The sequence below is a fragment of the Peromyscus maniculatus genome, chromosome 4 (genome assembly GCF_049852395.1).
Source record: "Peromyscus maniculatus bairdii isolate BWxNUB_F1_BW_parent chromosome 4, HU_Pman_BW_mat_3.1, whole genome shotgun sequence".
Taxonomy (NCBI): Eukaryota; Metazoa; Chordata; class Mammalia; order Rodentia; family Cricetidae; genus Peromyscus; species Peromyscus maniculatus.
Genome location: NC_134855.1, coordinates 66,431,762 through 66,503,850, shown reverse-complemented (window position 1 = coordinate 66,503,850; position 72,089 = coordinate 66,431,762). Strand labels below are relative to the sequence as shown.

At 36.1% G+C, this 72,089-nt stretch overlaps 5 protein-coding genes and 1 pseudogene across 5 annotated transcripts; all 6 read left to right on the top strand.

Annotated features, from left to right (window-relative positions):
• Nucleotides 1-6,081: 6,081 nt before the first annotated feature.
• On the top strand, nucleotides 6,082-7,062 carry LOC102905456 (olfactory receptor 4A15-like). The gene has a single exon (XM_006995941.4). It carries the CDS (start codon nucleotides 6,118-6,120, stop codon nucleotides 7,060-7,062), a length of 945 nt encoding a protein of 314 aa, XP_006996003.1. The 5' UTR covers nucleotides 6,082-6,117.
• Nucleotides 7,063-24,541: 17,479 nt separating this feature from the next.
• LOC102905769 (olfactory receptor 4C15-like) lies at nucleotides 24,542-25,486 on the top strand. Its single transcript, XM_006995942.4, has one exon. The coding sequence runs from the start codon at nucleotides 24,542-24,544 to the stop codon at nucleotides 25,484-25,486; it is 945 nt and encodes a 314-aa protein (XP_006996004.2).
• A 12,292-nt stretch (nucleotides 25,487-37,778) lies between these two features.
• On the top strand, nucleotides 37,779-38,833 carry LOC102920202 (olfactory receptor 4C15-like). The gene has a single exon (XM_076568700.1). The coding sequence runs from the start codon at nucleotides 37,779-37,781 to the stop codon at nucleotides 38,721-38,723; it is 945 nt and encodes a 314-aa protein (XP_076424815.1). The 3' UTR covers nucleotides 38,724-38,833.
• A 3,908-nt stretch (nucleotides 38,834-42,741) lies between these two features.
• On the top strand, nucleotides 42,742-43,578 carry LOC102922679 (olfactory receptor 4A15-like; annotated as a pseudogene).
• Nucleotides 43,579-58,923: 15,345 nt separating this feature from the next.
• LOC102920515 (olfactory receptor 4C3D-like) lies at nucleotides 58,924-59,868 on the top strand. The gene has a single exon (XM_006997586.3). The coding sequence runs from the start codon at nucleotides 58,936-58,938 to the stop codon at nucleotides 59,866-59,868; it is 933 nt and encodes a 310-aa protein (XP_006997648.2). The 5' UTR covers nucleotides 58,924-58,935.
• A 9,871-nt stretch (nucleotides 59,869-69,739) lies between these two features.
• Nucleotides 69,740-70,666, top strand: LOC102922990 (olfactory receptor 4C3D-like). Its single transcript, XM_015990645.2, has one exon. The coding sequence runs from the start codon at nucleotides 69,740-69,742 to the stop codon at nucleotides 70,664-70,666; it is 927 nt and encodes a 308-aa protein (XP_015846131.2).
• Nucleotides 70,667-72,089: the final 1,423 nt, after the last annotated feature.

Below are 72,089 nucleotides of genomic sequence, written 5' to 3'. Positions count from 1 at the left end.
CCTAGGATCTCCTTTGCTAGTTAGCTTCACTGGATCTATGGGTTACAGTCTGATTGTCCTTTGCTTTATATCTAGTATCCACTTATGAGTGAGTACATACCATGTTTGTCTTCTGAATCAGGATTAACTCACTCAGGATGACATTTTCTTAATTAGTGATTTATGATGGAGGGCCCAGCCCATTGTGGGTGGTGCCATCCATGGGCTGGTGGTCCTGGGTTCCATAAGAAAGCAAGTTGAACAATCCAGGAGATTACAAGTCAGTAAGCAGCATCCCTCCATGGCCTTTGCATCAGCTCCTGCCTCCTGTTTCCTGCCCTATTTGAGTTCCTGCCCTGACATCCCTGGAAGTGTAAGCTTGTAGCTAAAGTTTTCCTGCCTGGCCCACAGTCAGGACAAATCTCTCTTACCCGGCAGTCCCAAAGCCGCTCAGACCCAACCAAGTAAATACAGAGACTTATATTGCTTACAAACTGTATGGCCGTACCAGGCTTCTTGCTAACTGTTCTTATATCTTAAATTAATCCATTTCTATAAATCTATACTTTGCCACGTGGCTTGTGGCTTACCGGCATCTTCACATGCTGTTTGTCATGGCGGCAGCTGGCAGTGTCTCTGACTCAGCCTTCTACTTCCCAGAATTCTTCTCCTCCTTCTCCTGCCTATACTTCTTCCTGCCTGACTACTGTCCAATCAGTGTTTTATTTACTAACCAATCAGAGCAACACATGTGCCATACAGAACATCCCATAGCATAAGCTAAAATAAATCCTTTACTGTCCAAGTTGCTTTGGTCATGGTGTTTCATCACAGCAACAGTAACACTAAGACAGAAGTATTGTCAAACTGCCTTCTAATATTTATCATCATGTCTATTGATTAGTGCTACTTCCAGCCTTAATCATAGAAGCTTCCTATTTTTTTTTTTGTACTGTGGATAATTGTTAGTGCAGAGAATCGTAAATAGACAAAGTGCTAACAATAAGTTATAGGAGTGCTCATTGGGGGATGTGCCACCTATATCAACACCTCTCTTGAAGGATCAAAGGCACATAATGAAGGGTTACAAAAAAAAGAATATAAGACTCTGAGGATGGAGAGGCCTGTTGTGACATAACATGGCATATTACATTAGACTAATGAACATGTGAATCCAAAGTAGCTATGGTTACTTTTACAAAATGTGCACCAGATTAAACCAATGAAGAAAATTCCAGTGGGGAAAGGAGAGGTATTAATTGAATGTTTTCATTTATGAGTGGGATCTTGTGAGAATTCCTCCATCTACATTGAATATAAACTAGTATTGTTGTTTAGGCCTTGTTTAGGTGGACGCATGGTTAATGTTTCATGAGTGCAGCTCTCTGTCTTAAATAAAAGACACTATCTTAAAGCAGGCATTCTGGTTCTTTGGTTCATACATTTTTATTTAATATAGCCCTTAGAATCTTAGCAAGAGAAGCAATTCAAAGGAATGCATTTATACATACAGGAAAGGAAGCATTTTTTTTTTTTTGCAGACAATGTGATTGCATAGATGAGTCACTGAAGACTCTACCAAAATTTTTTTTAAAATTTCAACCAAAGATCAGATATAAAGTCAACATTCTATAACACAAATTCTAATAGGTCTTTTAATAAAAACCTGGAGCCAGATTCTGGGGTAAATTCTGAATGATCAGAGAGACAAAGGAACAAGCCACAACCGCCTCTTACCTTTAGGACTCCTCAGCCTGGAAAGGCGCTCTGGCTGAAAGACCTCCGGCTGAAGGGGTTTAGCAGAAAAGGGCTCCCCAGCCAAAACGTCTTTCATTCTTGTCCCCTCACGCCTCATACACCTTTCTCTGCCCAGCCATATCACTTCTTTCCTAGTGCTGGGATTAAAGGCATGTGTGCTTCCAAAATACTGGTAGCAAAGGCATGAGATCTGGAGTGCTGGGATTAAAGGTGTGTGCCACCACTCCCTGGTTGTGTGTCTCTCCCAGACTGAATCAATCTCATGTGATCTAGGGTAGCTTTGAACTCACAGAGATCCAGACGGATCTCTGCCCCACCCTCAATCCCCACCCCTGAGTGCTAGGATTAAAGGTGTGTGCCAACACTGCCTGGCCTCTATGTTTAATCTAGTGGCTTGTTTTGTCCTCTGATCTTCAGGCAAATTTTACTAGGGTACACAATATATCACCACATTCCCCCCTTTTTTTGTCTAAAATTCTAAAATAATAAAAGAAGGTTATAACTAACATAAGAAAAACTACATACAATAAATACAATAAGTGTATACACTATATACAGTCAAGAATTACATTAACAATGCCCAGTCCATACATTTGACAGATTTAGAGAAAATACTCCATTAACATTCTACCCCTAGCTGAAGAGTCATTGGTAGGTGGTGGCTGCTGGGGGAAAAAGAGTCACTTTACTTTATGACTATGGCCACTGGAATATAGTCCATGCTTCAGTGAATGTCCTCACACCATACACACCAGGCACTAATTGGACATTATAGGTTAAAGACTTTTTTTTAATAGGTTTAAGGGGTCTTTTGGCTGTTGGATCAGGATCCATCCCTGGTGCATAAGCTAGCTTTTTGGTACCTAGTACAATACCTAGTACAGCCTTGATGCTGGGGGAGGGGTTTGGACCTGCCTCAACTGAATGTACCAGGCTCTGTTGATTCCCCATGGGGGGCCATACCTTGTTGAAAGAGGGAATGTATGGTGATATATTGTGTGCCCTAATAAACTTATCTGAAGATCAGAGGACAGAGCCAGCCACTAGATTAGACACAGAGGCCAGACAGTGGTGACGCACACCCTTAATCCTATCACTCAAGGACACACTGGAAACAGAGCCAGGCAGTGGTGGCATAAACCTTTAATTCCAGTGCTGGGAAGCACACATGCCTTTAATCCCAGTAAGTGATGTCAGGGCAGAGAAACATATATAAGTTTTGAGGAAACAGTAATACTCACTCATGAGGATTTCATAGAGGTAAGAATGTGGCTGGCTTGTTCTATTTCTCTGATCTTTCAGCTTTTACCCCAAAATCTGTCTATGGGTTGCTTTTTATTAATAAGACTTTATTTTTATTATAGGAATGGGGGGTAGGTTCAGTGGGGGGGGGCTGGAGGGATGGGAGGAGGGAAGACAGGGGGATCTGTGGTTGGTATGTAAAATGAATAAAAAATTCCTTAATAAAAAGAAAATAAAAAATAAAAAAAGAATTGTGAAGGGAAGACATGAAGTATGAAGAGAGATGTCATCATGGGATTGGAGGAGGGTTTGAGTGATGCATATAATAAGGATCCATTGTATACATGTATGAAAATTTCAAAGAATAAATTAAGTTTAAAAAACATGAATCTCAAATCTCTATCCTTGGTACTTAGAATTAGTGTGGCATAAGAAGTTACAATAAGACAAGGTAGAAACCCTCATATGGACAAAGCAACGCAGTAGGAGGAAAAGGGTCACAAGAGCAGGCAAAAGAGTTAGAGACACCTCCTCCCCCCCACACACACTCCCTCTGTTAGGAGTCCCACAAGAACATCCAGCTACACAATCAAAATGCATATGCAGATGACCTAGCACAGATCCATACAGGGTCTATGATTGCTGCTCCAGTCTCTATGATCCCCTATGAGTCTTGCTTCATTGATTCTGTGGGCTGTGTTCACATGGTGTCCTTGACCCCTCTGGGTCCTACAATCCTTTCTCCTCCTTTTCAGTTGATATCCCTGGGAGACCTGCTCCTTTTTTGAAGGGTAATGGAGGAGGAGTGGATCTGGGGAAAGGGGAGGTGAGAGAGGTCTGAGAGGAGTGGAGGGAGGAGAAATTGGGCTTCAGACATAATGCATGAGAGAATTTGAAAATGAATTAGTGTGGCTACTCTTTTGTGGTATTTCTGGCAATATTCCATCTCCTTTGAATTTTGACTTCCTTCTTGTTGGGTTTCTTCTAGCTTGTATCACTTTCTTCTCTAGGTGATGTTCATTTCTTAGAATTCTACAAATAACCTCAATGTCTTTGATATACTAAACGTATTACTCATGTTTATTATATACTTTTTTGTATTGTATAGGTTTAAGAATATAGACAGATTTAGATTTTCATAGCTTCCATGTAATTAAAAGAATGTGAAAATTAAGAATCAAATATTTCTGAATTTATTTTATTGTATAAATTTTCAATAAACTTGGATATTGCACATATGGGCATCATCTCATCCAAATTGTATCAAAATATTTAGTAAGCTAATAAGCAATGATTTAAGATATATATTCTTTTTAAGTAAATCCATTTTATAGAAAGCCTTGAGTTTTTTTCTCCCTTTTTTAATGTGAGTGCCTTTTGGATTTAAATTTTCAAATCCAAGTTGATTGAGTTGATTAGGTTCTTATTAATACAACATAATATTTTTGCTTTTGGTAGGTAATTTGTTACTTCCTATTAAATTTATGTTTTCTTCCACTGGATTATCCTGATATAATTGTCCATGTATGTCTCTGAACATACAAACTCCTTTGGATGGAGTATGTAAAAGACATCAGTTCTCTTGGGTATGAAGGGCATGAATCCTTGGATAATTTAATTTGGAGCAAGTGCTTTGGGGAGAGTTTGAACAATTCAGTGAAATATTTTGAGGTTCATCATTAAGTACCTTTTCCTTGTAGATGCATTCTCTTTGGGAATTAATGTTGCCTCAGAATACAAAATAAAAGCCATTAACTACTAGATATGAACCACATTGATACAGATATGTAAATGCCACAGTAATGCAAACAAAATACAATTTTAAGATTATTCAGTCTATGCATATCAGAATAAATGTATTATAACAGTCTTATTTTGAGTAGAGTGAAGCTTTAAACTTGCTTGTTATATTCTCAAACAAGAATTCTTATGTGAGATGACTCATCAAGTTTTTCAACTGTTTATTTTTGAAGTCAAATGTAAGTAAATCCACATTTTAAACTAAAATACCTTTAAAAATGGAAATAATAGTTTTCAGTGCAAGCTAAAGGAGCCAGATATCTGTGTAAGATTTAAAGTTTCAGTGACTGTGTGTGCTCTCACCCTTCCTTGCCATTGGACCTAGATTGATATGGTTGCAATACCATCTTATCTTCACCAAACTAAGTATTTAACATCAACCTACTTTGAATGAGTTGTGTACCATCCTTAAATATACCTCTAAGTTATATTAGAAGACTTTCATTCTAGGGCCAAGAATTAGTTACCATATGCATGCCTTTTCATTTTATAGAGTTTGTGCTAGAACAAATACAATTAAAATAATATCTCCAAATGTATTATGTTTAGAGATATGCTCTAAGATAGAGAAAAACCTATGGTAAAACATAGCAAATACCATCACACATAATTTTTACAGTAATATTTTATAATATAAAGTAAGTTTTTAATTTAATTTGGAGAATATAACACTATAATAAACTGTTACTGTGCATATGGTATTTTTAAATGTTCAGGTGTTCAGTAGAGGTTTCATTATTTTTGATTTTGATAAAATATACAACGATCTGTCAAGCAACCATCACTATTACCCTTTGTGAGTATGTGCATATTTTAAAAAACACATCCTTTATGTATTTTCAGGAATAGAATAAATTTAATATTTTTTCCTCACTTACATATCTAAGAAAGTTTGAGATTCAGCTAAATTAAGATGAGAATTTAAAGAGCAATCAAACTGTGTCTGATACAATTGCTGTGATTTATAGGTGTGTAATCAGAAAGGCTGTATGTAAATATTGCACAAAATTTTATGATTTGTATTATAGGTATTATTTAACATAAATATGTGACTATAGTATCTAGCTATAATTATATGTTCACTGGACCATTTCAGACATAAATCACCCAAATATCTGGAAGACGGGACCCTGAAATTCACTATTTTGGTTGTAGAAGGAGCTTTTGATAAAGAGTAGGGCAATGGAGAGAGGGATTCAAACTACCTGCGTAACCAAGCATGGGAGAATTGTTGAGAAAATCATCACATTGTGATGTGGAATTAGGATCCTTTCAAATTAATCATTTGCTCTTACGTGCAGGCTCTGACACCTGAGTTCAAACCCTTCAGAAGAACTTATGGAAAAGAGGAACAATGTAACCGAATTCATCCTCCTGGGCCTCACCCAGAACCCTGAGGGCCAAAAGGTTCTGTTTGTCACATTCTTGCTCATCTACATTGTAACAGTAATGGGTAATCTGCTCATCATGGTGACCATCATGGCCAGCCAGTCCCTGGGCTCTCCTATGTACTTTTTTCTGGCTTATTTGTCATTTATAGATACTGTATATTCTACTGCCATTGCTCCCAAAATGATCGTTGACTTACTCTATAAAACAAAGACCATTTCCTTCCAGGCTTGCATGATTCAGGTTTTTATCGATCATTTATTTGCTGGAGCTGAGGTCATTCTCCTGGTGGTGATGGCCTATGACCGCTATGTGGCCATCTGTAAACCTCTTCATTATTTGACCATCATGAACAGGCGGGTGTGTGTTCTCATGCTGTTGGGGGCCTGGATTGGGGGCTTTGTTCACTCGTTAATTCAGTTCATCTTCATTTATCAGCTTCCTTTCTGTGGCCCGAATATCATTGACAGCTTCGTATGTGATATGTACCCCTTGCTAAAACTGGCTTGTGCCAATACTTATCTCATTGGACTTGGTATGATAGCTAATGGAGGGGCAATTTGTACTGTCACCTTCTTAATTCTTCTAGTTTCCTACGGAATCATTTTACACTCCCTTAAGGCACACAGTCTGGAAGGGAAGCGGAAGGCTTTGTATACATGTGCATCCCACATCACTGTGGTTGTTTTATTCTTTGTTCCCTGCATCTTCCTGTATGCAAGGCCTACTACTACATTTCCCATAGATAAGTCCGTGACTGTGGTTTTGACTTTCATAACTCCAATGTTGAATCCCTTAATATACACCCTGAGGAATACAGAAATGAAAAATGCCATGAAGAAACTTTGGAGCAAAAAGTCTAGCTCAGTTGTGAGTGAGATATTTCATTCTTGAAAAAATGAAACCCAGGATATATGTGTGTGTGTGTGTGTGTGTGTGTGTGTGTGTGTGTGTGTGTGTGTATAAAACAAAGACAACAGTTTTATTGCAATCATTTTATTATTGTTCTCTTTTGGTAATTGAGTTTCTTATTCATTTAAATGAATATATAAGTAGTTATGTTCACACTTTAGGGAACAGATTTGTATGAGATTAATACTTTAGGTGTGTCATCACCCTATCTTACAATTCATTTCAATCCCACTTCACTTTTATTTCCTTTATTTTGAGTTTCACATTTATTTTAATAGACGTGAATACATGTATTATTTCTTAATTATTCCTTTTTCTGAACTAATAAATGATTTACTCAATGTAGTTTTCAATATTAATAGTTTCCAGTTGTTCATCTACATTGTATCAGTCATGGGCAACTTGCTCAGGAATTCAACACATATTGACTAAAAGCCATGCATGAAATGTTGCTTATTCAATGGTGTCAAAAATAAAAGTAGTTTAGATAGTTGATTCCTGACATAGGGGTCCAACATGGAGAGTTAGGAATTTTATAATTATTGCAATTAGAGTATGGCTCTGGGTAATATTGAGATCAAGGTTTTCCATTAAACCTGCCACAGAGATAGGGAAGCTGAATTCCTGAAGAAAATCCTCTGCTCGATTTTTCAGGATCATACCCTGACTCCAGTTGTATATAAAAACAATATAAATCTTTGAAAATTTTGCTTTCCAAATATAATTATTTAATCCCCACACTGTTACCTTTCAGTCTTTATATGTGATGGAAGTATACCTTGATTTCTTAATCTAATAGTAGGTTTCCCAAATCCGTCTACCCTGCAACACCATCCTTTCACAGCATCTACATAACTTTTATTCTATTCAGAGTCTGAATTACTGCACAGTGTCAGATACTCCTGGGGTGTATTAAATCAGCTCAGCATTTAATGTTCTAAAGTACCAGTTTTACCTTCTTATTTTTTATCAGATGTTTTATGTGGGTCAGATATTTGTGAACAGCTCAACTGGGCACTTCTGTCAAAGATTATCATCTCATGAGGGTGAGTCATAAATTAACTGGCTTTCAGATCATCTATAAGATTCTTCACTCAACATGTACAGTATATCTTGAACAGTGGGGCTAATATAGCTGGTTCTACTTGGACATCAACTCCCCACATTTTTACTTGGTCATTCCAAATGTTCTATCAAGCATACTAGCTTCAGAATGATGGACATTATATACGATGTCTCAGAGCTTGAAAAGACTTGGAAGATAACCAAACTCACCCAACCTTAGATGTCAGATAGAATTATTTCTGCCATATCCCATTAGTTAGGACAGTCAAAAAGCACATTCACTGTTCAAAAGGTAGACTCTGGCTTTTGATGAGAGAATGGTAATATTCTGTAGAAGCAACCAAAATAGAATGTACTTTTTAGGGAATTTAATCTGCTATAGTCTTCCATCTCCTGAAACACCTATGCACCATAAACTCATCTCTACTCTCTAGAGATTTCTTTGTAAATTTAAACCAAATCACATCAGGCTCAGATATAACACCCAGAAGTTTATCTACTTTGAGAAGTCCTGTGGTTGAGGCTTCTAATGTTCCTTCAATGCTGTTCCTTGAGTATTACACCTCTGAATTGGAATACTTGTGAAGTGAGGGGAAAGTAAAGGACACACGTAGAAAACACTGTTCCACAGCAAGGTTGACTCCTACTTAGGTAAATGTGATGGTTAATCTTAGTTTTTGACTGTATTTTGAGATGTCTAGGAGATTAGTGAGTCACACTTCTCGGTTTGTCTAAGACAGTACTACCAGAGTTGATTGGCATGTAGGATAGCACCTTAAGTGAGAATTCCACCATAGGTCTGTGAAGCACCATCTAGTAGGTTGGAAATCAGATGGAACAAAAGCAGATTTAATATGAGCTGGTTATTATGAATGTAATAATGCTCTCAGGATATCTTTGCTTCCTGTAGTGATGATATTCTGCATTACCACAAGTCCATAATAATGGAGCCAGTAGTAATGGACAGGACCCATGAAACATTGAATCAAAATGTACCCATTGTCCCCTCAAATCATTTCTCTTAAGTATTTTGTGACAGCAATGAAGAGCTGACTATCATAGTCTATGTAGTTTCATTCTAACTGTTGCTCTGAAGTGACACTCCCATAATCTTTGTTCCCATATTCTACTTTCCCTCTCTCTTTGAGAGGCCCAGCATTTTCCATAAATGATGTCATGTGTGTATAGGTTTAGGTTAGTAGTTTTCTTAGTCTGTCTCCTATAGTTAGTTTGAAGCTCAAAATTCTGCTTGCAATTTATTTTCAACTATTCAGTTTTTAAATGTGTTATAAATCCTATAGTTTTTGTGAGACTCCTATAAATTCTATGAGATTTATCCTATTAGACTAAAATAACTTCCACAATCATCACTGAAACACACTTTTCTTTTCCCTAGGATTCCTATACAGAAGTCTTATTTGGAGTAAGAATCTCACAACACAACTATAAGAGCCTTGAAAACCTGTGTCTGTGAAATACATTTAGAAATATTGGGTTGAATATTTATTTATGTAATTTTTACAAAAGTTTTTTAAAATTGTATTTTTATTTATTCACTGAAAATCTCACTCATGGATCTCATTTATTACCTCTATCTCCCTCCAATGGCCCCTGGGACCTACCATCTTGTTTCACTTCTGATTTCATATCTGCTTTTACTATTATTTATTATTATTACTACTACTATTATTATTGACCATCTTTGTCTAAAAGAAGAAAAAGGTACACAAGACTTTTGTTTTGGCTGCCAGGATTTTGTCTCAGGTCAGGAGGGTGAGAAATTAGCCAGTCATCTTGGAAGTTCACCATCTTTATTACTCTGTCTTGGCCCCTCTTCCTATCTGTCTACTTATAGGGGAGTCTGTCAAACTCCTAGTCTTTCAATATGACCAGTTGCAAGTCTCTGCATTCACCACATTACAGTACTAGACAGGAAACCCCTCCTATGTAGCAGGCATCAAATCCAATTAAAAATTGGTTTGTTTTACACAGCTGTGGACACTACAAGATGCAATACCAACCTGCTGGGCAATATGTGGCATGACAGTTATGGGGCAATCTAAAGTCTTCTCCTTAGGTCTGAAGCCAAATTCCACAATAGGGGGTTTTATGGCTGTTACTGTGAACCTGGTCAAAGGTTCATGACTGGACTGGCAGTAGGTCTTAGGTGTGACCTGTTGTTTGTGTTTTGCTAAATGGACATATTGTCACACTATTTCTTAAGTATTTATGTTTATAACCCTGGAGTAGTTTTGTCTTTAGCCTTGATCAGCTTCTTTTTTATTAGTGACCAGAATATAATGCAAGGAAATAATTATGGTTGAACAAGTGGTTGAAATAAGTTATTGTTGAGTGTTTGACCCTCAAAACTACTTCCATGTTACCTGCTTCAAGGCTGAGGGAATGTGGAAAAAGAAGGGGAGAAAAAATATAAGAACTAGAAAATAGGGATGAGGGCTGTGAAACACTTTCTTCTAGGCTTGGCATGTTTGTTGCATTCATGAACTGTGGATACCTGCACAAAAGCCTGCACAAGATCGCATCTATCAACATTCATTCTTGGATGAAAGTGGTACTATTCACGCTACTCACTCCTTCCTGGAAGGCTCTTGCCAGTTGCTGGCTGCTGGGAGAAGAGAAATCATGGTCTTCAGAAGTGTAGCCATTTGTAAATTATCCACCTATGCTCCAGGGGATAGTTCCACACCTACACCCTTCTGGGTTACTTGGTTAAAAGCAAAAGGTCAAAAAATGAAAGTCCAAACCAATACAAAAGAAATGATTGTAGTAGGAGGGGAACTTGTTGAATTGCAGGTTGGTGGACTTGGTGAATGTGACCAGAATATAATACAGTTCTGTTTGAAACTGTCAAATAATTTAATAAAAAAGAAAAAAAACCCAAAAGATATTGAAGCAATGATTCCCATTACATATTTACACTGAATTTACTTGCTTATTTTTGGAATATGAGTAGACAAGGACAGACTTAATCCAGGGCTTCAAAGATATTATTTTCTTATCTTTACTCTTTGGGTTGTATTTTTTGGAGAGAATCCTAAATAGTTGGAGGATACTTCATTATATTCACTCAACATCTTTATTTCCCAAAGGGCAGATCTCACCTGTAAAACAATGGAGCTAATTGAAGAAACAATAGAGTTCAATTAGGCAAAAACAACAACAACAACAACAAAAAACCTTGTATAGTTTGTCTGAATTACCAGTGAGCCTATAATCTATTCCATATAGGAAAAAGTAGAAATATCAAGCTCAGAAAATCCTAATACTTGTTCTTAAGCTGCCCCAATTTTTTTTACTTTATTTAAAATAATGCTATAACTTACTTGAAAATGGTTTTTATTGGTATATAATAATTATACACAGTTGTCCGATAAAATAGGACATTTTGAAATTTATATGATCAAATTACATAATTGGCATATCCATCATCACTAATATTTATCATTTCCTCTGATTGAGATCATTAAAATTCTTTTGAATATTTTAAAATATATAAACATTTCTGTGAACTATGGGCATCCTGCTGTTGTACAGAATACTACAAATTATTCCTCCTGCCTTACCCAATGTTTTTATCTCCAGTCACCAAGTTTTCTCTGTCTTGCCTCTCCTCTATAAAGGACTGAAGACAAAAGATTGCTTTGTCTGCCTCATTGCTCTGTGTTATTGCTTTAATTAGCTCCATTGTTTCCATGTAACACCTATCTCTTGGGAAATGAAGACATTAGAGATCATAATGAAATGTACCCTTTAATTTCATGCTTACTACTACTATTATTATTGTTATTATTTTATGCATATGAGTGTTTTGACAGAATGCACATCTGTGCACCACATGTGTGCCTGGTGCCTGGGAAGTCCAGAAGAGGGTACTGTATTCCCTGGAATTGGAGTTACAGATGATTGTGAGTCACCATGTAGGAACTGGGAAACAAACCTGTATCCTCTAAGAAAACAGTCAGTGGTCTTAAGTCCTGAGCCATCACTACAGACAGTGAAACATGTTCTTTATCCCTTTTGTATAGGATATTTTGAACATATGTTATCTCATTGAACACTTTTCCCACAGTCTTATCAATTTTGTAACAAATCACAAGATTTAAGTATTTTTGCTGCTTAATAGTATTCCATTGTGTGCTTAGGTCACACTTTTCTTTACCCATTCATCCACATTGAAACTAGGGTGATTCCATTTCCTAGTTACTGGGAGTAGACCTGCAATGGACAGGGAGTTCAAATGCATCTTCAGCCTATTAATGTCATTTCCTCTGTATACTTATAAAACCAGGGGCTTTTCTGGCCAAAGATGAGATTAATCTGTTTCTTTTGAGAACTGTGTTTTTTTTTTCTGCTGTAGGATAATGCTTTTGTACACTGGTTTAATAAAATGCTAATTGGACAGTAGCCAAGTAGAAAGTATAGGTGGGATAAGCAGATAAGGAGAATTCTGGGAAGAGGAAGACTGAGTGAGGAGACATCAGCCTGCTGTCCAGGGAGCACCATGTAATGGCACACAGGTAAAGCCACAGACCATGTGGTGACATATTGATGAAGAGAAATGGGCTGAGTTAAGTGTAAGAGCTAGTAAGTAGTAAGCCTGAGCTAATGGCCAAGCAGTTTTAATTGATAAAAGTCTCTGTGTGTTTACTTGGGTTGGAGCTGCTGTGGACCTGGCGGGACACAGGAAAATTTCAGCTACAGTTTTCCATATTGGCCATAGTAACTCACATTACTATGTCTTATCAATAACATGTGATGTCCCTTTCTCTATATCATTGCCAACATTTGTCATTTAGTATCTTTTTGATAATAGCTACTTTAACCAGAATGAGTTTATACCTCACTGAAGTTTTCATTTCTGTAATGACCAGTGACACTGAACATTTTTTCATGTATCTTTTGACTCATTTTATGTCTTCCTTTGAACAATGTCTATTCAGATCATTTGTCCATTTTAAAAGCAGATGTATTTTGTGTTGATTTTTAAAACTTTTAAAGTTTTAATATCTTATAATTAAAGTGTTATCTATTTTATAACATACATAATGAGAAATGGGGTGTGGTTTTACTTTTTGTATGTAGATATTTTATTTCTATTGCTATATGACAGACCATGACCAAAAATAACCTGGGGAAGATAGAGCTTATTGCTTCTCATAATTCTCAGGTCACATTCCACCATAAAGGGACCTTAGGGCAGGAACTCAAGTAAGAACTTGAAGCAGGAACTCAAGCAGACATGGAGAAATGGAGCTCTGTTTACTGACTTGTTCTTCATGTTTTTTTTTTTTTAATTTTGTTTTGTATTGTTTGTTTGTTTTTTGAGACAGGGTTTCTCTGTGTAGCTTGGAGCCTTTCCTGGAACTCACTCTATAGACCAGGCTGGCCTTGAACTCAGAGATGTGCCTGCCTCTGCCTCCCTAGTGCTGGGATTAAAGTCGTGTGCCACCACCGCCCGGCTGTTCATGTTTTTTTGCACCATGCTATTTTATACATCTCAGGACCACATTCTCTGGGCTGGCACTGCCAACAATGAGTTGGGCCCACCAGCATCATCAACCAAAATATACCCAACAAAATATGCCAACCAGCATAATATTTAACATGTAAATTTTCTTTCCTTTTTAGATTATTGTTTCTTTTTAAGCAATATGAAAACTATGAATTAAATAATGTTCAAACGATCTAATTCATTCAATTGAGAATTGGCAATATTTTATATTTTAGTATTTATTTTTAATTCAGAGATTAAACTCTGTTCTCTCTGTGCTTGAATTTTAAGAAAGCTGATGGAAATGTAATGTGAAACCAAGGTGCTAGAGACCACATACCTTGGTATTTAAGGGAAATTTAGCTTTTAATTCTACTATCATATTAACATTTCATTTTTGGAATGTTCCTGCCTTTGGTCTTGTACAATGAAAACAATAAATTAGATAATATGACAAATATTAGTTAATCATTAATAGATGCTATTTTATATTTTATTATTTGATAATTTGTTTATAGATAAAATTGATTGTCTTGTGCTTGAATTCTTGGATAAATGATTGTGATTATTAAGTCTCAGACATGAGTGTGGTGGCCTGACCCTATATTCTAGTTATTTGGATGAAGCCAGACAGTCATTAGTTTGATGCAAGCCTGAGCATCATGCTGAGACTCCATCTCAACAAACAAAGAAACAAACAAACAACACAAAGCAAAAGTGGTGAAACATGGCTCAAAAACTTCCAGACAGATCACATAGTAAAAATGAAGGAGAAGAAATTGGATTGCAATTCTGTAGCTTACTTTACACCATCTTGAGTAAGTGAAATAAATCTTAATAAAGCCATAGAAAATGTATTTATACAGTGGGTTTATTTTATAGTTAATATGAAAATGGCTTAAAAATAAAGCATGATGAATCAATGTATATTTTTCTTTAATGATATGTTTAGGCAACATGGAAGAGGACTGATAGCATGTTATTAACTGATTTCACAAAGTAAATAAGTTGATGGTTTTACTCTGGATATTAGAAGTCAGACATTCTCAGAGGAATATAACCTTCTTATGAAAGTGGCATATTTCAAAATCCCAATCATTTCTGAAATCCTTTCCTTTTTTATTTCCTCCAACTCCATGAATCAGATTCAGAAACACTATTCTTTTTTTTTTTTTTTTTGATTTTTCGAGACAGGGTTTCTCTGTGTAGCTTTGCGCCTTTCCTGGAACTCACTTGGTAGCCCAGGCTGGCCTTGAACTCACAGAGATCCACCTGCCTCTGCCTCCCAAGTGCTGGGATTAAAGGCATGCGCCACCACCGCCCGGCCAGAAACACTATTCTTAAGGGCTTATTTCGAAGGTGGTATAAGAAAGGTTAATGATAACTGTTGATATAGATGAGTTGATATTTAGGAGGTTCTATTGTGCAAAGTAAAGGAAAGGATAAGATGTAGACCAGAGAGACTTGAACTGATATCTTTATCTTCTCTTCAGCAAATGTTTGTGCTAGGGGGCAAGGCTGACTCCCTCCATACCTGATTTTTTTCCTGTTGGTTAAATAGGAACTGTAATTTATACTGATGGCTAACTTTAAAGCTGGAGTTTATAACTTAAAAATTGTTGAAATAGTTTATGAAGGCAATGGGATAAATTTTCTTAGCTCTTGAATGTTTCATATGTGTGTTTCTGTGACCACAAAAAGAACATGAGATGAGAAAGGATAGTAGAACATTCAGAAAGGCATTGAAATTTTTTAAAAAATGTCTTTCTTAACTGAGAATAATATATTATTAAAGAAAATATTAATTAGAGGTGATAACCATGCTTCCATGAATTCATTTTCCAAATTTTGTCTACATAATTACAATTTCTCCTCCAAATATATAACTTCAATAATATAGCAGTATGTAGATGTAACCAACTATCTTATTAAATAAGAAACACAGAGCCAATACAGAGATGAAAGCCAAGAGGTCAGAGCAATAGCTAAGAGCTAAAAACCTTACCCTTCACTGCCAACAACTGTCGCTGTTGCCCTACCTCTCCAAAGAGGCCTACTTCCTGTGTGTCTTTTTATAGTGTTTCTATTCTGCCTTCTCATTGGTTGTAAACCCAACCACATGACCTCCTAGTCACTGCCTGTCTGTACAGACCTCCAGGTCTTCTATGGTTGGTATTGATATTAAAGGCATGTGTCTCCATGCTGGCTGTATCCTTAAACACAGAGATCTGCTTAGCTCTGCCTCCCAAGAGCTGGGATTAAAGGTGTGCACTACCACCACCCAGCTTCTGCTAAGGCTTGTTATTAGCTCTGACCCCCAGGCAACTTTATTTATTAACATACAAATCATATTTTAGTACAAATAAAATATCCCCATAGCAGTAAGCTTATGTCTGTCAACTAAAAGATTTTGTATTTTTAATTCCTAAAGGCAGAAAGGGATGACTTTTTTTTGCATGAGTTGGCTGTTTGAAACCTGGGGCTTATGCAGGGATGCTTGGCTCAGTCTGGGAGGAGGGGACTGGACCTTCCTGCACTGAGTCTACCAGGTTGATCTCAGTCCTCGGGGGAGGCTTTGCCCTGAAGGAGGTGGGAATAGGGGGTGGGTTGGGGGGAAGGGGAAGGGGGAAGGAGGGGGGAGAACAAGGGAATCCGTGATTGATATATAGAACTGAATGTTATTGTAAAATAAAATAAAAGGAAAAAAAAAAGCAAGTTTATGACATGGCCTTTGTACTATTGGCTGTTTAGTAATGGTGTCAATCCCTTCCTGACATACATGGAAATCATTTTATCCTGAGAGAGTTCTTCATGGAAAAGTTCTCAGGTGGTTCTACATGTGTTGCTTTATGAGAGGTGAGTAAAAACATGGTGCTTGGTCAAAGCTGCATCTTTCAGAATTGTGTCTGAGAGGAGCTGAATCCAAGAACTTCTTTCTTGAGAAAAACCAAGATAAAGTGACTAGATAACATTCAGGAGCTAATTGGTACCTCATGTTTCCAAATTCTAAATCTCTTGTCATAAGAAGTAAGCCATTTGTATTTCAACACAATCAGAATTTCAAGTAAATCCTTCAGGACTTGGCAGTTGCAATTTCCTAGTCATACTCCCCATCATGTCTAGTGCAAAACCCAGTTGGAGGAATTAGGAAAGGAACTAACAAGTAGAAAATACGATTTACAAGAGAAGAATATCAGAGTAGCAAATCTTTTTTTTCTTTCCATTTTGCATTTATTTTTTAGATTATAACATAATTACATTATTTCCCTTTCCTCACTTCAAACCCTCCCATATATCTCTCCTTGCTCTCTTACAAATCCACAGTCTCTTTTTTCATTAATTGTTGTTATAAGCATATGTAGACATATGTATGTATTTCTAAATATAACTTGTGCAGTCTGTATGTTACTTATAAGTGTAATTTTTTTTAAAATAAATACTCTGCGACATGGTCTCCTCAATATCTTTTTGTACACATGTGAGCATCCACAACTGTTATACATTTAGAAGTGCAAGAGAAGAGGAGAGAGAGAGAGAGAGAGAGAGAGAGAGAGAGAGAGAGAGAGAGAGAGAGAGAGAGAGAGATTGGTTTTATGTTCCATTCACTGAATGTGGAATCATCTCCAAAACTTTCCTTTATGGCTAGAGCAATGGCCCAGTGGTTAAAATACTTGTTATTCTAGGGTTCATTTTCAGCACCCACATGACAGCCTACACTTACCTGTAACTCCAATTTTATGGGATCTGTCACCCTCCTCTGCTCTCAGTGGGTACAACCCACACATGTTGCTTGCCCAAGAGTGTGGTTGATATACCCAGTGTCACTTCATTGGAAAAAATGACTTTCATCTCCTAGGAGATATCAACTGCACATGGCTTCTTTTATATGAATAGGACTTAGCAGTGTTCAGCATGTATGTGTTCTAATTCATGGAGTGGACCTTAAATTCCATTTTAACAAGTGGTTGGTACTTCTACATCATGTATGTCTCTATTGTACCAGTATAAACTGCTGGATACTATTGTAGGTAGCAGGTCCCTTTGCTGGGTGAGATTGATGATGACTTTTGTCTTCTGGTTATATGTGTAGTACCTTCTAGCACCATGAAATCTATGATTCATCCCAGAAATTGAAGAATAAAATGCTTTTCATTAAACTGTTTAATTCCATGTAAAAGACTGAAAATAGATTCCTATCTGTCACCCAGCAGAAAATCTGGACCTGATTGATCAACAACCTCAACATAAAAGCAGATGTCTTGGATCAATATATTCATTTTTTCTTTTTCTTTTCTTTTTTTGTTGTGACAAAGTTTCTCCATGTAGTTTTGGTGCTTGTCCTGAATCTTGCTATGTAGACCAGGCTGGCATTGAACTCACAGAGATCATCTTGGCTCTGCCTCCTGAGTACTGGGATTAAAGGCGTGTGCCACTGCTGCCCTGCTTCATTTATAAAAATATCACATTTGTTCTCATATGTGCTGGGAAGTGGCAATTTGGGTAATTTTCTAGAGATTATATGCAACACTCAAATGATTTGTAACTATAAAGTTTCTTTTTCATTTTTAACAACTTTATACAAAACTTCAATATTAATAAATGCTCCTTTGTGGACCGGGGGGGGAGGGGCATGAAACTATCCATAAGAACATTTAGGCAGTCAGTCAATGATTATATTGGGTCACAAATTTGTCAAATATCATCCTAATGTATCAACTAACTTCCCTTTGAATTTTCAAATACTGTATCTTCCTTTTATAAAATTTATTCTTGTGAATATCCTCAATGTATACAATGTAGGATGTTCATATTTGTCTCTAATTTCTCCAGATATTCCTCAATCTGTCCCCTTCTGAATACCAACTGTAGCTTGATCTGTGTTTAATTTTTCCTATAATTCTGGTTACTCTTTCAGTTTGAAGTAACTAAAAATATTGTCTCTTTGGCTGTTGTTTCCTTTTCTTTTTTTACTATACAATCTGTGTATAGTATAGTAAATTTTTCTAATTTACTTTATCTAATTCTTGTTACTTTTGGAAACTTAACTAAACACAGTACTGGTTCTTATAATCACTCTCCATCCATCTAAGTTCAGAATTTGTGAACAATAGATGATCTACTGTGAATGGATTTTAATATTTCATTTTATTGCCCATGAACATCTAAAACACGCCTGTTTGTTCTCCATTCTGACATTTTTTCATCCCAGGATTGAAAGTCAAATTTAAGACATTTGTTTTTGGTTTTGTTTCTTTTTTGAGACAGGGTTTCTCACTGTAGCTTTGCACCTTTCCTGGAACTCACTGTGTAGCCCAGGCTGGTCTCGAACTCACAGAGATCTTTAAGTAATTTTAGAGTTTCACTTAAACTTGCTTCAGGTATTTCAAATACTCTGATGAGACTAAAATATTCACATCTAACCAAACTAAGTTTAGTCATATGATCACAGTTTTGTTAACCATTTTCTTTCTTTGCCTTGGCACATATCACTCATATTGACTGAATTTTCTCTAGAAAATAAAACTTTTTTTTTTAATTTAGGGAACCTATTTCAATGTAACCAAATACATGTGATAATATGTAGGAAGATGGCTAAATTTACTTGAATTAAATTAAAAAATTTATTATTATGGTATATGTTTCTTCCAGTAAATAATTCCAATATACCATAAAAAATATGACAGCATAATGTACCATGGTATATTCACTATCAGTGAAAAAAATCTGAGAATAAGGGCATTGGCCCATGATTCTAGAGATTTGGTCTTTATTTTGTCTTGGCAGATGATGTTCTGACAACCTGATTCAGTTTTCCATATTATAATATAATACTACTGTTGCCTTTTTTTCTGTAGATTTAATATAAATGGCTAAATGAATTTTAAAACTCTGGATATCAAGAATTTGACAATTTTCATCATCATCATGATAATATAATTCAAAGATTAATATGAGAAATGACTGCTTTGAAGTGCTATATTTGTATCTGGTATGAAGTGCTGCCATAGTAACTGAGGTCATAATCGAAGTTCATGTCCTAACATATTTCAATATAACAATGAAATATGACTTGGTAGATAAAATATTATAATGAAAAATTCTAAATCACAGTTACTCATGCAAATATTTAATTTAAATATTTAATTTCCAGACTCCTCATAAATATACTGACCTCATTTGTAAATTTTGTAAATTAGTAAATATTGAAGTTAATTAGTAGTTGACTGTTTTGAATTCTTTTTGCATACTTAATCATCTTCAGCTGGACTCAAGGAAAAATTAATAAATGAGATTGCTTGCTGCAGATGTTCTCTAATATTCAGAGAAGTATTTGTTTTTTGCATAGTTTTCTAAAGACAATAGAGTCAAACAGTTTAATCCTATAGGTTATTTTAGTTATGATGCCCAGATGTTTTTCTATATGAGGGCTGAAAACTAAGTAGGATAAAATATTTAATAATGAATAAATGAATTGTTTTTCCTTGCAGGGTCTTTTCTGAAAGATTCCAATGAGCTAAGCAGAAGTTTTCTCTTATGCTTCAGGCTCAGTGCTGTGTTGCTCTAACATGACACTGACAGCAATATCCACCCTGTGTGAAAAGAGAAAAATTAACTGCCAAAATTTTACATTTAGTGTCAAACCCAATGAATCTTCAAAATCAGTTTCTGGGATTAAAACAATATTTTGACCAGTCAGCAGATATTTCCACGTGTAAATATACATTTTATTTTTTGATAAACATTCAGCTGTCCCAGCAATTTGTGTGTTTTTTTTTAGATGGATATAATCTTGTTTAAGATTGAAATGCAGAAGTTCAAAGAAAAGAAAAAAAATTCTCTGATACTTTGAGGATATAGAAATTTACATACAAGCAAGTCTCGCCCCCAATTATGTCTTAGAAAATCATGATGATTAAAAGTTTCCAAGCTCTGAGGTGGGTGGGGCTTCATGCCCTCAAATCCCATGGAAAATTCTTTAAATTCCAGTTGCAAATCAAGAAGGAAACGTTTGTTTCTTTGGTTTCTCCTTGATAACCTGCTGTAGATAACACATAAGGGGCAGTGATTTGCCAAAGATGCCCCTACTTCAAGATGAGAGAAAAAATTAGAAGGAGCCTCAGAGTTTGAGCAGACACTGAACAAACCTACTCCATATAAAACAGGAGAAGGTCATCACTAGAACTGTTAAGGAATTGGTTGACATAAGTGAGATTTATAATTCTTTTAATTCATTTTCAGAGGGACTCATAATTAGGCTGTAGTGTTAAGACTGTGACTGCTATAATCTGTGATAAGAGAAGTAGGTAAAACGATGTAATGACATCTATCTGCAGGTCCAATAAAAACAGCAGGTATTTAGAAATAAGCAAAATTTTGAAGTAGATTGTAAAGCAGCAATTCTTATAGGTTTAATAAAATTAATACTGTATTTAAATGTTGTCTTATGAATTAAGTTCAAACCAGTTAAGAACACAAGAAGCATGTGTTTTATTTTACCTCTGCAACAGAGTTATTTTTAAACATATTTCCATACTCTAAAACTTCCTCCTTTTTAAGATTGAAGAGTGAATTTTCAGAGAATGTCTCCAGAATCCTGATGTGGAGGCATGGAATGCTGTCCTCTTTCTACTTACTGATGTACAGCATGGAATTTACTACGTCCACAGTCACACAGCAGCCAACTTCATAAGAGTAGACACTAAGGTAAGAAGAATGATACAAGTCACAGAAGGAGTATTCTAGTTAGATGTGTCCATATACTCTCCCTAAGTGTGTTTGATGTTTGTGAACAATGCTAGGGTCCTGCCTTAGAATGCTCAGGAAAACTGAACGTCCGGAGTCCTGCACTAAATCAGATGAATTAGAAGACACCAGGAGAGGCTTCAGGTACCCTCTGGAATGAACTCAGTGGAAACACAGAAATGGTATTACACCCCATCTCATTCCAGAAATAGCAAGATTATGACAACAGAAGTATTTGGGGCAATAATCAGAGCATCAGTGAAAGCCGAGAGTAGGTACTGAAATCTGAAGAGATGTAGTTCCCAGATTGTCATGTAAAGGAAAATTTTAACCCATATGGGTGAGGAGTAAATGTTTGATTCATATAAACATGTATCTATGCTTGTTTAGGCAGCTCTCTTTTATCAGTAGCTGTAATGCACAATCTTCAATTATCTTGTATCCTTATCTCATTTCACCTTTATAGTAAGGTTTTACAGCTGAGGTTATTTTAATATAAAGGTTCTAAACATGTTTATATTTTCTGAATTATTATTCATATGCTTTAAAAATAATTAAAGAATGAACGACTTGTGTTGCAATTTACAATTTACAGTTGAAGATAGCATAATTTTTAAAAAATATATCCTATTTTCATGCTAATTAAATTTTTACTTTTTATGTAATGCTGTATAAAAACCATGGTAACATCAATATTTTCTATCATCACTGATATATATTTTCAAAATGTGGATAGAGTAACTGTCTGGTGCACTTTTACAGGTCTCTAGGTTGATCTGTTTTACTTTCTTCATTTTTTTGTCAAAGTATACAGAAGTACCATAGTTTATTCTGTCACAATAGCTACTACATGGGCAAACTGACATTGCTCAGTCTTTGACCATAGAAACGAAACAGTTTTTAAATTAACTTTTATTTTGAATAATTTAATTGGATAAACTTTCCAAGAGCATACGTGATAAGATTTATTCAATTAATATAAAATATGTCTTCCTTTCATTATCCTAGTCAGTTTGATCTTTTGATAAAATGAAGCTATCTAGAGCAGGAGGTCTGAGGGCAGTCATATATTTATTTATCTGTGGGTGAAGGAAGATGGTTAGGGTTTTGTTAGTGATTATGCTGGTTTAGTAAAGTAGTCTTCACTCCTTTAACTTCAGGAAACTTCCCTTTTCAAATGACAAGACCACTAGAGAAAACCACAGCTAATGAAACTGCAGAGTTGTGGAGCCCATGCCAGATGGACACATCTACAAAAGACTCACATACCTAAGGCTTAGGGAACATTTCTGAAGGATGGATGAAAAGGCTGTAAGATCAGATGTTCAGAGAGTTTGTTGTCAGATTGTATCTCCCAGTAATGTCTAATTACCACACATAAATTCTCCCAACACGATTGCCTAAACTTGAAGTGAACAAGGATAACTTCAATACACATGTGCTAAATTGGACAGGAAAATGTCTACAAGGCCTCAGTCCCACAGAAGAACTACAGACAACTAAAGAATGTTGAGAGTGAGAGATATAGTCTTCTCCTGGGAGGATCACAGAAATTGGTTATCCAACAAAATTGGTTACCCAATACTAAACTCTCAGCCCTGAAAACATATACAAGTAACATTACCAGGACTGAAAACACACACACACACACACACACACACACACACACGTATAAATTTATAAAGGAATATATATATATATATATATATATGTATATTAATATAAAAATACATGCATAATAATGAATTTAGAGACATGAATTTGAAAGAAAGTAAGGAATGGTTATTTGGGAGAGTTTGGTAGGAGAAAAATTAAGGGAGAAATATAATTACATTAGAATATCAAAAATTAATGTGTAATGCAGTTTAAAATATATGTATTTCATAACTGTGACTGTCCAAATTATTTTTAAAGTATTTTTGAATATACAAGAAAACCAGTAAATTTTAACCACTGTTGATGATAGTACAGCTGAAATTAGGAGCAGAATGCCCTTCTTCTGACAGTGGCGTGTGTTCTCACCCCTCAACACTGTCTTCTCCTGATATTCTGACTGTATTCATGATATCATGTTTTCCTATTCTCTTAAGAACCAATTAGATACATTTTTATCAAGTTCAAACAGAGATGTGTCTTGAGAGGCTTTGAGAGAATTTAGAGAATTAAGCAACCTGCTCCAAGCCACAGAACAAATAGCTGTGTTGGGCAGGTCTAAAAGAGTCAGGAACTGGTTTTGTGACTCATTTCTCCCCATTCTCTTTCCTGCTTTAGCCATAGGCTGGGCTAGCCAGACCCTGGGTATACTGTCCTTGATGATCCACAGGTATTGGATGACTCCATGAGCATTTGAAGTTTGCTTTATACTCCTGTTACTAGGTAATAATTTGTAAAAGGTTTTGGAATTCATAGTGCAAAAACCCAGGAGAAATGGCTCAGACAAGCCAGCACTGAAACTAATGTACAGTTTTCACATTTGTTAGTTTTATCCATAGCTAAATCATTTCTGTTAAGTGAAAGTAGAATTTACAAACTAGGATTACTTCTAACTTATACCATAAGTAATATTGTTTTGTTTACCTATTTTCAACAAACAGGTATGAAAATGTACATGTCTTCACAAACATGTGCTTCTTGACTGATAAATGTCTGTAATATGTGTAAGGAGAACTCAATAATCATTTCCTCTGTGCCCACTGATGGAAATGAATGGAAAATCTTTCTGTGCATAATACATTTTAATACATCACTTAATAACTAAGTTTGATAATGGCACAGTTACCAAAGGAAAATTGTTACACTTTGAAGTCTAATGTATCATCATATTCTTAGGAGCTAAGCACATATTTTACACCTGGACATTTCTTCTTTACTCCATGTAGCTGTTTCCTGTTCTGTGTTTGGAGAGCTCTACATTTAAATATTGAATAATTTATCTCTGCCTCAACTGACTAATTTTCAACTCTCACCCTGAAAATTATTCTGGATTTTTTTTTTGTATTCTGAGTGAAATAAAAGCACTGAAAGAAATTTTGGAATTGGTCTTAATAATCATTGTTGTGGACAAAACTGTAACATGGATTGAAGAAAATGTTTATCATCATTCTCAAATTACATGCTCTCTATTGAGAATTCTCCTTTTCCATGGAAGCTATTCAAAATCAGAGTTTTGTAACTGAATTTGTTTTTCTGGGACTGTCACAGAATCCAAATATTCAAAAACTGATATTTGTCATAAGTTTATGTGTTTACATCGCAACTGTCGGGAGCAACATGATGATTGTGGTGACCATTGTCTGCAGCCCTACACTGCTGGGCGCACCCATGTATTTCTTTCTGGCTTTTCTGTCTTTACTGGATGCAAGTTTCTCCTCTGCCATGACACCCAAAATGATTGTGGATTCTCTATATGAGAGAAAAACCATCTCCTTTGAAGGATGCATGATACAACTTTATGCTGAACACTTGCTTGGTGGGTCTGAGATGATTCTTCTGACAGCCATGGCCTATGACCGCTATGTGGCCATTTGTAAGCCCTTACACTACTCTTCTATTATGACCAGGAGGATCTGTGGCATTCTGGTGGGTGTGGCCTGGACAGGAGGATTCTTACATTCTACTGTACAAATCATCTTCACTTTGCAACTTCCCTTCTGTGGACCCAATGTTATTGACCACTTCATGTGTGACTTGTTCCCGTTACTGGAGTTGGCCTGCACTGACACACACATCTTTGGCCTTTTGGTGATTGCCAACAGTGGGTTTATCTGCATCCTTGTCTTTTTCTTGTTGCTTGTCTCTTATGTTTTTATTTTTCTCTCTCTGAGATTCCACAGTCCCGAAGGGCGATGGAAAGCTCTGTCTACTTGTGGGTCCCATATTGCTGTGGTGGTTTTATTTTTTGTCCCATGTATATTTATATATGCAAGGCCTCACACTGACTCCTCCTTTGACAAAATGGTAGCATTATTTTACACTATGCTATCACCCTTACTTAATCCTATGATTTATACATTTAGGAATAAGGACATGAAAAATGCCATGTGGAAATTATGGAGGAGATTGATAATGGTTTCAGATGAAAAGTAAAAAATGTCACATTTAATCAAAATTGATATAAAAAGTAAAAAATTATCAATATTATTGCAGACAAAAACTAGAGTATGCTTGTTACCTTTAATGAGTTAAGGCAATTCTCCAGAACTGGCATAATTTGGGGTGTTAGAGAATGTTGTTTTTCCTTCTATATTGGGCATGTTCCCTGAGTTGCAAAGAACCACATGCAAATTAAATACAATTGAATTTTATACTTAGGATCTATTAATAAAAAAGAATATAATCAAAATTATTATGTTACTATATTGTCTATTAATTTAAGCTTAAAATTCTGAAAGAAGTTCAATATGTCATAGGCATTTGTATAAAAGTTTGTTCAATCTATAAAAAGAGAAAGAAAGAAATTTATGATTGTTATCTCAGTAACAGCCCAAATTTAGGAAGGTCAGAAGGAATGTCTTTATTGAACTACTGTTGGTCTCTCTCTCTTGTGACTCTATTATTCCACTGAAGTTTTTTTGCTATTTGCTATAGAATTTGAGTCCCTTCTTAACAACTACATGCTTTCTTTTTTGGGTTAGATTGCATTTTATGGCAATTAACCTAGGAAAGGAGATTGAAAGTGCCCATAAGTGTTTGTCAGTGAATGTCTCATATGAAAACTAACCCAAAAGAATTCTAGCCACCCTTTAGACTTGAAACAATTGTATTGTTGTTCTATTTCAAATTCCCCTAGCATCAACCTTAGTGGAACAGTAAACAGTACAGATTGAGTATTCTGGAAATAGCTAAATCATTTTGTTCTTTCCTTAGTTTTTCATATTTTCATAGCCATGGCCTATGATCAATATATGGCAATTTTTAAGCCCTTAATTACTCTTCCATCATGAACTGGGGACTCTGATGAGGGTAGTCTGCTCTTGGGATTTCTTATATCCCATCATTCATATACTTGTTACTTTATAGTTGTTCTTCAATGCTTTCATCCTTTTGGGTGTGACTTGTACTAACTACTGTACAATATTTCTTCCTAAGAATAGATAAAGCAAAAACAAGTAATTATTTCATTCATTGTCTGGAAAAAACATTCCATTTCAACAGATTAAGATGTTTATAATTAACTATGGACCTCCTACAGTGCTTTTCTTTCATGTTTTTAAGGGTTTGTTAGCTGTACAATGGTAATTAACAGAAAGACTCATACCTAGACAATGTGCAGACACTGACGAGCTATAGAGCAAAACTTTCCCTTCAAGAATCAGGTGTCTATGTGGAAAAGGCAATAAATTTTAAGTACCAGAACTGGTAGATGAATTTATGAAAACAAAATTTCCCAGACACATAGTATATTCACACAGCTACGAAGACCCATGCTGAGGAGTAGACAACACAAAAAGAGACTCCATACATATTTTTCTGTGATTTTTATTTTGTTTTTGTAATTTTGTCTTATTGGGATTTTTGTTTGTTTGGCTCTCTCTTTTTTTTTCTTTTTTAGTTTTTTTATTTTATAATTTAATTTAATTTTACATATAAGCCATGGATTCCCCTGCCCTCCCCCCTCTGGCCCTCCTTCTCCCATCCTCCACCCCCCAACCCCCATTTCCATCTCCTCCAGGGCAAAGACTCCCCTGGGGATTCAGCTGAACCTGGTAGATTCAGTCCAGGCAGGTCCAGTCCCCTCCTCCCAGGCTGAGCAAAGTATCACTGCATAAGCCCCAGGTTCCAAATGGCCAGCTCATGCACTAAAGACAGGTCCTGGTCCCACTGCCTGGGTGTATCCAGAACAGAGAGGGAGAACAAGGAATAAGAGACCATGATAAATGAAGACCACATGGGAATAGGAAGAAACAAAGTGCTAGAGAGGTCCCCAGAAATTCACAAAGATACCTCCACAAAAGACTACTGGCAATGGTCGAGAGAAAGCCCAAACTGACCTACTCTGGTGATAGGATGGCCAAACACCCTAACTCTCTTGCTAGAAATCTCACCCAATGACTGAGGGAAGCAGATGCAAAGATCCAAGGCCAGGCCCCAGGTAGAGCTCCAGGAGTCCAATTGATGAGAAAGAGGAGGGATTGTATGAGTGAGAATTGTTGAGACCAAGCTTGGAAAAAGCACAGGGACAAATAGCCACACTAATGGAAACACATGAACTATGAACCAATAGCTGAGGAGCCCCCAACTGGATTAGGCCCTCTGGATAATTAAGACAATTATTTGGCTCACTTTTTTTTCTTCAGAGAGAAAGATAGAAAGGAAAAGAATAAGATGTTTGATGAGTAGGGAGGTGGGAAGGATCTGTGAGGAGTTGGAGGAAGAGAAAGTATATGACCAAAATATTTTGCATGAAAAAAATTAATGAAAAGTAAAACTAGGAAAACTTAATCTCAAAAGAAGCTTTTAAGTCATGTTCATTCCAATTACTAGAAAGGCATCTGGGAATTAGGAGATGCAGATAGCTGAGCAGTTATTGGACTTCATCATGGTGTTTCTGTATCACTTACTTGGCTTTAGTGGATTTTCTCTTGTTGCTGTTGGTTGACTGTTAGTTTTTTTTTTTTTTTTTTTTTTTTACATTTTTTTCCTACTTTTATGTGTCAGTTCATCCACTCGTCAAGCTCTCCGAAAATAAGTTTTTTTTTTGTTTTTAAGATTATATTTTGTAATTTGTTCCTAAAATTTCTCCCTTGCTTTTCCTATTTCCATACTCTCCCATGTAACCCTCCCTGTTCTCCTTCAAATTTTGTTTGGTTTTAACAGTGCTGATAAATTAGAAGTCAGGGATTCAAAGAAAGTTTAAACTTGAATTTGTATAACCAAATGAAAACAAATCTAACCAAATACCAATAAATATCATTCATATTACATGTAATACACACACACACACACACACACACACACACACACACACACTCACACACACACACACAGCTGTTCATATACTTCCCATAAAATATTTTTCTTTAAAGACATTTCTTGATACAGTATTTTCCAAACAAGACATATATTTTCTTTTCCTTTGAGATTGCTAGAAGAATTCATCATCAGAACTTACCTCTTATGTTTAGTGGTTACACAAAAATTTGCTTAAATCTACAGAGATGCTGTATCCCATTCATTACACAACAGTGTCTCTTCCTAAATGTGATGCTGTATTAAAATATTTTCCAAAAGAAATCCAAGAACACTTAAAAAGAAAAGAGTTTATATTTTAGCAGCATAAGGAAATTATACTTTTTAAATGAAAAGAATGTTGCACGTGAATGAAAATATAAAATTTTTCTTAGTAGAAGGATTCAAATTTGAGGGAACATTTGCAAGAAACAGTGTACAATAGATAAAATGTGGACATAGGGAGACACACTTCCCAAGGCCATTGCTTTAGAAGATGTACCAGGACCAGAGTTCCTGCTGTGAGGAATTGCCATTTCTGAATATTTATCAAATCTTTAAAGTTTAATATTCCTCAGTAATTTATTTACTAAGTATTTAAAGAAATTTGAAGTGTCTAAATATTTCTAAGATTTCATGTCTTATGAAGTACGATGTTGATAAAACGTATCATTTTGTACTATTCACATATATTAGTATTCAAAACTTTGAAGTAACAGCAGTATGCTTAAGAATATTTTTAATAACAAGAAATTTATTGAGAACACAATGCTGCAAGTGAGCATTATAAGTCCTCTAAAGGTGAACTGGAGAGACACTATGCTGAAGGGTATCTTCCTATAAATAGTGGTCATTTCATGTTATAATGCAGATACAGATTCACATTTGTGATCTATAGCATCATCGGAGGCCTCTGAGGTGGAAACTCTTGTTTAGGTGAACCGCCATGTATTCATCTTCCACATTTTGTCTGTGTGTCTACATAATTGTAATTTCTCCCTGAAATATATAACTTCAATAATATAGCAGTGAGCTTATGTTTGTCAACTAAAAGATTTTGTATTTTTAATTCCTAAAGGCAGAAAGGGGTGACTTTTTAAAAGCAAGTTTATGACCTGGCCTTGTATTGTTGGCTGTTTAGTAATGGTGTCAATCCCTTTCTGCCATACATGGAAATCATTTTCTACTGGGAAAGCTCTTTATGGAAAAGTTCTCAGTTAGTTTTACATGTATTGCTGTATGAGAAGTGAGTGAAAACATGGTGATTGCTCAAAGGTGCATCTTTCAGAATTGTGTCTGAGAGGAGCCAAAACAAGGACTTCTTTCTTGAGAAAAACCAAGATAAACTGATTTGATAACATTCAGGAGCTGATTGGTGCCTCATGTTTCCAAATTCTAAATCTCTTGTCATAAGAAGTAAGCCATTTGTATTTCAACACAATCAGAATTTCAAGTAAATCCTTCAGGACTTGGCAGTTGCAATTTCCTAGTCATACTCCCCATCATATCTTTACTATGAAAACCATTTGGAGGAATTAGACAGGAAACTAACAAGTAGCAAATACGATGTAAAAGAGAAGAATAGCAGAGTAGTAAATCTTGTAAATAAACATTACTTGTGCCAGAAATTTTGACCTTTTTGTTAGAAATGTGTAGATGGAAGTTTTGCTCCCGCCTACTGTTCCCAAATACCCAGCAGCCACTTCTTAAATAATTGACTCCAAGGCTTAGTATTACTTATAAATGATCATCTGGTAGCTCAGGCTTATTACTAACTAGCTCTTACACTTGAATTAACCCATAATTCTTATCTGTGTGTACCCATGTGGCTTGGTAAATTTTCTCAAAATGACATTCTCACCTTGCTTCTTCTGTATCTGGCTGGTGACTCCTGACTCCACCCTCCTTCTCCCCAGCATTCTCAGTTTGGCTTTCCTACTTAACTTTCTGCCCAGGTATTGGCTGATCAGTGATTTATTAAAACCAATTCAAGTGACAAATCCTTACAGTGTACAGGAGGATTTTTCCACAGCAGAAATGTAATTAAATGATGTCACCAATAGCACTGGCATATTATTCATAAAATGTTTATAGAAATTAAGCAGTTGATGCTGTCAATATTTCAAAAACCAGAGAGAGAAGGAGAGAGAGAGAGAGAGAGAGAGAGAGAGAGAGAGAGAGAGAGAGAGAGAGAGAAATTGGTTTTATGTTCAGTTCCCTGAATGTGGAATCGTCTCCAAAACTTTCCTTTAAGGCTGGAGTGATGGCCCAGTGGTTGAGAGTACTTGTTCTAGTGTTCATTTTCAGCACCCACATGACAGCCTACACTCATCTGCAACTCCAGTTACATAGGATCTATCATCCTCCTCTGCTCTCAGTGGGTAAAACACACACATGGTTCACTTATATATATTCTTGCAAAATACACACATAAAGTTGTAAGCTGATTTTTCTGTCCCATCTACCAGCTCCAAAATAACCACACAGAGACTTATCATTAATTATAATTGTTTGGCTGATACATTAGGTTTGTTTTTATCTAGCTCTTACAATATAAATTAACACATTTCTATTAATCTATATGCTGCACAAGGCTCATTTACCTCACCTATGTACTGCCCATCCTGCTTTGTCTGTCTCATGGTAGCTCTACCCTTCTTCTTCTCAGAGTTCTCTCTCTGCCCTGAAGACCTAACTATACCTCCTGCCGAGTTATTGTCCATTCAGCTCTTTATTGCACCAATAACAACAATATATTTTCACAGAGTATACAGAAATATTCTGCAACATGAAGTGAATAATTTTTAAAAACAAATAAAAACTTTTTAGTGGATGGGCTATAATTCCAATCAACAGAAAGCAGGAATGATTATTTTAAAGTAGACAGAAGAAAAATGTTTTAATCCTTAACCACATACCTTGCTTATAAGACTCTGATCTAAATAACTATTGGAGCTTTTCAGAAAAGTAGTCTGTTTCCATAGTTCAAATGTGTATTCATAACTTTAAGTTTTAACAGACCCAGCTTTTGTCCTCATCTACTAATATGTTTTAGGATGGATTAGTGGATTCTGTGCTTAGAAGGATCAAGAATACAGAGACATGTTGCTGTCTTTTATCCCATTACCTCCTTTTGTTGATCCAATCTCTAAAGCCATTTATTCAGATCACTTAAAGGATAAACACATACTGCAACTCTGTCAATGTTCCTGTACTTTATTTATTTATTTATTTATTTATTTATTTATTTATTTATTTATTTTTTTCCACAATATATTTTGAAGATTTTGTTTTTCTCCCCCAACTTCTCCCACAGCCTGCCAACCCATCTACATACCCCATTTAAGATTTTTCCCTTAAAAAAAAATTATGAAACCAAAACGACAACGGCAACAACAATGGACATACACTCAAATATCAGAAAAGGGAAATCCTAAAGTCTGTTCTGTGTTGGTCAACCATTCCTGAGTGTGGGACTTGCCCCAGAATGTGATTGATATACCCAGTGTCACTTATTTGAAAAAAAAAAAAAGATTTTTGTCTTCTAGGAGATATCAGTTGCAAATGGCTTCTTGTATGTGAATGGGACTTAGTGGTGTTCAGTATGTTTGTGTTCCAATTCATGGTGCGGGCCTTAAATTCCAATTTAACAAGTGGTTGGTACTTTTACATCATGTATGTCTCTATTTTACCAGTATTAGCTTACTGGATGCTATTGTAGGTAGCAGGGCCCTTTGCTGGGTGAGATTGATGATGACTTTTGTCTTCTGGTTATATGCATAGTTACCTTCTAGTACAAGGAAAGCTATGATTCATCCCAGAAATAGAAGAATAAAATGCTTTTCATCAAACTGCTTAGTTCCATGTAAAAGACTAAAAAGAGATTCCTATCTATCACCCTGCAAAAAATCAGGTCCTGATGGATCAAGAACCGAAGCATAAGACCAAATACCCTGAATCAATATATTCATTTCTTTGTTTTTTGTTGTTGTTGTTTTGTTTGTTTTTTGTTTTTGTTATTGATTTTGTTTTTTTGAGACAGTGATTCTCTGTGTAGTTTTGGTGCTTGTCCTAGTTATTGCTCTGTGGACCAGGCTGGCCTCAAACTCACAAGAGATCTGCTTGATTCTGCCTACCGAGTGCTAGGATTAAAGGCATGCACCACCGCTGCCCAATTTCATTTCTTAAAATATCATATTTGTTCTCATATCTGCTGGGAAGAGGCAATTTGGGTGATTTTCTAGAGATCATATACAATAATCATATGATTTGTATCTATAAAGTATTTCTCATTTTTAACAACTTTATACAGACCTTCAATATTAATAAATGCTCATCTGTTGACTGGACTATCCATAAGACCATTTAGGCAGTCAGTCATGATTATATTAGGGCACAAATTAGTCAAATATCATGCTAATACATCAAATAACTTCCCTTTGAATTTTCAAATACTATGTCTTCTTTTTATAAAATTTGTTCTTGTGAATGTCCTCAATGTATACAATGTAGGATGATCATATTTGGCTCTAATTACTCCAGATCCTCCTCAATCTGTCCCCCTATGAATACCAAAGGTGGCTTGATCTGTGTTTCATTTTTCTTATAATTTTTGCTCCTCTTTCAGTGTGGAGTAACTAAAAATATTATTGTCTGGTTGGTTGTTTTTTTCTTTTCTGTTTTTTTCAACTGACTCCTTGATTTGTGTTCTAGAATCACATTTTTCTTTGGTGCTCTAATATTTTCTCTTTTTAAAGCTTGTCTTTATGGATAAATATCACTCATTTGGACATTACAATCTGTGTCCTTTCTCTAATTCTTGTTACTTTTGGGAACTTAACTAAAAAAACAGTAGTGGTTCTTGTAATCACTCTCCATCCATCTCTCCATCTATCTAAGTACAGAATTTGTGAACAATAGATGATCTATTCTGAATGGATTTTAATATTTCATTTTATTGCCCATGACCATCTAAAACACACCTGTTTGTTCTCCAGTCTTCTCCAGTCGTGACTATTCTTCATCCCATGACTGAAAGTCAAATTAAGACATTTTTATAGATAATACTCAGTAAAATACAAATTCATGGTAATTCTTTAGGTAATTTTAAAGCTTCTCTTTAACTTGTTTCAGGTATTTCACATATTTTGATGAGACTAAAATATTCACATCTAATCAAACTATGTTTAGTTATATGATCTTAGTTTTGTTAACCATTTTCTTTCTTTGCCTTGGCACATATCACTCATATTGACTGAATTTTTTCTAGAGAATAAAATTTTGTTGTTTTTTTTAATTTATAAAACCTATTTCAATATAAACAAACACATGTAATAATATGTAGGAAGATGCCTAAATTTATTTGAATTAAATTAAAAATAATTTAAAATTTTGGTATATGTTTCTTTCAGTAAATAATTCCAATATATCATACCAACATATGACAGCATAAATGTAACATGGCACATTCACTACCAATGAAACAAACTCTGTGAATAAGGGCATTGTCCCAAGGTTCAGGAGGTCTGGTCTTTATTTTGTCTTGGCAGATGATGTTCTGATAACCTGCTTCAGTTTTCCATATTATAATATGATATGTTTTGTATATATATATAAATACTGCTGCTGTTTTTCTGAAGATTTAATACAAATGGATGAGTTTTACAATGCTGGATATCAAGAATTTGACAAATTTCATTATCAACATGATAATATAATACAATGATTAAAGTGAAAAATGACCGCTTTGAAGCACTGTAACTGTATCTGGCACGATGTGCTGTCATAGTAACAGAGGTTATAACTGAAGCTCATGTATGACAATATTTCAACATAACAATGAAGTATGAGTTGGTAAAAATATTATAATGAAAATTTCTAAATCAAAGAGTTACACAGCTATATGTTTAATTTACATATTTAATTTCCAGACTCATAAATATTCTGACTTAGTTCATTTGTCATTAAATATTGAAGTTTATTAGTAGTTGACTCTTATGAACTCTTTTTGCATACTGAACCATCTTCAGCTGGTCTAAGGAAAAATTAATTAAATGTGAATGCTACCAATGTTATCCAACATTCAGAGAAGTATTTGTTTTGCATGGTTTTCTAAAAACAATAGAATCAAACAGTTTAATCCTATAGGTTATTTTAGTTATGCTATCCAGATGCTTTTCTGTATAAGGTCTTAAAAATAAGTAAAATAAAATATTTAATAATGAACAAATCAAATGTCTTTCCTTGTAGGGTCTTTTCTGAAAGATTCCAATGAGCTAAGCAGAAGTTTTCTCTTATGCTTCAGGCTCAGTGCTGTGTTACTCTAACATGACACTGACAAGCAATATTCATTCTGTCTGAAAAGAGAAAAATTAACTGCCAAAATTTTACATTTAGTGTCAAACCCAATGAATCTTCAAACTCAATTTCTGGGATTAAATTTTGACAATATTTTGACCAGTCAGCAAATATTTCCACGTGTAAATATACATTTTATTTTTTGATAAATATTCAGCTGTCCCAGAAATTTGTGTTTCTTTTGGATGGATATAGTCTTATTTAAGATTGAACAGAATGCAGAAGTTCAAAGAAAAGAAAAAAAAATTCTCTGATTCTTTGAAGACATAAAAATTTATATACAAGCAAAGAAGTAACACCCTTCCCCCCAATTATGTCTTAGAAAATCATGATGATTAAAAGTTTCTAAGCTCTGGGGTGGGTGGGGCTTCATGTCCTCAAATCCCATGGAAAATTCTTTAAATTCCAGTTGCAAATCAAGAAGGAAACGTTTGTTTGGTTTCTCCTTGACAACCTACTGTAGATAACACATAAGGGGCAGTGATTTGCGAAAGATGCCCCTACTTCAAGATGAGAGAAAAAATTAGAAGGAGCCTCAGAGTTTGAGTAGACACTGAACAAACCTACTCCATATAAAATAGGAAAAGGTCATCACTAGAACTGTTAAGGAATTGGTTGACATAAGTGAGATTTATAATTCTTTTAACTCATTTTCAGAGAGACTCTTAATTAGGCTGTAGTGTTAAGACTGTGACTGCTATAATCTCTGATAAGAGAAGCAGGCAAAATGATGTATATGAAACCTGAAGGTCCAATAAAACAGCAGGTATTTAGAAATAAGCAAAATTTTGAAAAGGGTTACAAAGCAGCAATTCTTATAGGTTTAATGAAATTAATACTATATTTAAATTATGTTTATAAATTAAGTCCAAACCAGTTAAGAACACAACAATCATGTATTTTACTTTACCTCTGCAACAGACTATTTTTAAAATATATTTCCATGCTCTAACATTTCCTCCTTTTTTAGATTGAACAGGGAATTTACAAGGAACGTCTCCAGAATTCTGATGTACAATCATGGAATGCTGTCCTCTTTCTACTTACTAATGTATAATATGAATTTTCCCATATCTGCAATCACAATACAGCCAACTTCATAAGAGTGGACACTAAGGTAAGAAGAATGATACAAGTCAGAATGGAGTATTCCAAGTTAAATATACCCACATAAATGTGTTTGATGTATGTGAACAATGCTAGGTTCCTGTCTTAGATTGTTCAGGAAAACTGAACATCTGGAGTGCTGCACTATTTTGGTGCTGGCCATGGCTTAGTGTCTCCTTTCAATCAGATGAATTAGAGGCCACTAGGAGAGGCTTCAGTTATCCTCTGGAATGACTCAGTAGAAACACAGAAATGGTATTAAATACCATCTCATTCTAGAAATAGCAAGATTATGACAAGAGAGGCATTTGGGGCAGTCATCAGAGCATCAGTGAAAGCCAAGAGCAGGTACTGAAATCTGAAGGGATGTAGTTCCCAGATTGTCATGAAAAGGAACATTCTTACCTACATGGGTGAGGAATAAATGTTTGATTCATATAAATACGTATATATGCTTGTTTTAGGGAGCTCTCTTTTATCAGTAGCTGTAATGCACCATCTTCAATTATATTATTACCTTATCTCATTTCACCTTTAGAGAAAGTTTTTAGGCTGAGGTTATTAATATAAATGTTTCAAACATGTTCATACTTTCAGAATTATTATTCATATGCTTTAAAAATAATTTAATGAATGAACCACTGGTGTTGCAATTTACAAGTTACAGTTGAAGATAGCATAATTTTTAAAAAAAACATATTCTGTTTTCATGCTAATTAAAATTTTACTTTTTATGTAGATGCTGCTTAAAAATCATGCTGACATCAATATTTTCTATCAGCATTGATATATGTTTTGCGAAATGTGGATAGAGTAAATATCTGGTGCACTTTTACAAGTCTCTGAGCTTGATCTGTTTTACTTTCTCCATTTTTGGTCCAAGTACACAGAAGTACCTTAGTTTATGCAGTGACAATGGCTACTATATAGGAAATCTGGCATTGCTCAGTATTGGATAGTAGAAATGAAACATTTTTAAATTAACTTTTATTTTGAATAATTTAATGGAGTAAACTTTTCATGAGCATAGGTGATAAGAATTATTCAATTATTATCAATTTTGTCTTCCTTTCACTGTCCCAGTCAGTTTGATCTTTTGATAAAATGAAGCTATCTAGAGCAGTAGGTCTGAGGGCAGTCATATATTTATTTATCTGTGGGTGAAGGAAGATGGTTGGGGTTTTGTTAGTGACTATGCTGGTTCAGTAAAGTAGTCTTCACTCCTTTAACTTCAGGAAACTTCCCTTTTCAAATGACAAGACCACTAGAGAAAACCACAGCTAATGAAACTGCAGAGTTGTGGAGCCCATGCCAGATGGACACATCTACAAAAGACTCACATACCTAAGGCTTAGGGAACATTTCTGAAGGATGGATGAAAAGGCTGTAAGATCAGATGTTCAGAGAGTTTGTTGTCAGATTGTATCTCCCAGTAATGTCTAATTTCCACACATAAATTCTCCCAACATGATTGCCTAAACTTGAAGTGAACAAGGATAACTTCAATACACATGTGCCCATTGATGGAAATGAATGGAAAATCTTTCTGTGGGTAATACACTTTAATACATCACTTAATAACTAAGTTTGATAATGGCACAGTTACCAAAGGAAAATTGTTACACTTTGAAGTCTAATGTATCATCATAGTCTTAGGAACTAAGCACATATTTTATACCTGGACATTTCATCTTTACTCTATGTAGCTGTTTCCTGTTCTGTGTTTGGAGAGCTCTACATTTAAATGTTGAATAATTTATCTCTGCTTCAACTGACTAATTTTCAACTATCACTCTGAAAATTATTCTGGATTTTTTTTGTATTCTGAGTGAAATAAAAGCACTGAAAGAAATTTTGGAATTGGTCTTAATAATCATTGTTGTGGACAAAACTGTAACATGGATTGAAGAAAATGTTTATCATCATTCCCAAATTACATGCTCTCTATTGAGCATTCTCCTTTTCCATGGAAGCTATTCAAAACCAGAGTTTTGTAACTGAATTTGTTTTTCTGGGACTTTCACAGAATCCAAATATTCAAAAATTGATATTTCTCATAAGTTTATTTGTTTACATCGCAACTGTTGGGAGCAACATGATGATTGTGGTGACCATTGTCTGCAGCCCTACACTGCTGGGCGCACCCATGTATTTCTTCCTGGCTTTCCTGTCTTTAGTGGATGCAAGCTTCTCCTCTGCCATGACACCCAAAATGATTGTGGATTCTCTATATGAGAGAAAAACCATCTCCTTTGAAGGATGCATGATACAACTTTATGCTGGACACTTGCTTGGTGGGTCTGAGATGATTCTTCTGACAGCCATGGCCTATGACCGCTATGTGGCCATTTGTAAGCCCTTACACTACTCTTCTATTATGACCAGGAGGGTCTGTGGTACTCTGGTGGGCGTGGCCTGGGCAGGAGGATTCTTACATTCTACTGTACAAATCATCTTCACTTTGCAGCTTCCCTTCTGTGGACCCAATGTCATCGATCACTTCATGTGTGACTTGTTCCCGTTACTGGAGCTGGCCTGCACTGACACACACATCTTTGGCCTTTTGGTGGTTGCCAACAGTGGGTTTATCTGCGTCCTTGTCTTTTTCTTGTTGCTTGTCTCTTATGTTTTTATTTTTCTCTCTCTGAGATTCCACAGTCCTGAAGGGCGATGGAAAGCTCTGTCTACCTGTGGGTCCCATATTGCTGTGGTGGTTTTATTCTTTGTCCCATGCATATTTATATATGCAAGACCTCACACTGCCTCCTCCTTTGACAAAATGATAGCATTATTTTACACTATGCTATCACCCTTACTTAATCCTATGATTTATACATTTAGGAATAAGGACATGAAAAATGCTATGTGGAAATTATGGAAGAGATTGGTAAAGGCTTCAGATGAAAAGTAAAAGATGTTGCATTTTATCAAAATTGATATAAAGAGTAAAAATTATTAATATTATTGCAGGCAAAAACTAGAGTATGCTTGTTACCTTTAATGAGTTAAGGCAATTCTCCAGAACTGGCATAATTTGGGGTGCTAGAGAATGTTGTTTTTCCTTCTATGTTGGGCATGTTCCCTGAGTTGCAAAGAACCACATGCAAATTAAATACAATTGAATTTTATACTTAGGATCTATTAATAAAAAAGAATATAATCAAAATTATTATGTTACTATATTGGCTATTAATTCAAGCTTAAAAATTCTGAATGAAGTTCAAATTGTTATAGACATTTGTATAAAAGTTTGTTCTACCTGTATAAAGAGAAATAAATAAATTTATGATTGTTATCTCAATAACCGCCCAAATTTATGAAGGTCAGAAGGAATGTCTTAATTGAACTACTGTTGGTCTCTCTCTCTTGTGATTCCATTATTCCACTGAAGCTTTTTGCTATATGCTATAGAATTTGAGTCCCTTCTTAACAACTACATGCTTTCTTTTTTGGGTTAGATTGCATTTTATGGCAATTAACCTAGGAAAGGAGATTGAAAGTGCCCATAAGTGTTTGTCAGTGAATGTCTCATATGAAAACTAACTCAAAAGAATTCTAGCCACCCTTTAGACTTGAAACAATTGTATTGTTGTTCTATTTCAAATTCCCCTAGCACCAACCTTAGTGGAACAGTAAACAGAACAGATTGAGTATTCTGGAAATAACTAAATCATTTTGTTCTTTCCTTAGTTTTTCATATTTTCATAGCCATGGCCTATGATCAATATATGGCAATTTTTAAGCCCTTAATTACTCTTCCATCATGGACTGAGGACTCTAATGAGGTTATCTGGTCTTAGGCTTCTTGTATTCCATCTTTCATATACTTTTTAATTTCTTGTTGTTCTTCTGTGGACCCAAAGTTACCATCTTTCCAGTGTGACTTGTACTCACTAATGTACAATATTTCTTCCTAAAAATAGATAAAAGACAGAAATTATTTCATTTATTGCTGTGTTTTGGTGAAGTTCATTAATTATTAAGTTTTAAACCATTATGTGGACCAAGCATTCCATTTGAACAGATTAAGATACTTACAATTAACCATGGACCTCCTAGAGTGCTTTTCCTTCATGTTTTTAAGGGTTTGTTAGCTGTACAATGGTAATTACCAGAATTACTAAGACTCACACCTAGACAATGTGCAGACACTGCCAAGTTGTGGAAGAAACCTTTCCCTTCAAGGATCAAATGTCTGCGTGGAAAAGGAGATAAATTTTAAGAACCAGAACTGGTGGACAAATTTATGAAAACAAAATTTCCCAGAGACACACAGCAGATACACATATGAACTCAAAAGATAGACAGCTGGCACAGGATGTGCACAAACTCAAACCAGAAAAATTCCAGTACAGAGAAGGAGAAGTAGGCATGAAGTTCCACACCTAACCAAGATGCTACTTGCAAGGGAGTATCAGTTTTCTTCAGTGGAGCAGCACTAAGCATATTGGCCACACAACAGTGAAGATCCAAGCTCATGAATACACATCACAAAATGAGACTACATACGTATTTGTATTTTTCTGTGATTTTTATTTTGTTTTTGTAATTTTATCTTATTGGCATTTTTGTTTGTTTGGGTCTCTTTTTTCTTCAGAGAGAAAGTAGAGAGGGAAAGAATAAGACATTGGGAGGGTAGTGGGGTGGGGAGTATCTGTGAGGAGTTGGAGGAAGAGAAAGCATATGACCAAAATATTTTGCATGAAAAAAAATTAATGAAAAGGTAAAACTAGGAAAACTTAATCTCAAAAGAAGCTTTTAAGTCATGTTTATACCAATTACTAGAAATGCATCTGGGAATCAGGAGATTCAGATAGCTGAGCAGTTATAGGACTTCATCATGGTGTTTCTGTATCAGTTGGCTTTAGTGGATTTTCTCTTGTTGCTGTTGGTTGGCTGTTAGGTTTTTTTTTTTTTCCTACTTTTATGTGTCAGTTCATCCACTTGTCAAGCTCTCTGAAAATATAGGGTTTTTTTTTTTTAGTTTTTAAGATTATATTTTGTAATTTGTTTTTAAAAATTTTCCCTTGCTTTTCCAATCTCCATACTCTCCCATGTAACCCTCCCTGTTCTCCTTTAAATTTTGTTTTGTTTTTACCAGTGCTGATAAATTAGAAGTCAGGGATTCAAAGAAAGTTTCAACTTGAGTTTGTATAACCAAGTGAAAATAAATCTAACCAAACACCAATAAATATCATTCATATTGCATGTATTTTATATATGTATATTTATTGCTGTTAATATACTTCCCATAAAGTATTTTTCTTTAAAAAGATTTCTTGATATAGTATTTTCCATGTAAGACATATATTTTCCTTGTAGATTGCTAGAAGAATTCATCATGACAGAAGTCAGCTCTTATGTTTTGTGGGTACACAGAAATTTGCTTAAATCTACAGAGATGCTGTATCCCATCCACTACACAACAGTGTTCTGTCCCTAAACATGATGCTATATTAAAACATTTTCCAACAGAAATTCAAGAACACTTAAAAAGAAAAGAGGTAATATTTGGGCACCATAAGCAAATTATACTTTTTAAACAGAAAAGAATTTTGCACGTGAAAGATAATGTAAAACTTTTCTTAGTAGAAGAATTCAAACTTGAGGGAAAATTTGCAAGACACAGTGTGCACAATAGATAAATTGTGGACACAGGAAGACACACTTCCTAAGGTCATTGCTCTAGGAGGTGTTCCAGGACCAGAGTTCCTGCTGTGAGGAATTGCCATTTCGGAATATTTATCAAAGCTTTAAATTTTAACATTCCTCAGTAATTTATTTATTAAGTATTTAAAGGAATTTGAAGTCTCTAAATACTTCTAAGATTTCATTTTTTATAAAGCATGATGTTGATAAAATGTATCATTTTGTACTAATTCAGACAAATTAGTATTTTTCAAAACTTTGGAGTAGTAGCAATATGCTTAAGAATATTTTTAATAACAAGAAATTTATTGAGAACACAATGCTGCAAGTGAGCATTATAAGTCCTCTAACGGTAAACTGGAAAGACACTATGTTGAAGGGTATCTTCCTGTAAATAGTGGTCATTTCATGTTATAATGCAGAGACAGGTTCACATTTGTGATCTATAGCATTGTGTTCTCAATAAATTTCTTGTTATTACAAATGAAGGAATAGATAGGTTGCGGGTGTCTGGGGAAGGTGTATTGCAATCCAGCGGTGTTCTTTTAGCTCTGCTCAGTCAACCTCCACCGTATAGGGTCCAGGAATAGAGCGAGCGCTCGCCCATCCAGGTCTCAGGTCTCCAGACATCTCCCTTGGCCCCGCCTCATAGGCGTGACAGTTGCCAGAGTCTCAATGGGGATTGGAACTTCCACATCCAAGCTGGAATAGCTACCCACTACAGCATTATAAGTCCTATAAAGGTGAACTGGAGAGACACTATCTGGAAGGTATGTTCCTGTAAATCGTGGTCATTTTCTGTTGTAATGCAGATACAGATTCACAGCTTTGCTCTATAGCGTCATAGAGGCCTCTGAAGTGGAAACCCTTCTTTAGACAGATCATCTTTCTACTACTATACATTAACATTTGGGACATGGCTTTGTCAGTTTTCTGTTCTTTGAAGCAAAAACAGAGAGATTCCTGGAAGCAAGTTCTCTTACTAATGCTCTCCTTGAAAATGAGGGGGACAATGGGTGAGGAGAATCGAACTCTCCTTTTCCAGTGAGCTATTGTGTAACCAAGCATGGGGGAATTATTTAAAACAATATCTACACTGACCAGGAGTGTGGGAACTTTTCAGATTCATCACTTACTCTTGTCTGCAGGATCTGGTACCAGTATGAGTTCAAAAGACTCAGAAGAACATATGGAAAAGAGGAACAGTGTAACTGAATTCATTCTCCTGGGCCTCACCCAGAACCCTGAGGGATAAAAAGGTTCTATTTACTACATTGGCAATGACCAATCTGCTCATCATGTGACCATCCTGGTCAGTCAGTCCCTGGACTCTCCTATGTACTTTCTTCTGGCATATTTGTCATTTATAGATACTGTCTATACTGCTTGCTTCCCAGATGATCATTGGCTTGCTCTATGAAACAAAGACTGTTTCCTTCCAGGCTTGTATGATTCAAGTTTTTATCTATGATTTATTTGCTGGAGCTGAGGTCATTCTTCTGGTGGTGATGGCCTATGATTGCTATGTGGCCATCTGTAAACCTCTTCATTATTTGACCATCATGAACAGGTCGGTGTGTGTTCTCATGCTGTTGGGGGCCTGGATTGGGGGCTTTGTTCACTACTTAATTCAGTTCATCTTCATTTATCAGCTTCCTTTCTGTGGCCCGAATATCATTGACAGCTTCGTATGTGATATGTACCCCTTGCTAAAATTATCTTGTACCAATACTTATCTCATTGGACTCTGTATGATAGCTAATGGAGGGGCAATTTGTACTGTCACCTTCTTAATTCTTCTAGTTTCCTACGGAGTCATTTTACACTCCCTTAAGGCACACAGTCTGGAAGGGAAGTGCAAATAAAGCTCTGTATAAGTGTGCATCCCACATTACTGTGGTTGTTTTTTTTTTGTTCCCTGCATCTTTCTGTATGAAAGGCCTGCTTCTACATTTCCCATTGATAAGTCTGTGGCTGTGGTTTTAACTTTTGTAACTCCTATGTTGAATCCCTTAATATAAATGCCGAAGAAAGAGGAAATGAAAGATTCCATGAGGAAACTTTGGAGCACAATATTCAGCTCAGTTGTGAGATGGCTATTTCCTTTTGGAAAATGAAACCCAGGATATATGTTTTTACAAAGACAGTTGTTTTATTTATCATTTAACATTTATCATTTTATTATTGTTCTGTTTTGGTAATTTAGTTTTTATTCAATGGTAGCCATTTAAATTAATATTTAAGTGAATTATGTTGTCTCTTTAGAGAATAGGTTTGTAAAAGCTTAATACTTTATGTGTATCATCACCCTATCTTATTATTCATTTCAATTTTATTTCATTTTGAGTTTCAAATTTATTTTAATAATATATACATACATATATATATATATACATATAATTATTTCTTCATTCACCCCTTTCTGAATTTAAATGATGTTCTCAGTGTAGTTAGCAATATTAATACTTTCAGTTGTCCATCTACATTGTGTCAATCATCAGCAACTTGCTCAGGAATTCAACACATATACTATAAACTATGCATGGAGTGTTTATTCATTTTGGAGAAGATAAAAGTACTATAAATAAATGCTTTCTGAGAGATGAGTCCAAGATAGAGAATTAAGAAATTCATACTTATTAGAATTAGAGAAGTTGGCATCTGGATAAGATTGTGAAAATGCCAGAGATTGGGTTTTTCCATTAAAGTTGTCACAGAGATAGGGAAGCTGAATTTTTGAAGAAAATCCTCTGCTTTTACTTATCAGGGTCATACCCCGACCAGAGTTGTATATAGAAACAATATGAATCTTCTAAAATTTTGCTTTCCAAATTAAATTCTTTAATTCATACTCAAAGTGTTTCCTTTAAATCATTATGTGAAATGTACTTCTTGATTTCTTTTTTTTTTCTGCCATCTTTTTTTATTTTATAATTTAATTTAATTTTACATATCAGCCACGGATTCCCTTGTTCTCCCCCCCTCCAGCCCCCCTCACCTTCCTCCCAGCCCATTCCCCCATTTTTATCTCAAACAGGGCAAAGACTCCCCTGGGGATTGAGTTCAGCCTGGTAGATTCAGTGCAAGCAGGTCTAGTCTCCTCCTCCCAGGCTGAGCCAAGTGTCCCTGCATAAGCCCCAGGCTTCAAACAGCCAGCTCATGCACTGAGTACAGGAACCGGTCCCACTGCCTGGATACCTCCAGATCAAGCTAATCCTCTGTCTAACTTATCTAGAGGGCCTGATCCAGTTGGGGGCTCCTCAGCTATTGGTTCGTAGTTCATGTGTTTCCATTCGTTTGGCTATTTGTCCCTGTGCTTTATCCAACCTTGGTTTCAACAATTCTCGCTCATATAAACCCTCTTCTTTCTCGCTAATTAGACTCCTGGAGCTCCACCCGGGGCCTAGCCATGGATCTCTGCATCCAGATCCCTCAGTCCTTGGATGGGGTTTCTAGCACGACAATTAGGGTGTTTGGCCATCCCATCACCAGAGTAGTTCAGTTCAGGCTGTCTCTTGACCATTGCCAGCAGTCAATTGTGGGGGTATCTTTGTGGATTTCTGTGGGCCTCTCTAGCACTTTGCTTCTTCCTTTTCTCATGTGGCCTTCATTCACCATGGTCTCCTATTCCTTGTTCTCCCTCTCTGTTCTTGATCCAGCTGGGATCTCCTGCTCCCACAGGCTCTCTTTCCCTCGACCCTCGCCCTTCATTACTCCCACTCATGTCCAGGTTGTTCATGTAGATCTCAGCCATTTCTCTGTCATTGGGAGATCCCTGTGTCTTTCTTCGGGTTGCTCAGCTATGTTCATACCAGCATTGTTTGTAATAGCCAAAACCTGGAAACAACCTAGATGCCCTTCAACTGAAGAATGGATAAATACAATGTGGCACATATACACAATGGAATACTACTCAGCAGAGAAAAACAATGACATCATGAGGTTTGCAGGCAAATGGATGGATCTAGAAAAAAATCATCCCGAGTGAGGTAACCCAGACTCAGAAAGACAAATATGGTATGTACTCACTCATAGGAGGATACTAGATGTGGAACAAGGATGACTGGACTGCTATTCATGTCACCAGGGAGGCTACCTGGAAATACTTCTTGATTTCTTAGCATAATAGTGTTAGTTAAGTGGCAGCGCGGCCATGCCAACTGAAGAGCATGCTGGATGTTGTGGTGGTGGAAGAATCATGAGCTATGGTTACCTTTCTAGAGCTTTATTGGGAGAGAGAGGGAGAGGAAGAGAGAGAGAAAGAGAGAGAGAGAGAGAGAGAGAGAGAGAGAGAGAGAGAGAGAGAGGACACAGAGGGGAGAGAATACAGAAGGAGAGAGTGCGGAAAAAGAGCACAGAGAGGGCATACCCGCTTTTAAGGCTGGGACACTATTGCAGGGTGGTGACGTAATTAAGGACATAATCCTTACAAACAGTAGGCTTCCCAAGTCCATCTATTGAATAACTACCCCACAACACCATTCTTCACATCTTCACAAGAGTAATTCTGTCTAGGGTCTGAATTACTTCCAGTGTCAGATACTCCTAGGGTTTGTTAAATCTGCTCTAAAATGCTAGAGTGGCCTTATCATTTTATCAGATGACTTCTGTGGGTCAGAAGTTTTGAGCAGCTCACCTGGGAAACTTCTGTCAAAGGCTATCATCTCATGAGTTGATTCATTAACTGGCTTTCAGGTCATCTATAAGTTTCTTCATTTGCATGTATAGTGTATCTTGAACATGGGGCTTAAATAGGTGGTTGTCCTTGGACCCAACCCTCCCATTTCTATGTGGTTATTCCAAATGTTCTATCAAGCACATGAGCTTCATAATAACAGGTGTGGTGCTTTGAAAGGAAATGCCCCAAAAGGGAGTGGCACTATAAGAAAGTGTGGACTTGTTGAAATAGGTGTAGCCTTGTTTGAGGGAGTGTGTCACTGTCGGAAGCAGGTTGTGAGGTTTCTTTTGCTCAAGCTTTTTTCAGTGTGACTTGGAGTCCCTGTTGCCTGCAAGTCATACTCTCATGACTTCTGCTCCCATACTTGGGCTATCCCCGTTTTGAGAGCTCCACTATTTTCCATAAGCTATGGCTTGTGTGTAGGTTTAGATTAGTAATTTTTTGTCTGTCTTTTATCATAGATGTTTTGAGGCAGAAACTTCTTACATTTTATCTTTAACTGTATATTTTTTAATATAATATAAATCCTAAATCCTATAGTTTTTGTTAGACTTCTATAAATCATATGAGGTTATTCCTTTTTTTTTTGTTGTTGTTGTTGTTGTTGTTGTTTTTTCGAGACAGGGTTTCTCTGTGTAGCTTTGCGCCTTTCCTGGAACTCACTTTGTAGCCCAGGCTGGCCTCGAACTCACAGAGATCCGCCTGCCTCTGCCTCCGGAATGCTGGGATTAAAGGCGTGCGCCGCCGCCGCCGCCGCCGCCGCCGCCGCCGCCGCCGCCGCCGCCGCCGCCGCCGCCGCCGCCGCCGCCACCGCCACCACCACCACCGCCCAGCCTTATATGAGGTTATTCCTATCCAGACCTCCACAGACATCACTGCAATATGTTTTTCTTTTTCACAGGACTCCTGTACAGAGGCCTTATTTAGAGTAAGAATCTCTCAAGCATGTCCTTAAAGACTCGAAAGCCTGTGTCTTTTAAATACATTCAAAGAGCTGTGTTGAATATTTATTTACATAATTTTAACTAAAGTTTTTAAATTATATTTTTATTTATTCACTGAAAATCTCATACATGGATCTCATTTATTCCCTGTATATCCCTCCTACTCCCCCTGGGACCTACCATCTTTTCTCACTTGTGATTTTACATATTCTTTTTATTATTATTATTATTATTATTATTATTATTATTATTATTATCCCATTTAGTCCAATTAGTGCTAACAGTGTACAAATGAGTGTCGGGCCACACATTAGGTGGTAGGTAACTTACCAGTAGCCACATCTCCAAGGAAGATTGACTCCCTTATCATCCATCAACTGCCAGTAGCTCTTCTGCTAGAGGGGATCCTTGGGAGCCCCTCCCTAAATCTTAATCAAATTTTTAACTGGCTTGACCTTGTGCAGGTATCCATAGATGCTATGAGTTGATGGTGTATATCAGCAACATTGTGTCCAGAAGACAGCATTTCATAGCTCCTCTCCCTATCTTCTGGCTCCTACATTCTTCCTGTCCCATTTGCTATTGTGTACACTTAGTTTTGACTAGGAGAAGGCTTGTATGGATGGCTTATCTATTGCTGAGCACTCACAGTCACTTACTCTCAGCAATATTTTTTTTTACCAGCTAGTATTCTTGTTGGGCTCTCTTTTCTTCCAGTTAAAGAATTAATTTGCAAGGAAAAAAATATCCATCTCTATAGGTTGTAGCAGAGAAATCTCAGATAAGTAAGCAGGATCAGACATAACCAGCAGTTGAAGAAAGGCTTTTATTGAGATTGAGGAAACACATATCACAGAAAAAGATGCTAATCACACAAAGCAGAGGAGAAAATCAGAAAGCTGAAGCCTGATAGGCCTCCCCGAAGCAAATCCAAATCAGACTGAATCAGGAAAAGCCCAGGTTTAATGGGTGAAGTGTTCCAGGGTGATTCCCTGGCCCCTCAGAGAGAAGACCTGGAGGAAACACCAGAAGAACCACATGTCTGTTTTCTGGAATGCAGCTTATATACCTCGTGGGAATGGTCTTGAGCCTCTCTGGGGGTGGAGCTGTGTTTGGCTGACTTTGAAGGGGTGGGTTTAGGGAAAGAGATAGGGGAGGTGAGTTGAGGTGACTCACTGGACTCCTTCCAAACAGGAATAAGATGGATGGAACAGGTACTAGTTATGGAATTCACTCCTTCCTGGAAATTTCTTGCCAGTTTCTGGCTGCTGGAAGAGGGAAGTCATTGTCTTCAGTGCTGTAGCCACTGGTGAAATATATTGATTCTCCAGGGGATAGTTCCATATTCATGCCTGTAGGTGACTTGTTTGAAATCAATAGTTCACAAAGCAAATATCAAAACTAATACAAAAAAAAGTAGGAGGGATACTTGTTGGGTTTGGAGATTGGTGGGCTTGGTGAATTTGTACAGAATGCACTATCTACATGTATGCCATTGTCAAGCAAATTAATTTCAACAACAACAAAAAAAAAAAAAGAAAAAATTTGAAGCAATGATTCCCAGTATATTTTTTTTACCTAATTTTCTTGTTCAGCCTTGGAATATGAGTAGACATGAAGAGACAAACTCTTTGGGTTGTGTCTTTGTGAAGAAAGTCCTATAGAGTGAAAGCATATATTTCATTATATTCCTCAACATCTTTATTTCCCAAAGGGCAGATCTCAACTGGAAAACAATGGGGTTAATTGAAGTAACAGTATAGTTCAGTTAGATAAACAAATGTATGTAGTTTGTCTGAATTACTTTAGTGAGGTTATAAACTATGCCATATAGGAAACAAAAATCTGGCTCAAAAATCCCAATTCTTGTTCTTAAGCTGCCACAACATTTTTTTCTTTATTTAAAACAATGCTATAGGTTACTTTAAAATGATTTTTATTGGCAGAAAATAATTATATATAGTTGTCTGATAAAGTATGACATTTTGAAATGTATATGATTAAATCACATAATTGGCATATCCATCATCACAAATATGTATGATTTCCTTTGGTTGAGGCCATTAAAATTCTTTTGAATATTTAAAAAATACAGACATTTCTGTGAATTATAGCTGCCCTATTGTAGAGAACACTGGAAATTATTCCTTCCTTTCTTACCCAATGTTTTTATTCCTAGTCACTAAGTTTTCCCTGTTCTGCCTCTCCTCTATAGAGGACTAAAGACAAAAGATTCTGTTTCGTGTGCCTCATTGGTCTATATTATTATTTTAATTAGCTCCATTGTTTCTGTGTGACGCCTGTCTCTTGGGAAATGAAGACATTTGAGATCATAATGAAACATAACCTTTAATTGTGTTACTACTGTTGTTATTTTATGCACATAAACGTTTTACTTGATTGCATGTCTGTGTAGCACATGTGTGTATGGTACCTGGGGAGGGTAGAAGATGGTGTTGTATTCTGTAAAAATGGAGTTACAGATGATTGTGAGTCACCATGTAGGAGCTGAGAATAAAACCTATGTCCCCTGAAAAAGCAGCCAGTGCTGTAAAGTGCAAAGCCATCCATACAGATGTTAATATATGTCCTTTAAGTCTTTGTTATAGACTTTTACGAACACAGTTTATCTCAATCCCTTATTTTTTTCCATGTTCATCAACTGAACTACAATTAACAAGATTTCAATGCTTCTGTGGGCTGAATAGTGTCCACTGTTTGTTTAGGTCATCTTTGTATTTACCCTTTTTCAGAGAACCATCAAATTGGCTTGGTCTAGCTGCCTTGAGAGGCATGTGCCATATGTTTTTCAGGTTAGATGTCATGGCTCTTGGGGCATGATATGCCTTCCAGTTCCCAAGAGACTGATGTACTCCCTCTGGCAGTGAAGTGTTTAGGCTGCCTTGTGTTTCTCTGTATGTTCCCTTAGAAGTCAAGGAAGCATGATGGCTTGATAGAACCATTGGTCTTAGATATTAATGTTCTGTACCCTGTATGATTTGCAAATATCACTGTATCCTGGTAACTACAACTGTATTGATCCTGGCAATTGAAATTATATTCTCTTTCTGATAAAGGTATAAAAAAGTCTTATTTCTCTCAATAAAATTGTCACAACCTCAGTTGTGCTGTGGCCCCTCCAACCTGACCTGATTTTATCCTCACAGCTGTATCAGGTAACCTTGGACCAGTAGGTAAGTGCAGGTGTTTATGCCCATTTATCCACATGGTAACATAGGTTGATTCCATTTTCTGTTTATTGTGAATAAAGGTGTACTAGGTGGGGAGTTCAGGTGTATTGTCAATCTATTGATCACTTTTCTTCTGGATATTTAAAAAACAAGGGACTTGCCTGGCCACAGGAGAGATTTATCTCTAGTTTTCTTTTCAGAATATGTCTTGTATTTGTTTTGATATTGGCCATAGTAACTAACATTCTCGTTAGTAATATGTGATGCCCTTTTCCCACATCATTGCCATCATTTGTCATCTTGTATCTTTCTGATAATACTCACTTTAACTATATAGTGAGTTCATATCTCACTGAAGTTTGCATTTCTGTGACATTGAAAACTTTTTCATGTCTCTTTTTAGCTTATTGTATGTCCTCCCCTGGAGAATGTCTATTCAAATAATTTGTCAGTTTTAAAAGGAGATATATTTTGATTTGAATTTTAACAATTTTAAAGTTTTAGGGTCTTATCTTTAAAGTGTGATTTATTACATGGCTTTTATATGAGAAATAGGGGTATGTTTTAGCTTGTATATGTGCATGTTTTCTTAGTTATGTTTCTGGTGCTGTTTGACAGACCATGATGAAAATCAACCAGGAGGAGATAGAGTTTATTTCATCTCACAGTTCTCAGGTCACATTCTATCATGAAGGTTAAGGGAGTAACTCAAGAAAGAACTTGAAGCAAGAAGTAAAGCAGATACTATGGAGGAATGGAGTGTTGCCCATTGGCTTGTTTTTCATTGCTTTCTCAACATGCTGTTTTATACAACCCAGGACCACAAGCCCAAGGTTGGCACTGCTCATATTGGGTTGGATACTACAGCATCACCAATCAAGAAAATGCCCAACAAATATGCCAACAAACTTATTATTGATTTATGGACTTTCTTTCCTTTTTAGGTCTTTGATTCTTTTATACCCAAATGTTCACTTAATTGACAATCAGTAATTTTATATTTTAGAAGTTTTTTAAATTCATGGATTAAACTTTGGCCTCCATGTACTTCAATTTTAAGAAAGCTAATGACATGTAATGTGGAACATGTATGCTAGGAACCACCAATCTTGGTGATCAAGGCAAATTTATGCTTTGATTCTATTATTATATTAATGTTTCATCTTGGGAATATTATATCTTTGATCTTGAATTCTTTTTATGTGAAAAAAGCAACACATTAGATATTGTCACAAACTTTACTTAATCAATAGCTACAACTTTATATTTTATTATTTCTTAGTTTGTTTACAGATAAAATTGACTATCATGCTTGAATTCTTAGATAACTCATTGTAATAGAGAATAAAATCCCAAGCATGAGCTGAGTATGGTTGTTTTTGATATTTTGTTTATGTTTTGGCAAATAGTGCTTGCTTGGATTCAGAGGGTGGGGCTAGCCACTAGTTAACCATGGAGGTTTAGAGAACTGTAGAGAGAGGGACAAGAGGTGGTGAGGCAAGGCTGAGACAGGATCTTTTGGTCAGAGGAACTGAAGAGGTAGGAAGCAACTATGGCTGCACTCCTGCTTTTCTTATTTTTTAGTTTTTTACTGAGAGATCTGACTCCAGGTTTTTATTGATAAGATTAAACAGACATGCTTTATCTGACTTCCAAGTTTTGGGGCACAGATTCATAAAATAACTGCTTGCCAAAAGCTAGCAGTCACAGGCCCAAGCCAGACCTGTACATAAGAACTGCAAGCCCTATGAGCATGTCTGGGATCTTCCTGTTGCTGTGTTGCTACAGCAATCTCTACAAGCCCCAAACTCCACAGGTGCCTGGGCTTTGAACATCGCTACAGTTAGCACCTCACCATTGGCTAGCTCTGCCTTCAGGCAGCTCTGTGCTTTCACTTCTCACTGGTCACAGGTGCTGTTTTTGTACATTCCCCCATGTCTGCTTTTCAGATGACTACCTCTTTGGCTCCTTTTCCCAGTGGATTGTGGACTTTCCCTGCCTCCTCAGGCTGCTGACATGTGGTCAGTGACAGCTGTACTCATCCAAGCAGTGGACCACCTGTGTTTTCCACTCAGATGTGCTATGCAGTGGCAGCCAGCCTTATGCTTCACCATCATCTTCAGCAAATTTGGTGAGACAGTTAGGAATTCTTAAAGGGGAGAATTAGTTTAAAAAAAAGAGAGAGTTTTTTTCTCATGTTAAAAAGTGGTGAACACTATTGAGGTGGAAAGAGTTAGGTCTCTGTATGATTAACCAATAGACAGTTTAAAAATGGAACAATTAAATGGATACTCAACTCAGATGGAACTGACTTAATCATCATTTTGATAATTCTTGTTTCATCCCTAAAAAAGATCATTGATATGAGTGCCAAGATTCAGGCCTTAGAAAAGGTTACTAGAGAAAATATTGCAATTTTAACTGATAAGTTACAAGTCTTAGAAAAATGTACTAAAACAGAAAATATAAATATTCAGATAAAGACAAAGGAATTTAAAGGAGAACTGACATCACCATTACATTAAAACTTAGAGAGGAATAGCCCCGGGTTATCAAACAACCACCCTTTATTTATCCAGTCACCTTACAGGAACAACTGCCAAATGACAGAAATCCCCAAGGCTATGTAAGAGCTGAGTGGATATCTGGAGAAATGTTAGATTTGAGGCAATTTAATGTTAGATTTGTCCTTGCCTCAACTGCTGACAGTATGCCCTCCAAATTGGACAAGAAGGGCATAAAAGAAAGTGACTGCTGAACCTTGCCAAGACGAGATGGAACAGTCCTTCAAAAATCCTGCTTTACAGAAAAGTCTGTCAAATATTCTAGGCCTACAGGCTGAAGATGGATGTTCCAACGTTGTTACAGAAGAACCTTGGGTTACTATCTAGGCAGCCAGCTATTTCTGTCATTTCTTAATATTGGAAGTTGTTTGGCTGTACTTCCTGTTTATTCAAGTAATATTATATTCCTCTCAGGTCTCTGATGGAGTTGAAGACTAGATAGCGATAGTTACATTATTCCTTGTTGACAAAGTCAGAAAAGAAACTCACAAAAAAGGTATAAAGTATAAAAGGTGGAGAGATATTAAAAGATAGTTTTGAGTTGATAATGCAAGTTAGGATAGAAAGTGAATTATGTACAACACTTCGAACTCAACCACATAGGATAGAAAAAGTATTTCCTCTGAATTCATAAAATGCTGTGGACTGGTCATTGTTAATATAATTCTTGCCTGTATATGTTTGTATACAGTTATTGTACTTATTGTATATAGTTTTTCTATGTTAGTTAAAACCTTCCTTTTTTTCCATTTTTTTTATGAAGAAAATTTCTACTCACTCTACATACCACCCACAAATCCCATCTCCTTCCTCCTCTCACCCTCCAGTCCTTCCTCCCAAGCCATTTCACATCCTCACATCCCCCAAATCAAGGTCTCCCATGGGGAGTCAGCAGAGCCCAGCACACTGAGCCTAGGCAGGTCCAAGCCCCTCCCCACTGCACCAAGGCTGGACAAGGCCCCACACCACAGGCACCAGATTCCCAAAAGCCTGCCCATGCAGCAGAGACAGATCCCGATCCCCCTGCCTGAGTGCCCCACAAACAGTTCGAGCCAAACAACCATCTTCCGTATTCAGAGAGCCTAGTCCAGTCCCATGGGGGCTCCACAGCCACTAGTCTACAGTTCATGCACTTCCACCAGTGTGGTCGGTCATCTGCACATCTTCACATCATGATCTCGATGTCCCCCACCTGCAGAATCCCTCCTCTTTCTCATTGATTGGATTCCTGGTGCCCAGCCTGGTGCCTGGCTGTGGATCTCTGCATCTGTTTCCATCAGTCACTGGCCAAAACCTCTATGATGGTGGTTAGGGTATTCATTAGACTGGTCATCAGAGTAGACCAGTCCTGGCACTCTCTAGACCATTGCCAGTACTCCCAGGTGGGGTCATCCTTGTGGATTCCTCAGAGTCACCCTGGCACCCTGTTCTCATCTATAATGGTATCTCCCTCCCTACCCTCCTACTCTGTCCCTGCTCCAGCTTGACCTTCCCATTTCTCTATGTTTTCATCCCCCACTCCTCGCCCTCCACCCCTACCCCCACTCCCAGTCTGCTCATGTAGATTTCATCCACTTCTCCTTCGCTGGGCCATTCATGTGTCCCTCCTAGGGTCTTTCCCTGTTAGCTAGCCTCTCTGGAGCTGTGGGTTGCACTCTGGCCATTCCTTCCCTCACATCTAATATCCACTTATGAGTGCGTACATACTATGTTTATATCAGCATTGTTTGTAATAGTAAGAACCCAAAAACAACCTAGATGCCCCTCAACTGAAGAATGGATAATGAAAATGTGGCACATATACACAATGGAGTACTACTCAGCAGTAAAAAAACAATGACATCATGAAATTTGCAGGCAAATGAACAGAACTAGAAAATATCATCCTGAGTAAGGTAACTCAGACTCAGAAGGACAAACATAGTATGTACTCACTCATAAGTGGATACTAGATGTGAGGGAAGGGATGGCCAAACTGCAACCCTATTTATAAAACCTTCCCTTTTTATTTAGACAAAAAAAGGAGAATTGTTGCATGATATTTTGTTGTGTTTGACAAATAAAGCTTGCATCCAGTCAGAGGTCACAGCTAGCCACTAGTTAACCATAGAGATGTGGAGGATGATAGAGAGAGGGACAAAAAGTGGTAAGGTGAGGTTGATACCAGGTCTCAGCCCTTTTGGTTGGAGGAACCAGAGATGTTGAAAGCAACTGTGGCTGCTCACCTGCTTTTCTGATCTTTCAGATTTTTACTCAGATATCTGACTCCTGGTTTTTATTGGTAAGATTAATTAGATTTATTCGTCATGTGGTGGCTTGAGCATATATTCCAGTGACTTGAATAAAGCCAGAATGTCATAACCAAATAAATAAACAAAAGCAAGCAAACAAACAAATGAAAAATCAAAGGCAGCCCATCAACTATGAGAGATTATGCATTTTGGAGAGGTCTTAAATTAGATCACATATTACCAATGAAAGTGAATAAATTGGATTGCAATTCTATAACTTACTTTGCACCATCTTGAGTAAGTGAAATAAACCTTAATAAAGCTGTAAATAATGTATTTATACAGTGGGATTACTATATAGTTAATATGAAAGTGGCTTAAAAATAAAGCATGATGAATCAATGTACATTATCCTTTAATAGTATGTTTAGGGCACATAAGGAATGGAAGAGGACTAATAGTATGTTATTAACTGATTTCACAAAATAAATAAGTTGGTTATTTTAATTCTCCTGATAGTATAAGCAGGATATTCTCAGAGGAATCTGAGAAGGTGGCATATTTCAAATTCCCAAGTGCTTCTGAGTTTATTATTATTATTGTTTCTCCAGCTCCATGAGTCAGATTCAGAAACATTGCTTTTAAGGGCTTATTTGGAAGGTGGTGTGAGGAAGGTTAATGATGACTGTTGATATTTACAGGTTCTGTGGAGCAAAGTAAAGAACAAGATGTAGACCAAAGAGACTTGAACTTATATCTTTAGATCTGTTCTTCAGTAAATGTTTATGATGGAGGACAAGGCTGAATCCCTCCATGCCTAATTATTTTTTCCTATTGATTAAAAGAAACTAACATATACAAATGACTAAATTTCAAGCTGGATTTTACAACTTGACAAATTATTGATATTGCTTAAGAAGGCAAGTGGGCTAAATTTTCTTAGCTCTAAAACATTCCATAATGCATTTTGTGACCATAGAAAGAACACAAGAGATAAGAAATGAATAATAGAATATTCAGAAAGGCATTGAAATTTCTTCAAAAATGTGTTTCTTAACTCAGAATAATATATTTTTCAAGAATAATATTAAATAGAGGTGATAACATAACCATGCTGCCTTGCTGTATTAATTTCTCACATTTTATCTGTGTAAAATTTATGTAATTACAAATTTCCCTCAAAATATATCACATTAATAATACAGCATTGAGCTTATGTCTATCAACTAAGAGATTTTTCATTTTTAATTCCTACAGGAAGGGATGACTTTTTAAAAAGTGGGTTTTGTGACATAGCCTTTGTACTGTTGGTTTTTTAGTAATGATGTCAATCCCTTTCTGCCATACATGGAAATCATTTTCTCTTGAGAGAGTTTTTCATGGAAAAGTGATCAGGTGGTTCTACATGTGTTGCTGTATGAGAGGTGAGTAAAAACACGGTGATTGGTCAAAGCTGCATCTTTCAGAATTGTGTCTGAGAGGAGCCAAATCCAAGAACTTCTTTCTTGGCAAAAGCCATGATAATCTGACTTGATAACATTCAGGAGCTGATTGGTGCCTCATGTTCCCAAATTTTAACTCCCTTGTCACAAGAGGTAAGTTCTTATTATTTCAACACGGTGAAAATCTCAAATAAATACTTCAGGACTTGGCGGTTGGACTATAATTTCCTAGTCATACTCCCCACTATATCTCTAGTACAAAAAACATTTGGAATAATTGGACAGGGGACTCACAAGTAGAGATTTCCTGTTTGTGTTTGGAGGAGAGAGGCTGCTTAGTAGTCAAGTAGAAAAAGTATGATTTCAAAGAGAAGGGTAGCAGAGTAACAACTCATGAAGTGAACATTCTTTGTGCCAGGAAATTACATTTGTCATTTGTGTTTGAAATGTAATTATGTGAGATAAACAATGTCACCATTTTCATAATTGGTATATTATTTTAAAAATGTTCAAAAAAGTAAGTAGCTGATGCTGACAACTTTTTTATATATATTTGTTGATAATTAGAGGAACTTTTCTCCCTTTCATCTTTACCTTTGCTAAAGTCAGGTACCTTCAAATTACAGAATATTTGTAAGAGACAGAGGTCAAATGCATTTATGTACATTTCAGGTTAAAGCTAGGGTTATAGTCTTCCAAGTGACATTAAACAACTTCCTTAAATTCTCTAAGACTCATTTATTTTATTTATTAAATAGGGATAATAGTATACAACTTACTATCAATCTAAAGATAATTGAGTCTGTTTCTTGACAAGCATTCAAACAAATGTTGTGTTCTAACTGAGGTCTGTACACATGACATTGTTTCAACAGTAGCAATAGATTCTTTTGGGGGGGATAATATGAATGAAAACTTTGGGTGATTTTACTATATTCTCTTTTCTCATTTCCCTTGCAAACAATTATTTCTATTAGTGCTGCCCTTTCCATGGGATCATTACCTAAACACCCCAACAAGACTTTTGCTTCTCCTCTCATTCTTTCATATCTTGTCCATCATAGAGCAGTTAGAGCAATATGCACAAAAGCTAAGTAAGTTGATGTCTCTATTCTGTATAAAGTCTGGAGGCTTGACTTATCATCCAAAATAAAACCACACTCTTGAATATAGCCTTGAAAACCCTAAAAGATCTACAACAAACTCTCTTTATTCACTGAATCTAACCCCAGGATGCTTTTGGTTACTGATACAACCTTTGCTCCTTCCATGGGGATTCATCCTACCTGTATTTTTATCTGGAGCTTCATAGTAAGTATATTCTTACCTTCTCTCTTACTCACTTCCAATCTAGATATGGATTCCTAGTCAGTGAAGACTTTCTTTTTTTGCCTTATAGGAAGTAATGGTTTTCCTAAGACTCCATAATATCATTATTTTGCTGTTATTCTCACATCAAGTGCTGCACTCTAATCATCTATATAATTCTATTTTTGACTCCATATATTCATTTCATATGGGAATATTAAAAGACTTTACCTTTATTTTTAATATATATATATAAATATACATATATAAATATATGTATATATTTTAATATATATATACATATAAATATATAAATATATATATAAATATATGTATATATATATATAAACTTCAGATCATGGACTGAAAGACATATAATGGATAATAATGTATATAATATGATATAATATAATATAATGTATTATAATATAATATAATTAATATAATATAATAGACAGCATATAATACATAATAAATATTGAATATGACTTTTTAAAAAATTTCTAAACAAATCTGGTTAATAAGTACATCTTAAAATTATAGTATATTTAAGTAAGTTTTCTCTTACATACACACACTCACACACATACACACACACACACACTGTTTTATAGATATACTCCATGACAACACTGATTTTTTGAGATTAATTTTAAATTAATATATAACTATACTTATACTATTTAACTCTGGGTGGGAGTGAAATTGAAAGCTTCATCTGAAGTTCTCTAATAGAATATTCTGTTTCTGCTTGAGTTCATATAAAAATAAGCCCCTAATATATATAGTTTCAGAAAAACCCATGGCCAAGACAGAGGAAAAACATGTGACTTGTGTAATTTTTTTTTTTTGAAAAAATTGTCTATTGACCACATGTAAGAAGATTGCAGGATACTTGTAAAATGTTGAAATTGATTCTAATTTCTTTTTATAAAATAGATGAAATATCATGTTTCTTCTCTTTTGCATACCATGAAACATAATGGTCTTTTATTTTTATTAAAATGATTTTCTCTTATGTATACATAGGAAGTATGTTTCTCATCAATTTTGCTATTAAGATTCTTTTTTTTTCCAGGATAACTCAGTACTTCTAAGCTCCCCAGAATCGTTCAAATGAAAGAAACCAGAATGAATGTGACTGAATTCATCCTCATGGGGCTGACACAGAATCCCCACTTGCAGAGAATTCTTCTTTTGATGTTAATTATCACCTACGTCGTCACTGTCACAGGAAACCTGCTTATTGTGTGTACCATAGTCTGTAGCCAGACTCTGAACTCCCCAATGTACTTCTTCCTGGCTTTTTTATCTCTCATAGATGCATGCTATTCCTCTTCTATCATCCCCAAAATGATGGCAGATTTGCTCTCAGAAACAAAAACCATCTCATTCAGTGGGTGTATGATACAACTTTTTGTTGAGCATTTCTTAGGAGCTTCGGAGATTGTCCTCCTTGTGGTCATGGCTTATGACCGCTATGTGGCCATTTGTAGACCTCTGCACTATGTGACTAGGATGAACCACCATACTTGCCGTCTCCTAGTGGGGATATGCTGGATAATGGGTTTTCTTCACTCTTTTGGGCAGATACTTGTTACTCTCTGGATTCCTTTCTGTGGTCCTAATGTCATGGACCATTTCTGTTGTGACATCTTCCCCCTGCTACAGCTGGCCTGTGCTGACACTTTCCTCCTTGGTCTCCTGGTTGCTGCCAATGGTGGTGTAATTCCTGTGATCACCTTCACTATGCTTCTGGTGTCCTATGTGGTCATTCTGTGCTCCTTGAGGACACACAGCTCTGCAGGGAGGAAAAAAGCCCTCTCTACCTGTGGCTCCCACATCACAGTCGTTGTCTTATTCTTTGTGCCTTGCATTTATACATATATGAGACCAGTGACAACTTTTCATCTGGATAAAGCCATAGCAGTGTTTTATACTCTTGTCACTCCCATGTTAAATCCAATTATCTACACTGTAAGGAATGCGGAGGTCAAAAATGCAATTAGAATGTTACTGAGAAAGAATTCAATCTTAGATAATAAATGATATAATATGAATATGTTATTTTTGTACTTCCCCACAACATTGCTTGTTATCCATGAAAATTAAATTTCTAGATCCTCAGTGGTTCCTAGAAGCATTAATATTATTAAACTCTACATACATGTATCTATTATAAATTATTTTTTAAATTAATCACAATAAAAATTCAATACAACAAGTTAAATAAAAATTATACTAGCATATTAAACAATATTTGTACTTTGTGACAATTATTTAGTGAAATCAGGGTCAATCAAGCACAAGGACTGTGACACCATTATGCTCATGCTGGTACCTCAGTAACTACTTAAACACTGAAAATGATTAGAGTGCACATTGTGAATATGAAGGTCTAGTATAAAATTCTTGACCTAGGTTGTACCCAGTGGGATGATATGAAGTTTCTTCACATGACAAAGGTGGTAATGCAATTCCATTTTATAAATTATTTCTGGACCTTTCCATTTAATATTTTAATGATTCTATTTAATATTGACCCCGTGACTATGGCCAAATGGAGATTACTGTACCATAAATTCTTTCCTAAGTGCTTCTTATGACCTATGTTATGATTATACCTATTTTACAGATTAAATAAAGTATAGTTCAGAAAAGTGAAATAACCAGACCAAGATAGTGAGAGCTACTAGTTACATTCACACTCTTTCAGATTTAAAGTAGATTCTCTTCAACCTTTCAAATGGTGTAAAATGCAATTTTGGGGTCAGAAAATTCTCATGCTGTATATAGTTCTATTTTGTAGCTTGAGAGTTGCATCTTGTACCTTTATACATGGAGTATTAATTCTCAAACTGTACTATCTGTGAGCATTTGTGGTAGAAAGAAATCCAATTTGGAAGAAAGATACTTGACAAAATTTCTTCTCTTGCCTTTTGTTTGTTCTATCTAACTTGCTTTATTTGAGTTTCTTTTAGCATTAGATTTAAGTTGTTTTTCTAAAATTGATCATATTTAGTTCTATATAAGCGATTTAAGTCTCAGCCTATAGTATTATTACCAAATAAAATCATTAAATCTGATAATTATTTAAAAGGGAAGAGGTACACCAGCCTTGAACCCAAATATCCCTTACTCCACAACCTATGGTTTTTTTCTTAGATGATATTCCTTATCATTAGTTTTAAATTGTGGCGTAATGTATAAGATACATTTTAATTATGTTATAAACAGTGTCACTTATTGAATTAAAATCATCAGTGGCAATTAAATGCAGCTGTTTTAAAAAGTGCAAGAATCCATATTAGACAATTTTACATTTAAAGAGTAAGTTTTATGTTCAATTCACTGAATGTGGAATTCTCTCCAAACCTTTATTTTAGGACTGTAGAGATGGCCCAGTTGTTAAAAGTACTTGTTGCTGCAGTAGAAGAACTAGGTTCACTTCCAGCACCCACATGGCAGCTTACAACCATATGTAACTCCATTCTAGGGGATCCACAACTCTCTTCTTGTCTCAATGGGTACTGCACACAATGGTCCACTTATGTCATTCAGGCAAAACACACACACATAAATTAAATAATTCTTAACAAACAAATACTTCTTTAGGATGTGGGTTATAATTTCCTCCAACAGAATACAGGAATATTTATTCTATGGTTGACCAAAAATGCTTTATACCTAAACAATGTACCTTGCTTATAAGATTCTTTTCTGATTAACTATTGGAGCTTTATAAAAAAGTAGTCTTTGTGCACAGTTCAAATGTGTATTCATAACTGTCTTAACTGCCAACTTTTACCTGATCTAGTTTTTGGCCTTTGGCTGGAATCAGTGGATTGTGTGCAGTATCAATACTTAGAAAGCATCACGAATACAGAGGTACTACATAGAATAAGAACAATGGCATTGTATTGGAGATACTTGGGTTTATTTATCATTCTGCAACTATCTCTTATCCATTTACTTCCTTTAGTTGATCCTATCCCTATAACCTATTTATTCAGATTACTTGGAAGGTGAACACATTCTGTGACTCTGTCTGTGATAACATACTCATTTATTTATTTTTTAAGTTTTTACACAATATATTTTGATGATGCTATTTCCCACTTGTAACTCCTCCTAGTACCTACCAACTGCCCTATGCCTCATATTTCATGTTATTTCCTTTCTTTGAAAATCCCAAAGATAAGAATTATAAAACCAAAACAACAACAATAGCAACACATATACACAAACCAAATAAAACAAAAACCTTGGAGTCTGTTTTGTATTGGTCAGCTTCCTGAGTTTGGGGCTTGCCTTGGAGTGTGTTTGGTATACCCAGTGTCACTTCATTGGAAAAAAAATGATTTTATACTAGCAGATATCAATTGAAAATGGCTTCTTTATATAAATGGGACTTAGCAGTGTTCAGTATGTATGTGTTCTAATTCATGAAGTGGGCCTTAAATTCAATTTTAAACAAGTGACTGGTTACTTCCATAACATGTATGCCTCTATTGTACCAGTGTGGGCTGACTGGATGCTATTGTAGGTAGCAAGGTTTTAGCAAGGTGAGACTGATTATTACCTTTCTCTTCTGGTAATATGTATGGTACCTTTGAGCACCATGAAAGCTATGATTCTTCACAGAAATTGAAGAATGAAATGCTTTTCATCAATTTGTTTAGTTCCATGTAAAAGACTGAGAATAGATTTCTATCACACTGCAGAAGGTCCTGATGGATCAAGAACCTCAACTGGATACCCTGAATCAATATATTCATTTCTTTAAATATCATACATATTCCCATATCTGCTGAAAGCAAGAAGCTTGGATTGTTTTCTAGAGATTATATGCAACAATCAAATTTGTGTCTATAAAGCTTTCTCATTTTTAACAACTTTATACAAACTCTCAATATTAATGTTTTTTTTCTTTTTTTCTTTCTCTTTTTCTTTTGCCTGGGAAATGCTCCTCTGCTGACTGGAGGGTATGAAACTATACATAAGAACATTCTGGCAGGCAATCAATTATTATAGTAGTTCACAAATTTGTCAAATATCATGCTAATACCTCAAGTAACTTCCTTTTGAATTTTCTGACACTACATTTTCTTTTTATAAAATTCTTGTGATTTCCTCAATGTATACAATGTACAATGATTACATTTCCCTCTAATTTCTACAGATCCTCCTCAATATATCCCATTCTGAATACCAACTGTGTCTTGATCTGTGTTTAATTTTTTCTATAATTTTGGTTTACTCTTTCAGTTTGAAGTAAATATATATATGTGTGTGTGTGTGTGTGTGTGTGTGTGTGTGTGTGTGTGTGTGTATTTGTATCTTCGTATCTTCGATGGATTTTTATTTCCTTTCCTTTCTTTTCTTTTTTCAAACCGACTCTTTGATTGTTGCTCTAGAACAAGACAATTTTCCTTGGAGCTCTAATATTTTCTTTTTTAAAAGTTTTCTTATGAGTTATCACTTATTTGGCCATTATAATCTCTGTCCTTTCTCTAATTCTTTTTTATAAATATTTTTATTTTATAATTAATTTAATTTTACATATCAGCTACAGATTCCCCTGTCCTCCCTCCTCCCACTCCTGAGCCTGTCCCCCAGCCCATCCCCCATTCCCACCTCCTCCGAGGCAAGGTCTCCCCTGGGGAGTCAGCCCAGCCTGGTAGATTCAGTTGTGGCAGGTCCAGTCCCTTCCTCCCTGCACCAAGGCTGAGCAAAGTGTCTCAGCATAGGCCCTAGGTTCCAAAAAGCCAGCGCATGCACTAAGGACAGGTTCCAGTCCCACTGCCTGGGGGCCTCCCAAACAGTTCAAACTAATCGACTGTCCCACTTATCCACAGGGTCTGGTCCAGTTCCATGGGGGCTCCTCAGCTATTGGTTCATAGTTCATGTGTTTCCACTATTTTGGCTGTTTGTCCCTGTGCATTTTCCAATCATGGTCTCAATATTTTTTGCTCATATAATCCCTCTTCTCTCTCGCCGATTGGACGCTGACTGGATGCTATTGTAGCTCCACCTAGGGTTTGGCCGTGGATCTCTGCATCTGCTTCCACCAGTCACTGGATGAGAGTTCTATCATGACAGTTAGGGTGTTTGGCCATCTGATCACCAGAGTAGGTCAGCTCAGGCACTCTTTCGACCATTGCTACTGCCGGTTGTGGTGGCGCATGCCGGTAGGATTTGCTGAAGGAGGCAGAGGCAGGGGGATCTCTAATTCTTGTTACATTGGGGAACATACTATAAAACAGTAATGTTTATAATCTCTCCATCCATCCCTGCAGCTATGTAAATACAGAGTTTGTGAACAATGAGCCATTATGAATTGATATTAATATTTCATTTGATTGCCAGTGACCATCAAAAACACACCTGCTCAATCTCCAGTTTGACTCTTTTTCATCGCAGGACTTCAAGTCAAATTTAAGACATGTTTACAGATGATACTCAGTAAGATACACATTCATTTAAGTTCTTTAGGTAATTTCAAAGTTTCACTCAAACCTGTTTCAGCTATCTCAAAGACTCTGATGAGACAAAATTATTCATAACTAATCAAATTAAGTTTAGTCATGCCATCTCAGTTTTATTATTTCCTTTCTTTACCTTGCCGTATATTATTCGTATTGACTAAATTTTCTCAAGAAAATAACACTTGTTTTTCATTTTTGAAGACCTATTTGAACACAGCTGTGTACGTGTGATTGTATGTAGGAATATGCCATGTTGCATTCACTTATAAGTAGATATTACCTGTAAAGTAAAAGATAATCATGCTATGATCCATAGACCCAGAGAGGCTAAGTAACAAGGAGGGTTTAAGGCTGCCAAGGATCTCCATGAGAAGGGGAAATAGGATAGATTTGGTGTGTAGACTGTGGACAAGAGGATTTGGGAATGGGATGGATCAAGTGGGTGGGGGAGTAAATACTTGGAGAAAAGACTGCAATTGTGGTGGCTTCTAGGGGGCAAAGTAGAAATCTAGTTCAAGGGAAACTACACGGAATCTATGAGAGTAATCCTAGCAAGGATTCCTGGTTATGGGGGACAAATAACCTGAACCTGCCAACTTCTATAACCTCAATTGGAGGGATTGGGATACCAACCCAGCCACAAAACCTTCTATCTACAGCTTGTTTTGCCCTCAGACTATTCTGAGACCAACAGGAGCCTAGCCAAATTGTCATCAAAGAGACCAAAAAGACTTCATCCGGCAACTGATCAGAGCAGATGCAGAATTCCACCTTAGGCAAAGCTCGGAGAGTCCTGTAGAGGAGGGGGAGGAAAGATCAGAAGGATCAAGGACACCAGGAAAACATGGCTCATAGAATCAATTGACTGGGACTCATAGGGGCTTGCAGAAAGCAGGAAGCCTGCTTGTAGGGGTCATAACTAGGTCCCCTGCACGTATGCTATGATTGAGTATTCCTAACAGTGGGGCGGGAACAGTTGATGACTCTTTTGCCTGCTTATGGGAACCTTTTCTTCCAATTGGCTTGCCTCCACTAGCCTTCATGTAATAGTATGTGCCTGTTCTTTTAGTAGCATATTATGCCATGTTTGATTGACATACCTGGGAGGCCTAATCTTTTCTGAGAGGAGATGGGAGGTCGGGATCTGAGAGAGAAGGGAAGAGTGTGATGGAGACTGGGGGAGGGGAAGGAGAAGAAATTGTGGTTGGGATATAGTATATGAGAAAAGAATAAAAATAATAATTTCAAATATTGTTATATGTTTCTTTTAGTAGATAATTCCAGTAAACCTTCCAATGTATGGCAGCATAAATGTACCACGACATATTTCCTACAAACGACAAACATCTGAGAATAAGGGCATAGGCTCAGGATTCAGAAAGTTTGGCTTTTATTTTGCCTTGGCAGATGATGTTCTCAAACCTGATTCAGTTTTCTATGTTATAATATGGTAATGCCAATGCCTTCTTTTGTTCTGCAGATTTAATATAAATGGCTAAATGAATTTTATAACTCTGAATATAATTCAAGGATCTGATAATTTTCATTATGATCATGATAATATAATTCAGTAATTAGTATCAGAAATGACTGCTTTGAAGCACTGTAAATTGTATCTGTTGTGATATATGCTGTTATAGTAACAGGTCATAACTAAAACTCATTATGTTTGAAAATGTTTCAATATAACAATGAAGTATGGGTTGATAAAATATTATAATACAAAATTCTAAATCATAGAGTCACCCACTTAAGTGTTTAATTTAAATACTTAATTTTCAGACTCCTCACAAATATTCTTAGTTCATTTATCATCAAATATTGAAAATTATCAGTAGACTGTTTTGATTTCTCTTGGCATAGTGATTTGTCTTCAGCAGGACTTAATAAAAAGTTAATTAAAAGCAAATGCTGTAGAAGTCAGTTCTCTATATTCAGTGAAATAATTGTTTTTAGCAAAGTTTACTAATGGCAGTGGAATGCTCCTGAGGTCTAATTAGTCAGGACTAAAGAAATTCAGAGTTTGACTGCTAACAGGGCACATTGGCAATGCTTGATAAGCTCCAGAGAAAGGCATTATGCAAAAGAGCCATTTATAATCAACAACAATTTAGCATGACTGAGCTAGTTTACATCTTTAAACTTACAGCTTTATGTCTTGAGGAACTAACAGCTACCTGGGGCCCAGGACATTGATCTTGTCAGATGAGCTGATAGGTGAGAGTTGCGTATTTTGTAAAGGCAATGTAATTATAGACCCCAAGGAGCATATGGAACTTAAACATCGTATGATCCCCACTACCCCAGACATTCTAGGCTTGTCTGTTCTCAGCATGCCAAGCACTATGGATAGCTCTGCTAATTCCACTCTCATAGAAGTAAAAGTAGTCTGGAGTCTTTCCCTTATATTTAAATATATTTAAATTAGTAAATATCATACTATATATTAATTAATATTAATTTCCACCCTAAATTTCCCTAATTAATATGACAATACAAGACTTTTCCTATGATGTTTTAAAAAATTGAAAAGAAATCTTTTATTGTTTCTTTTGGAAATATTCTCATATAACAAATGCTGGTCTAGAACTTGCTCTAGGGTAGAGAGTGGGTTTGAGCTCCCAATGTTTCTGCTTTCATCTCCCAAGTACTGGTTTTGTAGGTGTGCAAAACCCTGCCAGGATAAAACACCTACCTCACTGAGAGTTACATAGCATTCCAGGTGATCAATATTTTACATACACATTTCTCCAATGTCTAATAGTTCTTACGATTTCTAACTGATCTCAGGCCTTGAGAATTGCATATATAATTTTCTATAGAATGTTTATCTTTTTTTTGTTTTTTTTTTGTTTGTTTGTTTTTATGAGACAAGGTTTCACTGTGTAGTCCCAGCTGTCCTGGAACTCACTCTGTAGAACAGGCTGGCTTCAACTCATAGAGATCCACCTGCCTCTGCCTCCTGAGTGCTGGGATGAAAGGCATGGGCCACCACCTTCTGGTTGCACGTTTGCTTTTTAAAAAATATTTATTTTAAAGTTTATTCCTAGAGTTAGTATTGTTTAGTCAGTAGAATAAAGTTGAAACAATTTCTATTTTTCAAGTCAGGGTTTTCAGTCTTCCTGATGCTGTGTACCTTCAATAAAGTTCTTCAAGTTGTGGTAACCCCTAACCATAAAATTATTGCATTGCTACTTCATAACTGTAATTTTGCTACTTTTATGAAGCATAATGTAAATAGCTGATACAAGATTTCTGATATGTGACCCCCAAAGGTATTGTAGCTCACATGCTGAGAATCGCTGTTCTAAGTTGATACAGAGGTCACTGTATCACCTTGGACATGTATCCTGTTCTCTCTCCAGACATGTTGACTCAGAGTAAGAAGTGTAATGATGCTCCAGCATGTCCTTCTCTCAAATGTATGAAAATTTCATCTTGAATAATAAAAGCTAAAGTACATTATCTACTTAGCATAGAAAATATAAAATGCATTTTTATAGATATGCTTTCTTTTCATTTTTTTCTACAATTAATTTTACATTCTTATCCAAAAGTGATGCATAATGAATGATATGAGTGACTGGTAAAGAAATGAGAATATTAAAATTAAAATACATAGAAACAGGGGTGATAATTTTTTTCCTAGCAGATGAACTGTGATGACAAAATGTCAGGAAAGGGACCACTGCAAGTTATCAACATAGACATTTTTATAGTTTCCATGTAGGCAAACCTGTATATGCATATGTATATATATGGGTCTAACAAATATTTACTGAGTAACTATCTAATAGATACTTGTTTATAGCAATTATCATATGTGTGTGCATAAACATGTTATTTTATCTTACATAGCAGTCAGTTTCTGTTTTTAATTTTAAAGTTCTATTTTCAAACTTTCAAAATAAGTGTTTCTTATCTTTAGTAAGTCTTTATGCATTTAAAAACCTAAATAAAGTTGTTTTTCCCAGCCTATTGAAACTATAAATTTATTAAAGATGGTTATTCTAAATCAGTTACCCAGCACAAATTATGTGTGTGTGTGTGTGTGTGTGTGTGTGTGTGTGTGTAGTCATTATATAGATTAAACAAATTATATTAAGTTGCCTAGGAACACACACACACACACACACACACACACACACACACACACATATATATATACATATACACACATATATATTCATATATGTGCTTGTGTATGTGTGTGTATAACATTTAAAGAAAAGAGGCCATGAAAAAGAAATGTATGGGGGGGAGACATAATTTGAAGAATAAATAACATTAGTGGCCAACATTTAACTGTCTGGAAAGTGAATAAAACATTTATTCTTAAAGATAATTAACATTATAATATCAAAAATATTAAATTCACTTTGCCTTTAAAAGATCCATCATATTTCCCATAGAGTTTGCAGCATGGATACCTGACTGGGTGGTTGAAGGTGATTGGACTCTCTGACCCATGGACTAGGAAGCATCTGTATTCTTACAGGATGAGGTTCTTCATTATTTCCCCATCTCATAATACGTGGTAGACCCTGAAGATGTTATGCCAGATACTATACTAACACACTGAGGAAATAGATGTGTATAACATATATGTTGTGGTAGATGCCATGGAGTAAATCTCTTCTTCAATTTGTACATCTTGCTAAAAGCCCTGCTTACCAGAGATATGCTTTGATCATGTTCATTAAAAATATTAACCTTTCTTTATTGTTTAGAATGTTATACGTGTTTATGATGTAACATGGTAACCCCACTAAGTCAATCTTAGTTTAAATGTGGCTACATGTTAATAACAACAACAAAAATGAATGATTCTTCTTCCTTCAGCTACAATGCCAGTAGTTCCCCAGTAGGGGTTGGGAAACTCCTTCCTGTATGGCAGAAGTTTGGCTGGTTGCATTTATGCAGGTAACCATGGCTGGGGTGAGTTAGTGAGTGTGGTAGTCATTAAGCCATGCCTTTCATTCACTGTCACATCTGTGTGCTCAAATGTAAATTCAGAAGGCAAGACTATTCTTTACGTAGTGAGCACTTTGTTGCATCTTGTCATGTGAAAGTACACAGACTCAGGGGAGATCCCAAACATACAAAGCATGAGAGTGAGTCAGAAACATCATGTAGACTTTGGAAATAGGAGAATCCAAATTTCATATATATAGATCAATATTTTTTCTGTAAATAAAATGGTTACCACTGCATTATAGCTGTATTGTAGCTGATAGTATATGAAGAGAGCATGATAAGGAGATAAAAAAGAATAGAAGCCGCTACTGGGTTAGAACACAAAGATGTGCTCCACAGTTGTAGAAAGCACCATTGCTGTGGTATGAACATCAGATGGCAATGCATTCCGGATTAATGAGCTACCTTTTTGTTTTTGTAGGGAGTTCACGTCTTGGGAAGGTGCTATTTCTTGAATGGAGCTCCACAGGCCTCCCACTAACGTGACTGAATTTGTTCTCTTGGGTCTCACACAGAATCCACGCTTGCAGAGAATACTGTTCGTTGTCTTTTTGTTTGTGTTCCTATTTACCGTGTTGGCTAACCTGCTCATTGTCATCACCATTTCCTTCAGCCCCACACTTTCAGCTCCCATGTACTTCTTTCTCACTTACTTGTCCTTCATAGATGCCTTCTACACCTCTGTCACCACCCCCAAAATGATAATTGACCTGCTGTACCAGAGGAGAACGATATCATTGGGTGGCTGTCTGACTCAGCTCTTTGTGGAGCACTTTCTGGGGGGATCAGAGATTATCCTCCTCATTGTTATGGCCTATGACCGCTATGTGGCCATATGCAAACCTCTGCACTACATGACCATCATGCGACAAGGACTCTGCAGACTCCTCGTGGTGGTAGCCTGGGTTGGAGGGATCCTGCATGCCACTATGCAAATATTTTTTATGATCCATCTGCCCTTCTGTGGTCCCAATATCATCGATCACTTCATGTGTGATCTCTTCCCATTGTTGAAACTTGCTTGCAGAGACACGCACAGACTGGGCTTGATAGTGGCTGCCAACAGTGGGGCCATGTGCTTGCTCATATTTACCATGCTCCTTGTCTCATACATAGTTATCCTGCAATCCTTGAAATCTCATAGTTCTGAAGGGAGACGCAAAGCTCTATCCACGTGTGGCTCTCACTTCACTGTGGTTGTTCTCTTCTTTGTGCCTTGCATATTTACTTACATGCGCCCTGTGACCACCTACCCTGTGGACAAGCTGGTGACTGTGTTCTTTGCAATCCTCACTCCCATGTTAAATCCTATCATTTATACAGCGAGAAACACAGAGGTGAAGAATGCCATAAAGAGTTTGTTGAAGAGGAGAATAACTTAGTCTGTTCCAAATGACAAGAAAGTGGTGATGCATATAAACAACTAGGATTTTGTTTGTGGTGAACTGTAAAAGAGGATTAGCAAATTTTACAGATCGTTAACAAATAGCGAAAACAAAACTTCCCACAACAGATTTTTTGGGCACTTAATAGTGGCTAGGCACTTCTATGTGCCTTTAATAGCTTTAAGTGTGTGTCCTGTTTTCAAAGCTCAAATATTAATGATCATAGGTTCTGGATTTCCAGTAGCACTAAGTATACAGTTTTAATGATTTTAGAGTATGTTTTTCTCTAGAGACTTACCATTATGTATTTAATTTCTTAATACATTTGTTACATGGGTGACACTGGCTTTTCAGCAGAACTTTAAATAATTTTGCATAGACTGTGTTAATACAAAAGACAGAGATAAATGGAAATAAGACATTTGAGGAACAGAATAAAACTTGTTGACTTTTTTTTTTTTACCTCATTTGTATCTGGTATTACTTATATAAAAATAATAAAATGTAGTAAAAGCAAGTATACAAAAGGAAGAAACAATTTCTAATTTGTCTCTGCCCCACTCTGTCAGGATAAAACATAAGGTAGAAATTTTGAAATTACTCTGAATTTGTTCTTTTTTTCTCAAGTATCCTCAAGGTTAAATTTTTTCTAGGATATAAAGGATAGATCCTTTTCCCCCTTTTCAGTACTGGAGTAGACATTTGTAGCAGCACAAGCAAATATTCATTCATTTTATCACACTGAAATATACAAAATAATTTTCCCATGCTATTACTCTGTATGTATGATTCACATGTTTACATTAAAAACATTATCATCTATCAGACACATTCACTTAGGTAGATGACACAGGATCTAAGCTGGTCATTTTAAAGACATTGTATCCATTTTACAAAGAAGATAACTGAAGCTGAGAAGGTCACTAACGTTATCCTCAAATCACAGGTCAAGTCAGCTGCAGGATTCAAAGTTGGTTTCTTTCAGTCCTCCATTTGTAAATGAAAGCACAATAATCCGTAGTATGTTTATACATAAAGATAAGGAATTGGTGCATATTCTTAGTGATTCCCTTGGCCCTTGGAGGAGGATGTCATTTTTTTTTTTAAAAACTCTCCTGTCACTTGTAGCACTGTAAAGCAGCAGAGCTCCTTTGTGCCCATGGGTATCATCAAGTTGTTCCATATTACTACAAAACACCTTTCTGAATTCAAGATTCTTTCCCTGTAGCATCTCCATTCATGCTTCCCACAAATCTCTTTCTCAATTTTCTGTTCAGTGAGATATGTCTTCTATAATTTGAACGTACAATAATGCTGGATCTTGAACACTTGTTTTTGGAGTGTGACTGTCTAGTCTACACCTTAATGTGTGAGCATACTAAATTCAATGGAAAAATAACATTTTCCCACAAAGATCAAG

Coding starts and splice junctions, on each gene's coding strand:
- LOC102905456 (XM_006995941.4), top strand. CDS start 6,118: ATGGAAAAGAGGAACAATGTAACCGAATTCATCCTCCTGGGCCTCACC.
- LOC102905769 (XM_006995942.4), top strand. CDS start 24,542: ATGGAAGCTATTCAAAATCAGAGTTTTGTAACTGAATTTGTTTTTCTG.
- LOC102920202 (XM_076568700.1), top strand. CDS start 37,779: ATGGAAGCTATTCAAAACCAGAGTTTTGTAACTGAATTTGTTTTTCTG.
- LOC102920515 (XM_006997586.3), top strand. CDS start 58,936: ATGAAAGAAACCAGAATGAATGTGACTGAATTCATCCTCATGGGGCTG.
- LOC102922990 (XM_015990645.2), top strand. CDS start 69,740: ATGGAGCTCCACAGGCCTCCCACTAACGTGACTGAATTTGTTCTCTTG.